The sequence below is a fragment of the Grampus griseus genome (assembly GCF_964374135.1).
Source record: "Grampus griseus genome assembly, chromosome: 1".
Classification (NCBI taxonomy): Eukaryota; Metazoa; Chordata; class Mammalia; order Artiodactyla; family Delphinidae; genus Grampus; species Grampus griseus.
Window position 1 is genome coordinate 86,650,988 of NC_139017.1, and position 62,946 is coordinate 86,713,933.

The following is a 62,946-nucleotide window of genomic DNA, read 5'->3' on the forward strand; positions in this document are numbered from 1 at the left end:
TTTCCCAGTCCCCGGAAAAGAGTGAGCTCCACAGTCCCTCACACAGGATGAGCCATGGAAACACGTGGAAAGTAAAAACTCAGGGTGGTCCGAACACGGCGATGATGGAGCATCAGAGCAGACAGCTGCAGGAGCCACCTGCCCGCGCAGCCCGTGAGGACACAGAGGCTCACAGAAAGGAAGCAGGTATCATTTCCAGCCGGTGCTGACTGAACAATACAATAAATGGAAGCTGCTCTACATTGGGTCATAAATCTGAGCTGGCCAATTTCCCACTGAAATAAGTCAGCTGCCTCCTCCTGGAGAGCCCCGGGGGGCCCTGGCCCAGTGCAGGCCCTGCATGACTCTCTTCTTCTCATGAAAGAATAATCCTTCAATTTCTGAAGCCGCAGAGAGTATGTGGGTGATTGTTTTAAAATTATTCTTCAACCCATGTTGAAATATTGCATTAAATAAAAGCAGTTAAATTAAAAACAAATAATTCTCTTGGTGGCATATTGGGGAACCTCTTCAGCCGAGGGACATTTTCTACTTTCCTCTATTTTTTTTTTCTCATGTAAGAGTTACCGACTGGGGCTTCCCTGGTGGCGCAGTGGTTGAGAGTCCGCCTGCCGATGCAAGGGACACGGGTTCATGCCCCGGTCCGGGAAGATCCCACATGCCACGGAGCGGCTGGGCCCGTGAGCCATGGCTGCTGAGCCTGCGCGTCCAGAGCCTGTGCTCTGCAGTGGGAGAGGCCACAACAGGGAGAGGCCCGCGTACCGCAAAAAATTAATAATAATAATAAGAGTTAGCAAATGAACATAACTTTTCTTGAGAACATCTTGAGATCAGCAGGGTATGGAGTGGCACATTTGAATCATTTAAAGTAGGGGGTCTTGGGAAGCACAGCCAGCCGGGGGTCACTACTCGACCCGAGGGCATGGGCCAGCTGCAAATCACCAGGGACAGAGCTCTGCCCCTTGCCTACCCTCAGGAGGAAGGAAACCCCAGCCCCACTTCAAGCCGCCCTGCCTAGAGATGGAAGAAGTCCTAGGGCTGGTTGAGGAACAGGCAGGAACAGAGGCTGCCTGTGGCAACGTGAGAAGAGTCATATCAAGTCTTAAATCAGAAAATGGTAAGAGCAGAAAAAGACGCGTGGCTCTCCTTAACCCAACTTCCTCCATCTCCCTCTACCTTTCTGGGTTAGTTTCTGATGTACAGCAAGGTGTATACATATTCTTTTTCATAGCCTTTTCCATTATGTTTTTTACTACAGATAGGGAATATAATTCCCTGTGCTATACAGTAGGACCCTGTTGTTTATAGTAGTGTGTATCTCTTAATCCCAAACTCCTAATTTATCCCTCCCCACTCTTTCCCCTTTGATAACTATAAATTTGTTTTCTATGTCTGTGCATCTGTTTCTGTTTTGTAAGTTCATTTGTATCATATTTTAGATTCCACATATAAGTGATATCATGTGATATTTGTCTTTCTCTGATTTTCTTCACTTAGTATGATCATCTCTAGGTCCATTCATGTCACCTCAAATGGCATTTTTTCATTCTTTTTTTAATGGCTAATAGTCCATTGTATACATATCTAACATCTTCTTTATCCATTCATCTGTTGATGGACATTTAGGTTGCTTCCATGTCCTGGCTATTGTAAATAGTGCTGTTATGAACATTGGGGTACATGTACCTTTTTGAATTAGACTTTTCTCCGGATACATACCCAGGAGTGGGATTGCTGTATCATATGGCAAATCTATTTTTAGTTTTTTAAGGAACCTCCATACTCTGCCCTCATTCTTATTGGGAAAAACAAACAGACAAACAAAAAAGGAAATCCTGCCTATGATTATAAACTAATTCAGGAAAGTCAAATGATTTCATTCCATACTCCAATGCTGATTGATTATAATGGCTGCCTAGAGGAGTGTTGAGACCGGGTCTGAAGTCATCTCTGGGCTCCGTGGGAGAGAGCACCAGCACTGAATGGTGATGTCTGTCATGCGTACAGGATGGGAAACTGTTGGCACACGTGCCATGTATTTTCTAATCACGGGACTCTGTTCAGAAATAATCCATTTATACTGGATTTATCCTTGAAAATATCAGTGAGATAACAGCCGAAGGCTCAGGATCAAGGGAGTTTCAACTCCTAGTAGGAGGCCCCAGTTATGTTTTTGTCTCTACTCACAGAAATGAATTCTAGCAGTGCATTTAGCCTCCTGGTTCAGGTCAACGAGTTGGAATTACAGTTCTTCCTTTGAGAGCTATAGATTGTTGGTGCTGGGAATGGGGTTATGACTCATCAACGTTTTCCCCAGCTCTAGTGGTTCATGAAATAAACTGCTTAAAACAAACAAACAGGGCTTCCCTGGTGGCGCAGTGGTTGAGAGTCCACCTGTTGATGCAGGGGATGCGGGTTCGTGCCCCGGTCCGGGAAGATCCCACATGCCGCGGAGCGGCTGGGCCCGTGAGCCATGGCCGCTCAGCCTGCGCGTCCGGAGCCTGTGCTCTGCAACGGGAGAGGCCACAACAGTGAGAGGCCCGCGTACCGCAAACAAACAAACAAACAAAAAAAAAACACCTTTTGGCAAAGAGGTCAGGGCTGAACCTTGGCAAGTCTGCCCAGGAACCTTGCCTCCTGGACTGCCAATCCTTTCTAAGGACGTGGCCCCCCTGAGTGGCCACCCTGGGAGGAGGCCAGGTGACACATAAACATGGGCCAAGATGATTCCCGTAGGCTCAGAGGATTCACCACAAAGTGAAATACTCTTCCCTCAGTTAGTGGTTCATTTCAGCTGAAAATAAGACCTAGCATGTACAGGTCTCAAGGTCAACAGTTCCTACCATGTCCATGCAACAGTCCTTTGAGAATTCTTTCCCCGAGGCCAACAATTAATTCCCTTTAGGAAACAGGACTGGAGTGGCTGGAAGGGGGTCAGCCGTCCTAACAGGGCTGAGCCCCATTCTCTGCCCTTGCTGTTCCGGTTCCAAATCCAGCATGGACAGAGGGGTGTGCACACAGCCTTGGAGCGTCCTTGTGGAAAAGGCGCTCTCTCTCTCTCTCTCTCTCTCTCATAGGATTTGAACAAGATGACAGGCCCATCCTGCATACAGTTCGATAGATTTACAGACAAAAGGAGTATGTGTCACTTGCAAAGCAAGCCCCTCAGTACCAACAAGCTCAGTCTGCTGGAAAAGGCTCTGTGTCCCCCTGGGGTGCAGCCCAGAGAGGAGGCATATGGCTGGACACAGAAGAAAACAAAGTTGGGCAGAACATGCCTTGGATGAGTTAATGAGCCCAGGACTGAAGCTCCTTTATTGATGTGGGGAAATGTTAACATTATATGGCTAAGTGGAAAAAGCTGGAAACAAAAAAGAATCTACAATGTAATCCCCATTTTACACGTGTGTGTGTGTGTGTGTGTGTGTGTGTGTGTGTGTGTGTGTGTGAAGGCATGGACACACACAAAGAACAAGATGGAAAAGAGAAGAACTAAAATGTTCACATTTTATCTTGGCAAGGAGGAACTGCTAATGACCCTGGGTTTGGTTTATTTGTCTTGGTGGTTCTTTTGTCTTCATACGTTTCTACATTTTCTGTTTTCTATTTGCGCACACGTTCTTTCGGTAATAGAAAATGAAGTAAATGTTACTTTAGAATAATTAGAAAAGAGTGGGAAAGGGAATAATAAAAAAGAACATGAGTATTGGCATTATTTAGAACTAATAATAATCCTCATTCTGTCCCATCTTAGCTGGTGTCCTTGGACAAATTATCCTCCCTGGCCTCTGGTGCTCTCCCTAAAGCACCTACACAGTACGTGCTTAGACAGAGAAGGCAGACCTACTGTTTTTATGGTGGTTGGTTATTGTTTTCAGAGCAAGGGTGCTTAGCAGCCAGCAAAAGATGATTGTGGTGCTAGGGAGAGATTTTTGGTTTCCCCTGCTGAGACCGAGGGTCTAGAGTGGACGTGAGGCAGCCTGGTGGATGCCAGGAAATGGTGCAGCTGGGAGGTGCCCACACTCACCATCCAAACCCTCCGCAGTGCCTCCAACCCAAGCATGGGGAGTACAGACCAGCAGAGACCTTGGGGACCTGGTCAGCAAGATTCCAGCCGCATCTATGGCCATGACTAATGTGAGCTAACATTCAAGAGTCTGGGACACAGCCAGCAGACATTTTCTTTGTGAAATACTGTGTAAGTGCTTATGAGTAGGGGGCCAAGCCAGGCTGGGAGGGGGGATAGATGGATTCACCTGCAAGTTGATGAGACCCACAGCCAAGTAAAGTGGTTGGACCTCCATGGCAGAGGCACGAGGGACACAGGGGATACCAGGATGGGGCTGAGCATGGCTCCAAGGGCTCTGGGGACATCGTGCAATGTGGGAAAGATCATCCACAGTGGCCCAGCAGCTTCTGCCACAAGGAGCAGTCCCAGGTCCATTCTGCCTTGTAAATCCGGCTCCAAAACGCTCAATTCCAGCAAGAGCTCCCCAGAGTTCCCAACCGGGCACATAATTTCACCTTCTTAATAAATCACCGGGAGTCCTCCTGTCCTAAGAAAAACAAGAAGAGGAACAGCCAGAATCTGTCAAGAAATTAATTGAAAACAGCAAAATAAGACAATATAATTCCTTTCTCAAGGGCAGCCTTGGAGGTCGGGTACTGTCCCTCTGAGGCCTGCTGACCCAGGGCCCCCCAGCTGCTGGGAGGAGGTGCTCCTGCCTCCAGCAAACTGTAGCTCTTCCCTCTCTAGCAAAGCTACAAACAGCACATCTTTGTGCACCTCCCAACCCAGGAGCCAGAGCCACAGACATCACGCAGCATCAAGAATGGCTCTTCTAAGAAAAGCTAGAAAAAAATGCCTCTGTGTATTATGTGCACCTGAAAAAGGCACTCGTGTGTGTTCATTATATGTTTCATTTATGTGTTTGCATCCTCTCTTGTGTGATGATGACCAAACTAGGATCCGAGCAACTTAGAGCTGGACGGAAACCCTGAGATTAGACAGCACCCCCAGTGCCCAGCATTGCACCCAGGACTGAGGTACCATGTCCTCATTTGATGGGTGAGACTATGGTCATGGTCACAGACACAGTTAAATGCAGGTCTTCTGCTCCCAAGTGGCTCTATCCCATTGGTCCTTCTTCAGGTCCATTCAGCAAACCAGAGCATACAGTGAGAAGGCAAAGCTGAATAAGACAGAGCCCCTACCCTCGAGGGACTGGTGGGAAAAGCAAGGATGTACAGGACTGTGATGTTAAGAAATAATACTAATAATTCAAAACCTGGAAATATGGCCACAAGAGGACAGTAAGTCCTTCCAATGTCATTTGGTCATTGTTTCGCAAGTCCACCCAAGGATTATTTAGTCACCCAGGGGAAGGTATCTTTGTTTAATGGCTATTTACCATTAATTAAGGGCTCAGACTCTGTGAAGTTACATGTTAACTTGCAGATCATGTCCAGTAAAGATATAAATAATGTCTATTCAATAGAAAGCATAACATTAAAGACTGATTTTTTTAACTGCCTTGTAAGACATTAACCAGCTGTTTCGTTTTTAATTGGAGTAAAATACACATAAAATTTTACCATCTTAACCATTTTTAAGTGTACAGCTGTGTCATTAACTATATTCACATTGTGCAACCATCACCGCCATCCATCTCAAGGACTCTTTTCATCCTGCAACACTGACACTCTACACCCATTAACCATAACTCCCCATTCTCCCCTCCCACCAGCACCTGGCAACCAAAGTCTACTTTCGGTCTCTATGAATTTGACTATGCTACATATCTCATATTAGTGGAATCGTGCAGTACTTGTCCATGAGACTGGTTTATTTAACTTAGTATAATGTCCTTAAGTTTCATTCATATTGTAGCATGTGTCAGAGTTTCTTTCCTTTTTAAGGCTGAATCATATTTCATTGTACATATACACCACATTTTGCACATCCATTCGTCTGTCCATGGACTCTTGGGCTGCTTCCACCTTTTGGCTATTGTGAATAATACTCCTATAAACTTGGGTGTTCAAACATCTGCTGAGACTCTGCTTTCCGTTCTTGTGGATATATATCCAGAAGTGGAATTGATGGATCATATAATAACTCTACGTCTAATTTTTTGTGGAACTACCATACTGTTTTCCACAGTGGCTGTCCTGTTTTACATTCCCACCAACAGTGCACAAAGGTTCCAATTTCTCCGGATCCTTCCCAACACTTGCTACTTTTTGGTTTTTTTATTCTAATGGGTATAAGGTATCTCATTGTGGTTTTGATTTGTACTTCCCCAGTGATTAGTGATGCTGAGTATCTTTTCATGTGCTTATTGGCCATTTGTATATCTTCTTTGGAAAAATGTCTATTCAAGTCCTATGCCCATTTTTTAAACCAGGTTGTTTGGGTTTTTTGTTGTTGAGTTGCAGGAGTTCTTTTATATATTCTGGATATTAACCCCTTATCTGATACATGATTTGCAAATGTTTTCTCCCATTCCATGGGCTGTCTTTTCACTCTGTTGATAGTTTGCTTCCATGCACAAAAGTTTTTAATTTTGATATAGTCCAACTTATCTATTTTTTTCTTTTGCTTCCTGTGCTTTTGGTGTCATATCCAAGAAATCATTGCCAAATCCAACGTCATGAAGTTTTTCCCTTATGTTTTCTTCTGAGTTTGATAGCTTCAGCTTTTCCATTTAGGTCTTTTGATCTGCTTAGAGTTAACTTTAGTACATGGTATAAGGTAAGAATTCAACTTCATTCTTTTACACATGGGTGTTCCACTTTCCCAGCACCAGTTGTTAAAAAAGACCATCTTTTCCCCACTGAATGGTCTTGGCATGCTTGCCAAAAATCATTTGGCCATACATGTGAGGGCAACCAGTTTTGTTCTTAACCTAGATATTTTACTTGAACATTTCCTTTTAAGTGCTTGTAAATACCCATTTCCTCAAAATGCTCTTTGAACCAGCTTTGCCAACTTATTGGTTCCCTCATTCATGAATTACTAAATCTTTGACACCTGCCCATTCCATATTTTATGAGAGCCATGTTTTTAAATGTGTGAACATTATGCTTTGACAGTAACATACAAAGTGCTGTGGGTGTCGGGGTGAAGATCGTCTCTAATCGAGGGATTCAAACACCTTTTCACTTTTGAAATCAGCCTTATGATTAATGGGTAGACTTTTGGCAGATAGACATGGTGGTTTGGAGCGAACATTAAAGACCGTGGAAACAGCAGGAAGAGTGTTTTCCTTCCTGTTTGCTTCCTTTCTTGTGTGTCTTAGCCAGCAAAGTCTATTGGCCAACACAGATGTGACACTTTCCATGAGAAAGCCTTAGGGAAAAAAAGCCTCTTGCCTCTTTCATATGTCATTTCTCTTCAGGACAGGTCCCTGCTACAGCTCCAGGTCCTCTCAAGCCTCCACCTCCACCGCACCCCCTTCCCCTACCTGACAAGAGGCTAGAAAGGGCCTAGGCCTTTCCATCCATACTTTAGATTCATCTCTGATTCTGCCTTAACTAGGGAATTGCATTTCCTGGCTGTCTCCATCCCACCACATGGGGCCTCCATGAAATATCTCCCTGACAGACTCTAAAGGTTACCAGCATCAATCACAGGGATAAACAGCAAACAAGCCCGGGACAGAGCAGCCACCTCTGTCTGATCCAAAGTGGTATTAATTAGAAACCCTAACTTCTGGCCACAGAGGATAAGAACTGCCACCCTCAAGTGACCTTTGCCTTGGCGGAGTGTCCCCAGCCACGGCTGGCGGCAAAGCCCCTCTCTTTGGGGATCTTTACTCTGCAGGGTGCTTCTGTCCCGCTTGAATTTAACGCTGAGACTTGTGTTCCCTGAGGATCTCAGGTGTGCACATTCCTCCTTGGGTTTTTTTTTTTTTGCGTTACGCGGGCCTCTCACTGTTGTGGCCTCTCCCGTTGCGGAGCACAGGCTCCGGACATGCAGGCTCAGCGGCCATGGCTCACGGGCCCAGCTGCTCCGCGGCATGTGGGATCTTCCTGGACCGGGGCACGAACCCGCGTCCCCTGCATCGGCAGGCGGACTCCCAACCACTGCACCACCAGGGAAGCCCCCTCCTTGGGTTTTTGAGATCACATTGTTGTGGCCCCCAGGCCATTCCCACCTGAGCTTCCTAGCCCATGGCCGTGGCATTTCCTCAGGCTCTCGGCGGCCACAGCAGCCTGTATGGTGGCTTGACACTGGATGTCCCAGCTTCTGGCTTGCTGAGAGGCTGTCGCTGACCTCCCCCTCCTCCATGGGAACCCATGCACAGCGGTAACCCAGAGGAGCCTCAGCAGAGCCTGTGCCTTGCGTGCTGCTGAGACCCATGGCCTTGGGCCTGCCCACTCCTCTACCGCTCCCAGAGCCTCAGCTGTCCAGACACCCTGACTGAGGCCTCCAGGCATCCCAGCCCCTCAGACTTGGCTCAGCCTCTACCACTGGTAAAGACACCTCCCCGCTGGGGTCAGCAGGGCTCCCTAAGGGGCTGACCAAGGAAGGAGTGAGTGAAGACTCAGTGATCTCGAAGCAGGGCTGCTGAGCTACTTTCCTGGCTGGGTAACCAGTGTGTTCTCTGAGTGGTTGAGGGCAGACTCAGGGTGAGCCAGCCTCCACCCTTTCACCTTTCACTAGCTCAGCAACCTTGGGCAACTCACTCAACCTCTCTGAGCCTCAGTTTCCACATCCGTAAAATGGTGCTCATAATAACACCTCAGAAAGCTGCTCGATAGTAAATATAAAACACTTAGTACAGCACCTGGCAATAATCAATCCTCAACAAATGTTAACTATTTCTTGGGGGTCAGGGGTGGGTTTTGTCCCACTTGTGCAGTTGTGTGTACACAAAGAACACGAAGTCCTAGGGGAAGGACAAGTGGAACAAAGGCCAGAGATCGTGCCACTCATTTCTCCAGGCCTTCTCTTTGCTGACCAATGTTTCTACCAACTCAGAGAAGGCTGTCCTACTTTCATATTTGCTTGTCCAGAGAGTGATAAACTGTTATCTCCTTAAAGTCATCCAGCCTGCGTTCAGACGGGCCCTTCTCCACCTTGACAGATGGGATTACATTCATCTCCCTTCCCCTTTGGCAACTGGAAAGATCAATGAGACATTAGTCTCCCTGACTCTGACTTTCTCCTGGGGGAAATGCTGACAGCCCAGAATTAATGTGTCAATTGATTTACTCCTGGTGTCTAAAGGAGTAGACAAGACAAGTCCTCCCACTGCTGGGAGGGGAGATGGGGAGAGAGCAGCCTCTGCCACTTTCTGGGTCCGGCTCACAGGCCCGTGCTGTCTGGACTGGTTGAGGAGACAGTTGCAGAGAGACGGATTCACCTGGGATCTACATCCTGGAGACTGGCCGGCCCTAGCTCTGGAGTCCCAAAGCCATGGACACTCTCAAGTTCTACGGCCTTGACAAGCTATAGACCCCACCAGACCTCAGTTACTTCATCCACAAAATGAGGATGGAGATCCCTGATGGGATGACTGTGGAATTAACAAGAGATAATGTGTGTGAAGAGATGTGCTTTGTAAATGTTAATTTTTTATCTTTAAGTACAAGAGTAAATGCAATGTTCTTGAGTGAGAAACCAACCAAGTTTACAGATATTAAAACTGAGGCCTAGAGAGATGAAATCCATTTTCTTTTTTTTTTTTTTTTTTTTTTTGCGGGACGTGGGCCTCTCACTGCTGTGGCCTCTCCCACTGCGGGGCACAGGCTCCGGACGCGCAGGCTCAGCGGCCACGGCTCACGGGCCCAGCCGCTCTGCGGCATGTGGGATCTTCCCAGACCGGGGCACGAACCCGTGTCCCCTGCATCGGCAGGCAGACTCTCAACCACTCCGCCACCAGGGAAGCCCTGAAATCCATTTTCAGTCAGGTAAGTTATGAAGACTGTCCACTGCCTTCACTGCTTTTGACACTGTGATTGCGTCCCTGCCCCCACTTTCTACTGGCTCCTTGGGAGCTAGAATAACGGACAGATGAAGGGTTGGAGAGGGTCACTTTCCTGAGATTTTCAAAGGGATTCCCCGCCTAACAGAACATTTGCTGGACACTTTCTGTGTGCTAGATGCTTTCCTAGGGACCATGGAGGGCAAAGACAACACACTCAAGTTCTGATAAGCCCTTGACCCTGAGGGTTTGGTGTTTCTCTTTTCATCCTTCTCTCTCTCACTCACTCGTTCGTGTGTCTTCTCCCTCCCAGAAGCAGCTCTGCCTGCCCCACTGAGTCCTTTCCTTACAATGTGGCCCCAGACTCGGGTCTGGGCCAGACACTCAGGTTGTTGTTGGTAATGATCATTGGTTCGAACAGCTTCTCTTACCCAAAATAAAACTTGGGTTTTGTTTTGTTTTTTCCATGATCTCTAGCTTATTTACTGTATAGAACATAAACTCCTTGAGTGAGGAAGCTCCGCCTGATTTATTACTACTACCCACATAGAATTTGGCAAACTAGGAGTGAGAAATCAATTTTAAAAAATGAAACTACAGATCTACAGTGAGGACACGGCACGAAGCTGGTGGACATACATACTCTGAGATGCATTTCATGGCCCTTATCTCTAGAAGCACAAAGCAAAATGACCAACCTCTCGAATTTCATTTTCTTATACTCAAGCAGAAGAAAGGGCAGATAGCTCTCCCCTCCCCTTGCCAGGGCGTGGAACTTTGCCTGGTAAAGTTGCTCTCTGAGGTATGGAAGGAGCTGTGCGTGCCTCACCTAAGAGCTCTCCCTCACGCAAAGAAGGAAGCCCCCTCCTTGTAGGAGACACTTGAAATGCTCTCTTGCTGCCCGGCCCCAGGTGAATACCTTTGCTTTGCTCAGGCACCTGCAGAACAGATATAGAAAGCAGACATTTCCTCTTCAGCCTCCTTTGCAACTAAAGCCAGGGATGTGATTCAGGCTGCATTGCTTAAACTTACCCACACAAGACTTCAATTCAGAGGCTCTGGGAAAATTCCACTTTGCTGGCAAGGGCAGCAGCAGAGGGGGTCTGGCTTCGGGGCATAGCAAGCATAAGGTTAGGTTCCTGCCACAGTAACGGCCTTGGTACCGCAAGCTGTTGTGGGCTGCCACAAGACCAGTGGCAGGGGTGGCGTGGTGGGCTTGGAGCTTTGTCACTGGAAGCTTAGACTGAGCTCTCCAGCCCTCCCAACAATTGGGTAACCCTGAGCTACCAGTGTCATTTTAAAATTTCCTTTCCTACTCTATAAGCCAAAGTCAGCTTCTGTTGCTTGCAACTAAGAGCCCTGAATGACAGTCTAGTTCAACTTTGCCTCAGCTATCATCTCCTGAGGTCCTGGCAACGATAGCAGCTCTCACCTGTTCCCTGTCTGCGGTGGCCCCAGAGACTGTGTGAGGGGCTTCACATGCATCGTCCCATGGAGTTCCCTCACCACTGCTATGAGGTGGATACTATTCTTATCTTCAGGGAGAATTGAAAAAAATCTGAGACATCAAGGCATTAGAGGACTTGTCCAAGGTCTTACAAGAGGGTAATTCAGTGTGGTAACAATAGGTAAGCTCCCGAAGCTATATTCAGATTCCATGAGAGACGGTGGCAGCCGACAAAAAAATCTTCTCGCTCCGCTCTTCACGGCAGGGTGTGCAGAACTAGATGGGTCATCTTGTCTTCACGACATTCTCTACCCTGAGGTAAGGACCAGTAACACTTCACTAAGTTCGTAGACGCTGAAATAAAGACACGAAGATATTTCACTGCCCAAGAAGGATTTTTCCAGGACAGTGGCAGACATGATTGACAAGGGGACACATTATTACCCCACAAGCATGTTTTCTGAAACTCCCCAGGGGCTAAGGGAGTCCACGCTGGGTAGACAGTGAGGGGTAGCCAAAGAAGCTGAAAGCCTGCATTTAACTAAAAGCATCAGTGTGCAGGTCGGCACTGCAAATACATTTTAATACAGGTAATTCCTTTCCCATTCATTTTCAAGCACTTATTTCATTTACACAATCCCAAGGGCCAATAAATCTTGGCATTAAGGCTGATTTGATGTGTGATGCAGACAGTCTGATTAAGGATAGGGTATTTTATCAGCTCCTCTAAATTTCCTTTTCTCTAGTCTACAATTTTTTATACTGGGCTGATCTTTTTTTTATTCATAAGGGCTTCATTCCCATTTGTCATGGCTGCATCAACCGGGCATCTAATGAAGACTTGGATATGGAAGTCTGCATCTCATCTATCCTCAGTAGCAAAATTAATAAAGCAGCAGGAAAACAGCTTCCTGAACTGAAATGTCCTTGGCCCACGCTGAGTCATCTAAAATATATTTTGCTTGTGTCTTCCAAAATTGGGGCTTAGCTATAAACTTTAGGAGGCAGTGCTCAATTTCAACTTCCATCCACTGATAGCCTGTACCCTACTCCCCTGCCCAACCCATTGCTTGGAGAGGCTTGGACCAGAGTGGCCAGAAGCCTATTTTCCCACTATCCCCTCTGCACACATTTATTGAGCACCTTTTATAGGCCAGGCTCAGGGAGATATAAAACAGGCTCTAGAAGGCCACAGTCAAATGGGTCATGCCACCACTGTTGGCCAATGCAAGAAAAACATCTTAGTTAGCCAAGTGTCAAGGCTGGGAGCAAGCTGGAATGATTATCTGCTCTATCCTTTTGCCTCTGAGAGGGTGAGCCTCCCAACCAGTTTCTCTATAATTAAGGGCTGCCAAACGCCTGTGATCACAGACATTGACTTGTAGACTTTATGGATATATGAGTATATTGGTTTCCCAGGGCTGTCATAACACAGTACCACAGACTGAATGGCCTAAACAACAGAAAGTTATTGCCTCACAGTTGTGGAGTCTAGATGTTCAAAATCAAGGTGTCCTTCTGAGGGCTGTGAGGGAGGGATCTGCTCCAGGCCTCTCTCTTTGGCTTGGAGGTGGCTGTCTTCTCCCTCTGTCTTTTTACATTGTCTTCCCTCTATGAATGTCTGTGTCCAAATTTCTTTTTATAAGGACATCAGTCATAGCGAATTAGGGCCCACCCTTATGACCTCATTTTACCTTGATTACCTCTGTAAACACCCTGTTTCCAAATAAGGTGACATTCTGAAGTACTGGGGGCTAGGACTTCAACATATGAATTTTGAGGAGACACAATTCAACACGAGTGTCTCTAAAACTGGTTTAACTAAAGCTTTAAGACAACCTGTAGCAACACAATATAGTTAGAACACCACATGGAGGGTTAAGAATTCCATGTTCAAGTCCTAAATTAGCCACTTCCCCTCTCTGAGCCTCAGATTTCTTCTCTAGAGAATAAGAGAGCTGGACTGGGCCTCCAGAACCCTCTCACGTCTCCAGGATTGTGTTGCTGACGACATAAGAGAAGTTGAGGCAGCACAGGGGGCAGGTTAATGGTGAGGCTCCACCACTCACAAGCAGGCTGATCCTGAGCAAGGATTGATCTTCTGAGCCTCTTAAGTGAGGACAGTGACAGTAGCTACTTCAAAAAGGTTCTCAGGACTAATGAGGCCTGTGAAATGCCCAGCACGCAGCTGTCCCTCCATGTGTACGAACTGCTAAGGGTATTACTGCTCTTATTACTATCAGGAGTTAGGCTTTGGATCTAGGACTCAGCTCTCAGGCAGTGTCCACGATCGGAAGACAGGGGGCTGCACCCCAGTGTCCTATCCAGTAGCTCATGTGGAGTGAGAGGCTTTAGCTGGCAGGACTCTTGTGAACCTTGGGACATGCCTTTCCCCATCTCCACCTTCCAAATCCCATCCCATTCCATTTGGCTTTTCACGTTCATGTCATTAGGGTTAGGGCTAGGATTTCAGGTGATTTTTTTTCTCACTGTTTTATTAATTTTACACACCCTAGAAAAGTATAATAACACATATTTCATCATCTCGTTTAAATGCAGCCCTGCGACCTCACACCCACATGAACACTAGATTGCTTGAGGTCTGTAGTGGTCATTCGGCTCTTATCATCTTTGAACTGTTAGTTGTTTGCTCATGTGTGTCCTCGCCTAGACTGTAGGCAACTTGAGGAGACATATGAGTCTTCTTACTGAGATTTAGCAAACCTTACTGATTGACTCCCACAATGCACCAGCCCTCTTACATGAAAAATCTCATATCATCCTCCCCACAACCTGATGAGGCAGGTAATGGTGTTACCATGTCACAGATGAGCCCCTGAGGCTTGGGGTCACATGTGTAGGCAGTGGCTAAGCCAGGATCCAATTCTACATCGCCTGACTCCGAGGCCACCAGTCTAGCCTAGTGCTCTCCTCTGCAAGCTGTACCAGCTCAGGAGGCTCGTGGGTCCCTGTAACTCACTTAGGATCCTCCAGCCTGAGCAGAGTTTTCCATGGCCTTGGTGCCCCCTGGTGGCATGTGAGGGCTCGTTCCCAGCCCAGCTTCAGGCTCATTCCACTGCAGGCCTGCGATCCCTAAGCACTTGAAAGAGTGACCAAGGGAGCTGGCCCTGGCGCAGCAGGGCCCTCTGCACCCAGGGAAGGGCTAGTGACACTAGAGTGTCACTTTTTAAATGGACCGCCCCCGCCCCGAGGATTCTGCTCCTGATAGGTCAAAGAAGAGCGCTTAGGGTCTCAGGCCAACAGCCCTGAGATGAACTACAAGGTCTGGTTCACACCACCCAGCTTCTCATCTCCCCTTTCCCAGTCAGGACATGTGGGCATGGGCAATCTCTGCAGCACCCTCCTGGGATTTCCATTTTCCAAGAGCTTGTTTATGGAGTGGGGGAGGGAGAAGAGGATAAAGGTGGTTAAAGTTGAGGACTTAAAAGCTTCTTTACATAACACAGTCTTTTTCTCAAAAAACCCATCAAGATTCTTCAGTAAGTATTACTGGAGTCCTATTGTGCTCCACAGCGCTCAGGATGCAGAAATGGAGAAAACAGCCTTTCTGTCTTGGAAAGTAAACATATAAAAAATTACAATGCAATGAGGCAAGTACTCTGATATGGGTGTCCTGGGACTTCTCCTGTCACACCCAAGATGGTTATCAGTACTCAAAACTGAGAATAAAGAATCATCAAATACCTCACAAGCTGAAGTAGAAAACAATTAGGGGTCAGACACCTTGTCCAACTAACCATCACTCCAGCCAACAGCACTTCCCCAGCTTACATAAGCCACCACTCCTTCTACAGGGACAAAACAGCAAGAAGACACAGAAAGAGGGGGTGGTGTGGAATAGCCTGCCTTCCCACCTCCGGAGCAACAAGGATGCTTGAGCCAGCGGTCATCCTCTTCCTACGTGCTCATTTTCCCCTTGGAGGCCTTCCTTAGCACGTAAAAAGTGATCACCAGCTTTTCCGGGAATCCTATAATCACTGATCTGGCTTTGAGATAATCACAGATATCCTAGAGCTGCATTAACCAACGGTAGCCACCCATCACACACATAGCTATTGAGCACTTGAAATGTGGCTAGTCTGAATTGAAACACGCTGTCAGTGTAAAATATACACCGGATTTTGAAGACTTAGTCCGGGGTGGGGCAGGGGAATGCAAAACATCTCTGTATTTTAAAAATTGATTACATCATGAAATGATAATATTTTGGACATAGTATTTGGATAAATAAAATATATTATTAAAATTAATTTCACCTGTTTTACTTTTTTTAGCGTGGCTACCAGGCCATTTAAAATTACAGCTGTGGCTGGCTCACATTCCGTTGCTATTGGACGTCGCTGCCCTGAGGGTTAGAAAGCCAGAGCTGAGATGCCCCAGTCCAGCAAAGCTTACACCACATTGGGACCACAAGGGGGCGCTACTGTGGTGCCGAGCTGCCTGGGGCAGGACTTCAGCAGCAAGCAGGCCGGCTCCTCACATTTTCTGATGCTATCTTTTAAGGGTAGCTTTAAACAGCTTTTTCTAAAATTTAAATGGCCCATATTATGTGACCCCGAGGTTAATATAAATCATTTCTCTAGGGCAGGAGTCTAACACTCCTGAATTACAATATTCAAGACTGGAATTTTAAGGCAGCTGCAAGTTTCTCACCATCACAGCTAGGGAATGAAGAGGGACTGTGAATTCAAGTCGAGAGAAGCCTTGAAGCTGGGCCCCAGAACAGAAGGTGGGCTGTGAGTAAAAGCTGGAGGTAAGAGGGTTGGAGAAAAGGTAGCTCCAGGAGTGATGTTAGGAGGACTTAAGCACAAGGAGTGGGTATTGGCTTATGGGCGATGGGTGACCTCTGGACATACTCCCATTTTCATCAGAATGCTACCAATCTGAGTGTAAATTGTTACCACCTTTCTTCGGGGCAATTTGTAAGTGTATTTTAAAAGCCTTAAAAATGTCAATATCCTTTGACCCAATAATTCCATTCTAGTAACTCATAAGGAAAATTTTAAACTGCACAAATATTTGGCTATAAGGATATTCATCCAGCATTTGTAATAGCCAAAGAACCCAAAATAACAATAAAACTATAAGCAACCTAACTGCACATTGATATGGGTTGGTTAAATCAATTAACAGTTATAATATGGACTATTTTGTAAGTGTTACAGAGGTTGTGTAAATGAATACTTACTGACATGAAAAGACATTTATGCTAAATTCTGTGAAAAGGGTCAGCTACAGAATTGTATGTCCAGTATGTGTGTCAATTTTGCTTAAAAAAGAAACAACAACAACAACATTAAAAGCATACATCTGCAAAGACAATTGGCTGAAAGAATATTCTCCAAGGGATTAATAGTCAACTCTGGACAGAGGCTATGGGTGGGCTTTCTTTCTTTATTTTTTAAAACTGCTTTTATAATTAACTTTTTTAAAGATTATTTATTTATCACAAGTGACACGTTCTTTCCCAAGCCCTCGCCAAAGGGGAAGAACCAACGTTTTCGTTAAAATCCCGACACTTTCCCCATACCTATTAGCATTGTTCCATCTCGTCCTCTAGTCCCTGTGTCCAGTCTTTTCCCCTGTAAGCCTTTCACCGGGGTCCTGTGTCTCTCTTGTCTCTCTCTGCCCCACCGCCTGGATGAGACCCCGTCGGGCCGCCCGGGTTGTTGTAAAACTTCAACAGGGTCTGGCCCGACTTCTTGGAGTCGGTGGAATTGTAATCCAAAGGTCTGTATGGAGGAGACAGAGGGACAGGCCAGGAGGCCGGCTCCGAGGGACGACCGCAGGCCTCCCTCCCACGGCGGCATTCCGCGCCGTCCCCTCGCCTGTTGCACAGGCAGCAGAACCTCCGCCCGGCTCGCGGTGGCGGGCGCGTAAAGATGTCATCCTGGACACAACGCGAAGGCTGCGCCACGAATTTTGTCCCTTCGGAGGCACCGTTCCTGCCCACGGCCCTCTCGCGTCATGTGAACGACCGAGGGGCACCCGAGACCAGCGGCGAAGAAGAAGGCGACTCACGGCGGCATGGAGGCAACTTTAGAGCAGCACTTGGAGGACACGTGAGTAGTATTCTCGTAGGCCTGTCCTGGGGTCGCGGCTGGGGGATTTGAACGGGACAGAGGGCGCAAGCTGCGAGCGCCGGCCGGGCGTCTTGGGGACGCCCTGTCCCGGGGCCTCCGGTGTGGGTGCGAAATGACCCGGAATTAAATCCCGCCGGGGCTCCGCACACTCCCTCCTGAGCGGGTCTCCGCGGCCCGAGCCCAAACCCGACTCTCGTGCTGAAATTGTCCGGACAGGGTCGTTCTTCGGGAGTTTTAGGAACCGGGTTCGTTTGGGAGAAGGAAGTACCACTTGTGCAGAGCCCTGCCTTATAAACGTAAACACACACAGCGTATTATTTCCTTCCGGGTGTAACCAGTTACTTGCTGAAAGGCATCCGTTAAATTTTTCGAATGAGTAATATCTACGGAAAATCCAAAGTTGGAAAAATAGAAGGCGTACAGGGAAACACCTCCCTCGCATCAGTGCCCCTCAGCTTCCCACTACCCCTCCAGGAGGCAGCCCGTGTTACCTAAGAGTTTGTCAACAGTTGTTTCAAGTGAGTTAGTATGTTAACATATGCATTTTTAACGAAGGCAACAAAATCCCAACTATTGCAATGTTTGTGGCCCTCCAAAGCTCAACAGTACCTGGGCACGGTCTTTATTCTCATGAGAGAGAAACTGGTTTAACTATTTAATTCAGTTAATTGTAATTTAATTTTTCCTGGGACAGGGGTGGGCGATAGTGAAAAAAGATTAACACTGACTTCAAGTACTACAACAATGCCTGGTACAGAGAAAGCATATTTGTGTTATAATTATTTAAATTCATTTTCCCACATCATTTGCTTTCTTCTTCCTGCGTTCCTGGAATTAGAATGAAGAATCCATCCATTGTTGGAGTCCTGTGCACAGATTCACAAGGACTCAATTTGGGCTGTAAGTATCTCACATCAACCCTTTGGTGGATTGCACAGCATTTGATGTTGACTGGGAGCCTAGTGTGCTATTATTCTCTAGTTTTTATTTCCTGTTACCCTGCCACTTTCTGGGGACTTTTGCAAGCGTAGAGATCATCCCCAAATAACAAAATTAGGAAATTGAAACTTCTCTATAAAGGTAGAAATGTTCCTTGCAGTTCTAGCACTACAGAGTCATTTCTACTAGAGTAGTATTTTAATCATTTTAAATTGGGTCTAGAAAGGACTTCAGATAATGACAGCAGTTACCATTTATTGAATTTCTGCCATATGGTGGGACTGTGAAGCTTTGTATACATTATCTCTAATTTTCACAATAACCCTGCTAGATGGGTGGTGTTACTTTTTAGTCCAACTTCACTTAAGAGTGAGTAGGTAGTAAAAATGGGGGCTGTAGGGTTGGACACACCTAGCTTCAACCCCTTGCTCTTCCATTTACTAGTGGTGTCAGCTTGGACCAAAAAGAACCTTTCTGAGCCTCAGTTTCTTTACTGAGCTGTTGCTTAATAAGAATTATTATTATGGAATTGCATTTATTGAGCTCTTACTATGTGCCAGGCACCGTTCTAAGTGCTTTGTGTATACTAAGTCATTTAATCCTCATGACTACCCTGTTAGGCAGATAAAGAAATGGAGGCACAGAGGTTCACTAACTTGCCTAAGGCCATACAGCTAGTAAGTAGTTGAGCTAGGATTTGAGTCTGGCTCAGAAGCCTCTTAATCAGAATACTATAAAATTATATATGTAAAGCACTCAGCACAGAACCCAGACATAATGCTCAATAAATGGTAACAATTACTGATGAGAAAATAAATCCAGAAAGGTAACAATGGAAGCCTTCAGCTAAGTAATGTCAGAACTAGTAAACCCAGGACACCTTGCTCCTTACTCCTCTGTACTGCAGGACTTTTTAAAGCTCTGAAGTTTTGCTGGGAGGGTAATTGAAGGAAGTAGTCTGTAACTCAGGTTTTACACACAAATCAGTTTAGTTGGAAGAAAAAAGGCAGATTTTTTTTTGAGGCACTTGCCAGGCTCACAAAGGAAAGGCTGAAATTCAAGTGCAGAAATGTAAAACTAAATGTACTCCTTCAAGAAAACTTCACCCAAAAGACTGCACTGTGTGTCCAGTTAATGTTTTATGTAACAACAGTAAATCCATCAACTCTGCCATACTGGCATGTCTATTACCTGAGTTAGTTTCAGGCAGATGGGCTTGTGTTGCCTTTATATACAGAAAGATATTGTAAACTTAGTAATTACGTTTTGTACCTGACATCCAAGATTTAGTTATTATCTACAGGCTAAAACAAACATTAGTAAAAAGCCAATTCTGTTGCTATTTGAAAAACCAGTTTATTCTAGTGGAAATAATTGCTCACAGAATATTTATACATGCCGTTAAGGTGATCTTACAGCCAAACTCCTGAGTAAAGATCTTTATATCCTTTGAGGTTGATCTCAGTAAAAGGAAATCAGATTTTCCATGAGGAATTAATTAGTTTCAACAAGTCTCTTGCCCTTACTGGTTTTTGTCAGTCTCACCTATGAATTTCTTCGTTTCAGTTTGCTTTCAGATTGACTTGAATTACAGCTTCCTTATATGCTTGAGAAAGTGTTTAGAGATGGTGATGGGAATGACTTGGAAAATTGAGTGTTATGGCCTTTTACTGACTTAAAAGCTGTTACTGGCTTTCTCACTGATGGAACCACTGAGTATCAGGGCAGAATCATTTTATGTCAGTACCTAACCTAAGAGACCATGAGCTGAACCTTCTTTTTGTGAATAATTCAATTCAGTTCTACTATACGTCTATACTCATTTTTGGACAGTCAGGCAACCTGATATCATCTCTGTCTTCCAGGCCGCGGAACCCTGTCAGATGAGCATGCTGGGGTGATATCTGTTTTAGCCCAGCAAGCAGCTAAGCTAACCTCAGACCCCACTGATATTCCTGTGGTGTGTCTAGAATCAGATAATGGGTGAGTAGATGGCAGCAGATCCCTTCCTTTCCTTTTCATTCAGAAAAATCAATCCCTGGGAAACTTGACTGGGGCTTGCCCTGTGTTCATCAGTGATTTCTCAAAGTACGTGGAGGAAGGTTCTACCCTTTGGACCACAGGAGCAGATGGATTGATCTCTAAAGCTAATGTGCTTTCACACCACAAAGACATTTAAATGAAGAGTAAGAGGAGTCATGAACTATCAATAAAAGGAGCAATAAATAACACAGAGGAAGACTAAACAAAGAACAGAAACAATGTCTGTAGTAATAGAAATACCAAAGACATTCCAAGTGAGGGTCCTCAGAATAATAGTAAATGAAAAAAGCAGAACCATGCACAGGGACTTCCCTGGTGGTCCAGTGGTTAAGAATCCGCCTTCCAATGCAGGGGATGCGGGTTCGATCCCTGGTCAGGAAACTAAGATCCCACATGCCGCGGAGCAACTAAGCCTGCACGCTGCAACTACTGAGCCCACGTGCCACAACCAGAGAGCCCGTGTGCCGCAATGAAGAACCTTCGTGCTGCCATGAAAGATCCCTCTGTGCTGCAACTAAGACCTGACACAGCCAAAAATAAATAAAAATTTTAAATAAATAAATAAACTATGCACATTATGATCACAGTTCTGTAAAGTGAGAAAAAATGTATATATGGTATACATGCATATTAAAAAAGGAAAATATTAATAGTGGTTGTCTTTGAGTGACAGGATTATAGAATTAATTTCGTTTTTATATTTTATACTTTTCTGTATTTCCCAAATGTTTTATTGTATTTAGATATTGCTTTCATACATAGAAAAGTAAGTATTATTTTTTTAGTTGTGTCCTAAACCAAACAGCATCTTTAATCTTACGTCGACTCCCACTTGCAACACTTTACTGAATATCTTCCACTTTGCCTTTCAGGAACATTATGATCCAGAAACACGATGGCATCACAGTGGCAGTGCACAAAATGGCCTCTTGACATCTTGTATCAGTTCTCCAGCAGCTTGTCATGGGGACTCAATCGTACCTTATGTTAATTATCTTATAGAGCTATTAGAGTTCCAGTAATTAGGCCATTCATGTAATGTGCATTAGGCACTTTTCTATTAATTTTAGAGTAAGCTGCTTTTTGACACTCTGACTTATCAAAATTGACTTATCAAAATTGACTTATCAAAATACTAGTTAAGGGAAGTATGTTTTGAAGCAAGTTTAGGTCACTTTGTATACAGAATTTTGTTATGTTTAATAAAACTGGTTGGAGGAAAGCTTGGATCTTTTCTGAATTCTTTAAACTCTTATCAAATGTTTATTTTTTCAATTATCAAATTGTAATCTTTCTTAAAAAGGTAACTGCTCCAAACCATTCTGTTTCGGAAGCTCCTGAAATACATAGATTCTCACAGAAACATCCATGGATATATAAAACAAGTCAAGCATACGCCTACCCCATAATAAAAACATAATAATAGATATCATAAGTACTTACTATATGCCAGGAACACATTCAGTTCTCGTTAACAACCCTATATGGGTTCTCAATAGCAAAGAGGTGGAAGCAACTCAAATGTCTGTTGATGGGTGAATGAATAAACAAAATGTATATACATACCATGGAATATTATTCAGTGTTAAAAAAGGAAAGAGATTTTGACACATGCTATAGCATGGAGGACTCTATGCTAAGTAAAATAAGCCAGTCACAAAAAGACAAATCCTGTATGATTCCACCTATATGAGGTACCTAGAGCAGTCAAATTCATAGACATAGTAGAATGGTGGTTGCTAGGGTGAGGGGAAAAAATGGGGAGCTACTGTTTAATGGGTACAGAGTTTCAGTTTTACAAGATGAAAAGAGTTCTAGAGATGGATGGTGGTGATGGTGGCAACAATAATATCAATGTATTTAATACCTCTAAACTGTACACTTAAAAATGGTTAACATAAAAAAATGGTTAAGATTGTAGATTTTATGTATTTTACCACAATAAAACAGTTTTAATTAAAAAACATGAACTAATAAAAACACCACCTGAACTAATAAAAAATTCAGCAGAATTACAAGATGAAGATCAACTTACAAAAAGTGAAAAAGCTTCTATACCTCAAAATAGAAAATAAGAAAACATTTGCAATAGTGACAAAAACAATAATGCATTTAAGAATTAATAAAGGATGAAAAAAACCTGTATGGAGAAAAAGTTTAAACTCTTAAGGATTAAAAATTGAGCAGAACTAAATAAATACAAAATATTGAATACAATGTAACAAAAGGATATCAAATCTGCAAAGAATTTTTCCTGAATTCAATGTGTTGTAATAAAGATGGCAGTAGGAATTTTTTTTTGTAAACTTGACAAACTCTTCTAATATTACAGGGAAGCATAAAAGTTTCATACATAGTTGTCAAAAACAACCCTATATGGTAGGTACTCTAATTTGACCCATTTTGCATTTGTGTAACTAAGGCTAAGGAATTAGCAGAGTCACCATTTGGACCCAAGCCTCCAAGTCAGAGCCTTACTTTTAACAGCCAGACTACTACAGAAGTAGGTATGTTTGGCCAGAAGAAAATCTACCAGTTTGAAAGTATAGGACATTATCTTCTCTTCAGACTTTATCATTCTCAACAGAATGGTGCATAAGAAGATACAAAAGACTTCATTTTGTTGAATTTGAATGCAGCTCGTATTGCTGTCTAGCAATTTAATATTTGACAGTATACAAAGAATATATATCATTTATTCAAAAATATCAAGCAACTACAAATATATAAAGTGCTAGTTTAAGCACAGTGATCTCTTATAATTTAAGGAATGGTGGGAACCCTCCCCAAATCTTAACTCATTTCTTCACAAAGAGTGAGGACAGGGAAAATAAAATCTCGGTAGTGCTCGTATTATACTCGAAGTCCCTAAGTGCCAAAAAGTTTCATGGACTGTATTTATCAGTGGGGTGAGGGTAATAGTGGTGACAGGAAAATCATGCTGCATCCTTGCTGAATAACTTTAGGGCCAAGAGTTAGAAAGTCAGAGGTTGAGGGAATTATTTTAGTTAAAAATCGTATAAGCTTTATTAAGTCGATTGGGTACAGATGTCAAAATTTAACTAATATCCCAATGGTGGCTTAAGAACTCTTTGCTCTTGATATAAAGCCCCACATGATTAATAAGAACCATTTTTAATGAACTAAGTACCAACAGCAGGTCTGTTAATGTGCAGTTACTGTATATACACAGTCCTCACAACAAACTTGTAAATAATATTAGCCACATTTTACAGGTTTGGAAACAGATTCAGAGAGGGTAACTTGCCCAGAGTGTGCAGGCTTAAATAATGGCAAAGTTGAGATTCTAACAAAGTCTGCATTTCCCACTATACCTCAAAGCTTTCTGTATGAAAGACATGTTTCAAAGGGTTCAACTCTGACAGCATCTTTGCAGCTTTCCTAGCCTCTGGGAATGACTCATTGTTCTGCCACATTTCAAATCTGACCCAGCCCTCAGCATCAGAGCTCTCTAGCAATACAAAGCTAGCCTCACGTCATCCTGTGATCAGAATCATAGATAGCCCTGCTTTAAAAGAGCAACAAGTACCTACCAAAAACAAAGTCTTACAGATGTTTACTAAAAAATGTTTTCTAGATTACGTTAGTAACTACATATAACTCTCTGAAAAACACTCACCTTCCCTCTTTTGGGTTTTGTCTTCTGCTGAAGGTTTGTTTGATCCTTACCACCAGGCCCACGTAATTGCATAATCTTTTCCATTGTTAACTTAGAGGCCATCTTCCCAAACCACTAAGCTGTGCTTCTGCTAGCGCTTGAATCAAAAATATTATAGAGTTGGTTTTAAGAGCCTGAGAAGCCCCTTACCTTTTAAGAAACATGCATAATAAATATGTGCAGATTTTCCAGATAAAACCAGAAAAACACACATCAGCCTAAAATACACTCTGGTTTAAAACCTGGAACGTTGGTGCTGGGAAGATGAAAGGCAATTTCCTGTTGACTTTTTTTCTTTTTTGATGTGGAGGGTGGAGCAGAGGAAGGAAATGGGATAAGAAAACTGAATTGTCCCAGTAATGTTCTAGGAGACTCAGCCTTAACCATTTCCAAAATGCAATAGAAAAAAAAGTTTCATTAAAATTAAATATAAGTATACACCTTTCATGGGAGGTGTTTGGAGTTAAGGTAACATGTATAGAAAAGGAATTAAAAGAGGGCTTGGAACTCCAAGGTACTAACCAGAATCTTCAGTCATTACACAGAAGGTACACAAATGTGCTGCAGATTGCCATTTATAGTCCAGGAAATGTATCGCCCAACTCTGGGGCCTCACTCCCTGCCTTGAGCATAATGTTAAAAGATAAACTGAGGCATATTAAAAATGATAAGAGCTTATCTGAGCAAAAATCGATGTGAAGCTGGTGCTGACAAACCAGAGCAGGTTAGGAGCGCTCTTCCATTCAGGAGATCAAGAAGAAGCTTTTGCAGAGAAAATGCAGAAGCAAAGCAAGGAAATTATTGATTGGCTACAGCTTAAAGCCTAGTTGGCTGTATGTGGCTGGTTGTCCTTAGGTTTTCATTTCATAACCTTGAGGCATTGACAGGCTTAGGTTTTGGTTTGCTTATGTAGGCCACACAGCACTAGAGCCACCTTAGTCTAATGGCCTCCTGTTGCCTCAGCCAAGTGGCTTGTTAATTTCTTGCATTTGCTACACTACCAGAGGTGTTGATCCAGCTACAGCATGAGGTATTTGCTATGGCACAGACTCTTCCTTGTTTAGCCAACAAGTAATCTAAAGCAATTCTACTATCTCAAATTATCTTACCAAGAAAACCTAGGGACTTCTGTTCTGTAGGTATGGCCTTAGCAAGATCCAGCGATAGTTGCCAGAGAAGCATTGTCTTACCGTGTATTAACAGAGAGAAAAAAGCAAGTAGTGAAAAGGCAAAACGAATAAAGGTTTCAAATAGGAAATAAAGATCTTGATCCGTGATCTCGGGAGAGCTGTCCATCTCAAGATGCTATCTGCTTCTGGAGAGGAACCTCCATAAGCCAATTTTAATTTTAGGTCTCCAGTTGTACAGTTCCAAGAGTCTGGAGGAGCCCTTTTTAACTGGGAGATACGGACCCAAGGTTTAAGGCCCTGAAGTTTGACTGCTGACTTGGTACGGTCCCTTCTAAGGAGGTTCAAGGGTAGTCTTTGTTCTTAGTGATTTCAAATCAGAAGGGTAGGAGAAAACTGGAAATCTTAGTTTGGAGAGTAGCCAGATATTTGAGAAAACTAGAACAATTCAGGATCCAGTCCGGTTTACAGGTATATAACAAAAGCTCAAAGACAGTGAATAGGACTAGAATCTGATATCCACAAGATCGTATTATAATTTTCTACTACAACATAATTTTTTTTATAATCACCCCCATTTCTATCAAAGATAATCACAGTAAGGCTAATTTGTTTGCAGAATAAGTCTAGTCTCATAAAACTTGGGCTGGTTATTTACAGAGGTGCAGTAGGAAGAGTAATTGACCGTATAGGCTCTTTTTAAATCTGTTTTGCTAGGACTTTTCATAAGGAATCTTAGATTGAACTTTTAAAGGCTCTCCAGATTAAGCAGTCAAGTCAAGGATTTGTCATTTCAGACTTCATCTGGAATACCTATAGATTTGGGTGAATTCCTCTCTTCTCAAGGTCCCTAAGATATCCTGAGGTTCTCGGGCCTGCCAGGAAGTGACCTTCCTTACTCACCTGGTAAGGTTTCTTGGAACCCTATAAACAAGATGCCAGGCCAGTTTTTCTTAGGAGCTTTATTGCCTCCATAAAGTCAGCCTTAGTTCCTTAAAACTGTCCGGTCATATCTGATTTTATGCATATTCTCAAATATGACATTCTAGTCAAAGCCTTGGTAATATAACCAAGGCTTCCAATTGTGTCCTGTTATAAGAACATATTCTTATTGGGCTTATATAAATCACTATATTGCCATGAAAATAAGACTACACAACAAATTTCCAAATTCTGGAGGGATCAGGTAGGGAAAAAAACGTTTCACTTTTGTTTACAAAGGTATAATTTACCAAACTGCCTTAAGACAGAAAGGTTTCCTTAAATTTGGAAAACAAAACATTAAGGAATCAGCAGTGTTTCAAAGAAAAAGTTGTAAAAAACATTATAATCATCCTCATCAGTTCATTTAATCATATGTTATTAATTCTTGTTCAGGATGAACCCAGTTTTTTCATTAGCTCTGAAAATTCTTACCCAGTTCACTTTTATGCTCTTAAACTTATCAGAAATCTGTATTCTAGATCTTTCCATGAATCTCTAAAGACAAAGAAGCATTTCTGTGAAAGCATCAGAGTAAAACAATAACTCTCTGCAAATGACAAAAAGACTTTTAATAAAGTCTTTCCATACCTTTCCTTACCCCCTAGACACATTCTACTTTCCTTCCTACTTTTCACACAGTTGTTTCCTTTCACCCCTATATTTTAGTAGTTTTAAATTACATATAACGATTAGAATTCGTAACCCTTAGAATCCTTACTTCCTAGTGAAAACTAAGAAGCAAGCAACTGTGGACTGTTAACACTAGCATTCTGTGGATTGGCACATTTATAAATACATTTCATAATTTCCAGAAGTATATTCTCCCTCACAGTAAATTTTTCCATATGGCATAAAACACGTTTACCAATAAACCCAAATATCTTTAGTTCCTCTGTAATAAGAAGCCAAAGTAGATAAAATGCCAAAAGTAGATAAATTTGTGTTCAGTAATTAATGTTTCAGTATTTTATCTTACTTGGAAATGATCTAGTCAATGAATATCCATAATTTAACTCAGTAGAACTTTCACCTAGTTTCCAAATCGCCCCCCACATACTTTTGTTTTTGTCCTTCTAATAAGAATCACCTCCCTGAAGTCCACATTTCAAAGAAATGGCTCTAAATACTCGAGATGCAGAACGCTTACATCTCAAAGCTCAAAGGCACAGAAAAAGGATGTAAGTTCCACCAAGAAGAACTCTTATTCCCTAAATCCAGATGTTTTATAATATCTGTAAGCCTTCTGAGCTGAATAGAGGAGGTTTTGAGATTGGTAAAAAGGATAGACTTTTCATTGTTTCTAGAGCTGCATTTCTGTTCCTGTCAAAACTCGATTTGTAAGACAAGTAGTTGTTCTTTATTCCTCAAAGAACTGGGTTGCCACCTGAGGCCCAGTGAACCCACCCATCCAACTATATTATCTTCAATTTGCTTCTTTATGTCAGGGAGATTTCCAACTAAGATGAAAATTAAAAGATTCCTATGTTCCAGATTTGGAGCTGTGCATCTTTTGAATGTTTTAGTAAATTCTTCCACAGTGGCCTCAGAATGTTTTTCTTTCCCTCTGGGTACATAATTTCATTTCAGCTTCGTGGAGAAGCCCTTAAAAACAGTTCCTATCAGGCTCTGAATATCAGCTTCCAAAGTAACCAACTTTTTTTTTTTTTTTTTTTTGCATTTTGGCCGCGCTACGCAGCAAGCGGGATGGCATGTGGGATGGTTCCCCGACCAGGGATCGAGCCCCGGCCTCCACAGTGAAAGCACCAAATCCTAACCACTAGGCAATCAAGGAACTCCCCAGAGTGGCCAACTTCTAACCAGAAAGATCACTAAGAAAATCCTTTTAAATATTTTATTAACACGTTTTAGGTGGGACAAACAGTAACTATTCCTGGCAATACTAAACAAACTTTTCTTTTACTTTTAAACCAAAGGTATCCCTATCAAATGACTCAAAAACAAAACCATAGTTTAACCATGGATGCAAGAGGCATCCCCAAAGAAAGTACAAAAGATATTACTCCCCCAGCCCCAAGATCCAGAGCTATTCCCAAAGATAATCAAAGAAAGACAGACTTAGGGCTTCCCTGGTGGCGCAGTGGTTGAGAGTCCGCCTGCCGATGCAGGGGACACGGGTTCGTGCTCCGGTCCGGGAAGATTCCACATGCCGTGGAGCGGCTAGGCCCATGAGCCATGGCCACTGGGCCTGCGCATCCGGAGCCTGTGCTCCGCGACAGGAGAGGCCACAGCAGTGAGAGGCCCGTGTACCGCAAAAAAAAAAAAAAAAAAAAAAAGAAAGAAAGAAAGACAATTCCCCTGGTGGCTGGTGACCCACATTTCTGTCCAGCCATATTTTGGGGGTCCCCAATGTGACAGTTGAGCTGCCTGCACACATAAGAACTGCCAACCTGTGTGCCCTGATGGGCAGAAAGCCAAGCCAAGTTCTCAGGACATAACAAGATAAATGAGAAAGCTATAGCTGTCCCTGGGAGTAAAAAGTCCAAGAACCAGTGGGGACTTAAATGAAAGTTCACAAGCCACCATTCAAAGATCTAATTCTTTTATTTTTTATAATAAATTTTATTTATTTATTTTTGGCTTCATTGGGTCTTCATTGCTACACGCGGGCTTTCTCTAGTTGCGGTGAGTAGGGACTACTCTTCATTGCGGTGCGCGGGCTTCTCATTGTGGTGGCTTCTCTTGTTGCGGAGCATGGGTTCTAGGCACATGGGCTCAGTAGCTGTGGCTCGAGGGCTCTAGAGCACAGGCTCAGTAGTTGTGGCACACGAGCTTGGTTGCTCCGCGGTATGTGGGATCTTCCTGGACCAGGGATCGAACCCATGTCCCCTGCATTGGCAGGCGGATTCTTAACCACTATGCCACCAGGGAAGCCCCCAAAGATCTAATTCTTACAAACACTTTTCTCCTGCCAATCTGAATCTAGAATGGAAGGAACACTGTGAAATTGTACCTTGCTCTCTCAACCAGGCACCACAGGTGGAGGTCCAGGAGAACTGCCTTTGGTAAGAATTCTCACCCTTTATGGGCTTCTGCCAGCTTTCCCGGGATCCCATCAGCAGGCTCTAAAGCAAGTGGAGTGTCCCAGCAGGTGTCATCCTGGTCACCAGAAACTGTAGAGGAGGAAGAATAATTTTCCCTCTACCCTTATTGTAAGGGTTGGCTGGGGTCCCTTCTTCTCTAGGGCACCTCATAAGTGGATAAACTGTGGCTACTGTAGTACAAGGTTGTCTTTGGTAAGGATAGCCTACTTGTTCACCCTTAAAACAAAATTTCATTCACCTGAGACCTCACACAGGACCAGCCCAGTTTAAGTCCAACCCAGTCTGACCCCGGACCCAGGCTGACTCCAGCCAGTTTCTGGACCCAGTCTGGAAGAAGAAAGGCTCAACTAAAGTCTGACAGTTCATACTGCAAAAGCTTGTGGAGCTGGGGTGGGAGAGGGACTTACCCACACCTCCAGAGGCAGCTAGAAACCAGCAAGCCAAGGGGCTCAGCAGATACCTATCTCTGGCTGCTCGGGGTCTCCTTCCTTTGTTCCCTCTTCTGACACCAGAACTGTTAAAAGACAAACTGAGGAATATTAAAAATTTTAAGAGTTTGTTTGAACAAAAATGGATTCAAACCGGGCAGTGTCAAACTGGAAGATGTTAGGAGCGCTCCACCAACGGGAGCTCAGGGAGAGGCTTTTATAGAGAGGGCAGAAGCGAAGCAAGGAAGTCATTAATGGGCCACAGCTTAATTCCTGACTGGCTGTTTGTGACTGGTCATCCTTAGGTTTCCATTTCATAACCCTGTTTTGATTTTGGTTTGCTAACATAGGCCAACTTGGCATTAGAGCCACCTTAGTGCGACGGCCTCCAGGTTTAATCAGCAACAGTTACCCAAAGGATTTTCTACTTGGTTTACTCTGATGCTTGCTTTTGGGTGGAGGGAGGGCCTAGGATGATGTCAAATTACAGTCTTTCCTCCTCCCCTCAGGAAGTAAAGTCCACTGGCAGGAGTGCCTAAATTGGCTCTAACCCTGGGCTCTCACAATGCTTGCTTGTTTTCACAGGGCAGAAGAATGAAACGCCTTAGAAAAAGAGCAACATTCTGGAAAATTGTATAGTTTCTTTTTCTTCCCAGATTGTCTCAAGTCTGTGGAGGATTCCCTTGCTACACACCACATCAAAGGTAGGATGAAAATGGGACTGTGTGTTGGGGTTGGTCCTCTATAGTGTTTTGAACAACCGGCATCTCTCCCTACGCGGCCTGCTCACCAGACAGACGGCCATACCACACGCCATGCCGGCAGATTCTCCTTCCCAGGAAGAAAGAGCCTGCCTGCCTACCTGCCGGTGGCAAATAAAGAATGCCGCCCTCTCTCTCAGAGTATCTACATTTTCTCTTTGCTTTTCCTCTCTCTATATATTTATTTTACTGAACCACTTGTGAGAAGGTAGCAGACTCTATGACACTTCACTCCTGAGCTTCTTAGCACACGCCTCCTAAGAACAAGCACATTCTTCGGCAGAACCACGAGACCACCATCACCCCTAAGAGATCTAACCTGGTCTGCTACACAGTCCTCATTCCAATTTCCCCAACGCAGCTCCTAAAGTCCTTTCCAACTTTTTTCTGGCCTGGGATCCATTCGAGGAACATGTTGTTGTCATGTCTATTTAGTCCATTAGAATATTTTCATTTTAGCAAGTGCTGTGAAAGGGAATTTCCAAACCTGAAGTTCCCCATCCCTTTTTTATCTCTCTAAAGTCAAGAGCTTACCCAGAGGATGGTGCACAGTTTGCCCTAGGATTTGGTTTGCAGACCTGGGGGGAGAATAGTGCAAGGAATGGCCACTCCACAATCAGTGAGGTCAGGCTTTGCGATCAACTCCTTTGCTATTCCTGCCTGAAGTGAACTGAGTGGTCATCTTTCAGAGGCCATTCAAACTGGTGGAAGAGAGATTTATGTTGTGGCTTTGATGTCCCTCACATCACAGCCTTTTGTTATCTTTTTCTCATTTCTCCCATGGTTCTGCCTGGATCATGATTATGGAATAAACGAGGATAAGGGGACAGTCTAGTGGGGCAGACTTTATATGTAACTAAGGACATACTCCAAGAGAACTGTCAGCTCCCTGTGGACTTCCAGGGGAAGCCAGGCAGCAGACCTCCACAAACATCCCCCAAATGGTACAAAGCCCTGCTTGTATTTTTGAGGTTGAGATCAGAGAGTCTATAAACTCCAGAGAGTCTGTAAACTTTAGAAATGAGGAGAAATCATCTAGTTTCAGAGGTGGGCTGAAAAAAAATTACAGTACAAGTGGTTTTATGCCACAGAGGAAATAAAAGTTAAGATCATTTTGTCGACTGAGTCAACTCTGTCTTGGATTCGTCACAGGAATCTTCTGCATTTAAAACAAACGAAGCATCATGCTGAAGAGGGAGGGGAAGGTCCGACCCTACACGAAAACCCTGGATGGAGGTTGGGGATGGATGGTTGTGTTTCATTTCTTCCTGGTAAGAATTTACTTTCCCCTTCGCTACTGCCTGAAAGAAGGCTCCCTGAGAAAGGCTCAGAGCAGACTAAGATCACTTATGAAATCCTTGACATTTGAATGGAAAGGGGGTTAGAGCAAGGCCAGGAACTGCCAATGAACCCAAGAGAAAGTTGAAAATGTCCTCCTTGAGTGAAAGCAGAAGCATTCCATCCTGTCTCCCACCCCTCCTTAAACCTACAGAGTGCTCCAGTTACCATCAGCAGCTCTGCCCTCGCTGCATGGCAATTAGGATTTGGGGACAATCGTACATTTAACCATCCCAGAAGTAGCACTGGAAACCACTAAAAAGTGCTTTTGCAGGGGTGGGTGGGGAGGGGGTTCCCCAGCTCAGCCCAGCATAGACGTAACCCTGCTGGAAGCATCCTCTGTCTCTCCTAGGGGGCAGGGACTTTTCTTCTGTTCTGCCTGCTGTCCACTTCCCAACCCATCCCCGCCAACCATAACTTATGCTAGAGTTAGGCCCAATGTATATTTCTGACATGTCTGGAAAGGGAGAGAATGATGTGGATTCTGAAACTGGAGCCTGATTTTTCTCCTTCATCCATAAGCAGCTGGACTCCGCACTCTGTTTTTTAATTAACTTCTTTCCTTCCTCCTCCCAGAAGCTCTTGGGGTCGTTATGTGAGGCAGTGGTGATGTGACTCAGCATGCTTATTCTGATGGGACTGGTGAATCCCATCACAGCTATATCCCAAACCACCCTGAGAATGGCACCAGCTCCCCAATTCCTCTTAAGTGTTCCCAAGTAAGTTAACTTTGAGATGTATTCACAAAGACACCCTTCCCTCCTGATCCTCCTCCCCAGCCCAGCCCTACAGTAAGAAGCTCCCAGGGAAGGGAGTGCAGGTCCTGGTGACTACTAACTACCCTGAAGCCCACAATGTGGAAATACCACACCTCCTCCCTTATGACAGAGAAGGGGAAAGGAGGGCAAGAAGTCCTCAGCCAGGATATACATAATACAAAACTCCGAACCACAGGACTATTTGTTAAACATTAGCTTCATTACCAAAGAATGTGGAATCTTTTTTTTCCTCCCAGAAGTGTTACTAAAAAGGAAACTAAGGACACCCTAGGTCTGAGAGCCTTCCTGTGACTGGGTCACCTCCCCACATCACAGGCTTTGCAGACCTGGCATTGTTGGTGAGGATCTCTAATTCTCCCACCTTTCTCCCCAATAACTCCTTTTCCTGTATTATCCTCTGAGGATAGGAAGTTATTTGATCAATTTAGTTGCTGGTAAGAAAAGCTGTCTAACAACCAGATTAATAAACAATGTCCCACTTTTTTGGGTGTGATGCTACTTATAAAAGCACACACACAAAAAAAACATTTTGGGTCCTCAAAATGTTAACAGTTAACTCAGGCCAATCACCCACAGTGGTAATGTGGGTACTTAAGATGACGATGCTTTTGTGTCTGCATAAGTTACAAGTCTACTTTTCTATAATAGATGAGCTCCTGAAAAGATGAGTGAAAAACCCAATAACAACATGTTCTTCAGGAGCTCTCTACTTTTTTTAAAAAAATGACTCATATTCTAACTTACCATACTTTATAACTACATATTTGCATGATTGTTTTCTGTATTCAGCCTGTGTCCCAGGACTGAATGTTCCATGAGCACAGGGGCCAAGTCTGTTTGCTCACCACTGTAAGCCCTAGTAAATAGCCTGGAACACAGTAGGCACTCAATATATACCTGTTGACAGATGGGAGGATGGATGGATGGATGACGGGGTAAGCCCATGTACAGTGTCTGATGTGGACTCTGGAACAGGACTGAAACCCATCAACCTTGGTCCAAAACACGAGATGAAATAGTATAATATAGATTTATCTAGTCTGCTTAGTTAACTAAGGGAATATCTGGACCTTGGGGAAAAGATTTTTAATAGCTCTGAGTCAAAACAGAAACAAAGTTGGAAGGTTACAAGTTAAGGGAGGGAGGCAGGGTGGCTAAAAAGGCTATGTCCTTGGCCTTCTTGATATACACAGTGGTAGGCACAGACCCAGTTATTAGAGACAAGTCATATCCACTTACAGCTGCTATGCCCAGACACCAGGGAAAGACCAGAGAGGAAAGGTACTAAATTGGGGGGACCAGTAGCTAGCCAAACTCAGATGGCTAAGAACATAGAGGCCAGCATCGTGTAGATGCCCGCACAGAACCCATGTCCACAGAAAAAGAGGAAGGGTAATTTTACAGAATGATGCCTCATTGTCACATTCCCTGCTCATGAGAGGAGGCAATCACCGCCCTGTATTTTAAACTGAAAGAAACAAGTCTGGGTCATTTAAGGTTCATGTATATTCTCTAGCCTCATTTCCTGATAGGGGTGCGTTTAAGGCACGTTATGATTACAAAGTGCTTGATAAAATGCTTTTTCCATTTTTGAATATATAGCCCTGGTGTCCATAGCATTGTTCACTCTAAATAAGGAAAGTCTTGTAGCTTCTATCAAATCAGAATGGGAAAAAGTACATTAAGGGACTTCCTCCTCACCACCCCATCTTTTGCAACCTTGGAGCACCACCACTGATTCCTAGTCCCTTATTCCAAACAAGAAATAATACTTGTCTGAAGTAAGAGTCTAGCAGAGAGGTTGGAGGGGAAGGCCTTGGTTATTTTATTCAGTAGGTAGAGGCTGAGGGAAGGAGGTTCCTAAGTGGAGGTAGGTCTCTGATTTGGGTGAGTGGGTGGATGGTACTAATCAAGAGAAATGAAAAGGAAGAGTAGGCATGGGATAAGAGAAAGATGAGTTTAGTTTTGGATAAGTTAACCTGAGTTAGAAAGATATGGTAGACATTAATATGAGTCTCGAGCTCTTGGGAGAGCAGAATGGTTACACAAGATAACAAAAACATAGTTAATAGTTTGAGTATTAAGTGCTAAGTATTACTTTACCAGAATTTTCTCAGTCTTCACAGTACTATGAGCTAGGTGACATTTACTTTTCCTCTACTTTATAAAAGAGGAAGCTTAACTTCCGTAGTTTGCCCAAGGTCACACCCCTAATAGGAAGCAGAGCCAGGATTCTGGCCGTGGCAGGCTGACTGCAGATGGAACACAGTATTCACAACTACACCATGAGTTCAAGGGTGGTAATTAAAACCTTGAGACTGAATGGTTGTCTATGGGGCAGGTATAAAATGAGATGACTGCAGAACCACAGGGGGAAATATTCACCAGGTGAACAGAGTAAGAATCAGTGAAAAGGAACCCAGGATCTGTGGTCCTTCCACAATGCATAGCCAGCTTGACAGCAGAGAAAGTGGCCTTGAAACACCAAGGCCACTGAAAAAAAGGAAAGGAAAGGGGCCACTAAGAAGCCCCTGGAGACAAGAGTGAGTACATGTGGCTCCTGGGCTTTGACTGACTGCAGAGCCTGGCTAGGCCTCCCTTCTAGTTCCCCTCAGACCCTTGCTCCTCACTGCCCCCCTTCTAATCAGAATTCCAAGAAACAAATGCTGGTACTCCACTGAAAGAAAACCTCAAAAGAGGCGCTCCGCCTAGTGGAAGGAATGAGGGTGGTGCGGGCAAAAGGGTTAGATGGGACAGAAAAAAAGGGTGGGGGCACATGACCCAACCGTAAGGTGACCATACATCCTCATTACCCTTGCTGTCCAGGCATCAATTAATAGCACTACTTTTCACTCTCAAAGAGCTTCAGCTGGGTGATAAATTATTATGGTTGCCGTATTTATATACCAGGTGAGGGAGGGTACTCAGCTCAAAAGCAGAGTTAAAGCAAAGCTAACCTAAGGACTGACAGAACAATTCTTTTGGATCAACACACATCTCTCACAAAGGTAACTGGAATTAGCTGTTTTTAACAGATGCTACTGTAACAGGATGGTATAGTGGTTGGTCTGGAGTCAGTCTATCTGGGTTCAAGTCTTAGCTCCAGCATCCCCAACTTGAGCAACTTTTAAGCTAAATCTCAATTTTCTGAATTTCTAATACAATATTGACACACCTATTCCATGCCTTTGTAATGAGAATTAAATGAGATGCCTTCATGTAAAGTGATTAGACACTCTAAGTGGACAACCCGCCCCTAAAATTTAAAATGTTACAAAGAGGAACTGGCAAACAAACTGGTAAAATACAGGTTACACAGAGAATCAGAGCCTCCAGCAGTTCCAACCTCCCCTGTAATGGCTTACTCACCACCTGACTTGGACTCTTTGGTCTGCTTTGATTTAGGTAAATGTATTCGTGATGGGGATGACCAAGACTTTTGCAATTTTCTTTGTGGTTTTTCAAGAAGAGTTTGAAGGCACCTCAGAGCAAACTGGTTGGATTGGATCCATCATGTCATCGCTTCGTTTTTCTGCAGGTATAAAGCCATCAATAAGCTTGCTGTCCAAGGAAAAGGACCACCAAAGGGCAATTCCAAGAAGACTCACCTGTCAGTCAATCAAGACTGAAGCTTTGCTAAAACTCAGGTTCATTTATCAACATGTAAAGCTGAGAAAAGGACTTGCAGTGTTTAGCCTCCGCTTGACTTGGAAAAACTAGACAAATTAGTGCTTAAACAAAGAAAGGTGAAGAATCCAACTATTTAATTCCATGATTCAATTTTCATGCCTTGTTTCTTTCAACAGTGTCTTAATATAGGTCCAGTGAGCCAGTCTCTCAACTGGAATGTCGACCATAAAGCTCTGACCATAAAGCTCTAAAAGACAGAACCAATTCCTCTTCCTTTAGTTCTAGTTGGAGCTAGAACATGGTGTAGATAAATAATTGAACTTTGTTCTAGTCATAGGTCACTAGAGGCAACCTTTTTTTGCAGAGGTTTCATAATGCATTTTCAGCAAGCTTCCTTTCCAAACCTGCTTATTTACAATTTTTTCTTTAAAACAAACAAAAATCAACAAAACTTCTTCCTAAAAGCAAAATAGTGTGGGGCTGGGAATATTAAGGAACTCAATACAGACACCTTTTTGAAGGATACACAAATGTAGAGTCCTCTTATTTCCCTTCAGTTGCCCATTTAAACTGCACACCAGAAGACAAGGGATGCCAGAGCACATTTAACTAGCATTTGTTTCTTTTCCCAAGGTCCCCTAGTTGCTGTTACTTGTGACATAATTGGAGAGAAAACTGCCTCCATTCTTGGGGCTTTCCTTGTTACTGGTGGATATCTGATCAGCAGCTGGGCTACAAGCATTCCCTTTCTTTGTGTGACTATGGGATTTTTACCTGGTGAGTCCATTGTAAAAGTTAAGACTTAAAAAAAAAAATGGAACCAGGAACCTTCCCTTTTACTCTCCATGAGTTCAAAAGACCTACTTATATTATCTCAGGTCCAGGAGAATATCTTGTCCAGTACCAAGCCACTTAATGTGAAAGTGATTCCAAGCTATTATGTTTTTCTTTTAGGTTTGGGTTCTGCTTTCTTGTACCAAGTCGCTGCTGTGGTCACTACCAAATACTTCAAAAAACGATTAGCTCTTTCTACAGCTATTGCCCGTTCAGGGATGGGACTGACATTTCTGTTAGCGCCTTTTACAAAAGTCCTGATAGATCTATATGACTGGACAGGTGAGTCATTCTAAGTTTCTGAACCATCAACTCTGTAAGATTTAATGTTGAGCCCTCTCTATGATGACTACAGAGGAAGTGAGCATGATTCTAAAGTAAAGTATTCTTCCTTGGAGAATATATGGCAAAAGAGACTCTGAACTACTTGCAGGCTTTGCCCGCCATGCAGGCAACTCAGAGTTCACCATAGAGTTCAAGTCTGAGGGGATGGAGGGCAATCTATGCGGCTGGGGAAACACACCTTTGCAGGGAAAGCGGTATTCCTGCGGAAACAAGGATCCTCTACTCAAAGCATTCTCTTCAAATTTTCTCTTTAAGAAAAAAATCTGCATTTAAAAAAGTCTCCTCCATCAGATTCACTAAAATAGACGGAAAAAAACTGAGTGAAAAGAGGATTATGTTCCTTAATACTTAATCTTTTATATACTGTCAACTATAAATTTTCACGAATAAAAACCATTCACTCCACAATTTTCTTCATACCTGAGATAAAACATTTGGATTAAAATAACCTCAAAGTATTGGGGAAAAAAATCTATGTATATGTACATATATGTGAATATATAAGCCTATTCCTATCTACAGAGCAGTTTTGTTGAACTTTTCCTTTCCTGATTAAAAAAACCACCAGTAGTCTCATGGTGAACAAGACCAGCTGACAAATCCGTAAGACAGGATAGCAGAACCTACAGTTAATTCTATCTCTAGAAGCAACACACCCAAGTCACAGCTTTGGTCAGGACATGCTGAAGTCAAGCAACTACTCAGCTTCAAAGGCAACACTGGCATGTCTTCTTTCTAGGACATTTAAAACATCACGGGATGACAGGCTATCTCCTCTTCTAAGGCAGTTTCCAAATGATTCCCGTTACCTAATTCTGTATTTTCTGTACCTAAATCTACACCCTCCCTTCAGGATATTTAAAACACACTGTAATTTTCTAACATTTGAAATGACTTCCCCCCACCCCAAACCATTTTTTTCCTTTAGCACAAATAACTCTCCTTCCATGCCCCCTAGTGGCACAGCTTTCCCCTTTTCTATCTGCAAGGACTCCGTTTTCACAAGGATACAGCAGTGTGTACGGCTAACAGTTAAGTCAATGGATTTAAATGCTTTCAGCTAAATACAAGGACAAAGCAGTGTTTTCAGGAATTACTGCACTATGACTGAATATTTAGTGGTGGGGCCTCTTCTGAGCCTAAGCATACAGAGTATTGTGAAATGAGAGAGGTAATTTTTAGCTTAACTTCTCAATTTCTCTCTCCTGTTTAGGTGCCCTTATATTATTTGGAGCAATCACATTGCATTTGGTGCCTTCTAGTATGCTCTTGAGACCCACCCATATCAAAAGCGAGAGCAATTCCAATATTAAAGATAAAAGTAGCAGTTTTTCTGCAAGTGGTCCAGAGGCAGCATGTGGGACAGAAACATCATGCCGCAATGAGATACAAGAGTCTGCCATCAGGGACAATACTATGCAGGATGGACAACCTGGTATAAGTTTAACAGTCTCACAAAATCAAAATGAAGAGTTCAACAATGAACCTAACAGGAACAGACTCTTCCAAAAAACTAATGACGAAAGTTATGGGAATAAGACTATTTTGTGGAGCTGCAAACAAAAACTCTTTGATTTTTCTCTTCTTAAGAATCCTTTTTTCTACATATTTACGTGGTCTTTTCTCCTCAGTCAGTTGGCATATTTCATCCCTACCTTTCACCTGGTAGCCAGAGCCAAAACACTGGGGATTAATATCATGGACGCCTCCTACCTCGTTTCTGTAGCTGGTAAGAAAGTCTACTTCAACCTCACCCTCAAAAGGAGAAATGAACTAAATTTCACAAAAATTTATTAAATTTAATTTTTAAAAAGCTTAAGAGTAATATTTTTTTTAAAAAAAAGAGTTGTGGGAAGGCCAGAAAAGCAAGTTTTTTGAGGCTGGTGGGAGCAGCAGGACTTTCCCTCCAACCTGTCACTGCATCTTGCACACAGGCTCTTCCCTACCAGACAGCGGACCCCAAAGCAAGTCTTATTTTCATATGTCAGTATCTAAGTATTTGTTGGATACCGAACTTTAGAAAGCTGGTTCTCAGTGACAACAGCCATTTTAGCAAGCAAAAACAATCCTAGGTAGGCTGTACAGTGCAGTGGTTGAAAGGATTGGTTCTGGAGCTAGACTTTCCAGGTTCAAGTTTTTGCAGTGTATGACAGTGTGACCTTGGGCAAGATACTTGCCTTCTCTGTGTCTCAATTTCCTTGTAATATATGAATAATAGCATCTACTCTCAGAAGGTTATTAGGATTAAGCAAGTAATGCATGTAGAGTTCAGAATAGTACATGAACTACTGTAAGCATTCAATAATGTTCTAGTAGTATTCGTAGCTAAGAATTTTCCCCCCTTTAACTCAAAGTAAGAGGATAAGATAAATAAGCATACTAAGGCTAGTCATTAATAGGTAGGCTGCCATTTAGAATGAAAAAAAAAATCATTTTAGTTGAGTACTTATAAAAATGTATGGAAACAGAATGCTTGATCTAGAAGATATGGATTCTTTCAACTGACAAAATAGGGAGTCTAAAAAAATGAAAATGAATGAAATGGAACTGGTTTGCTCTATCTGGAAATTCTCAGTAGCTCAACATTAACTTTTCTCTTGCTAATTTCTGGAAAAGCCTATTTACCAAGCCCTTGCAAAACTGACTGCACCCCATTTCCAACTGCTTCAGTCAAATAAAACTTGTGTACACAAGAAAAAGATACATAGCTAAACTGACTTTTTTTCCACTAAAGTGTCTGGTAGTATCAATTTAGATCAGATTAGGGCTTTACAGCAGGACCAAAGAACATAATAAAGTTTCAATATGTATCCTAGAAATAACTGTAAAAATATAGAGATGGCAGTATGAATTTTTAATTCCTTTTTGTGGAGCAATTTATGTTTGAACCACAGGAGAATTTTAAGTATAAAACAACTGCAGCTCATGCTCCTCTTGGTGAAAATCTCTTTCAGTATTTAACTGCTATATTAACATATAATAGGATAAAGGATAAGAATGTTCTGTTATCATAAAACTAAGTGAAAAATGTTATTCTTAAATTTTATTCAAGTTACACCATAGTTCCAGTGTTCAAGAGATGATGTCCCATTTCCAGACTTTCTACATATTTTCAAGTTAAACATAATAGCCTTTGGAGAAGGACTTAATTACCAAAACCTCATACAATTATAAGTCTCAACATCTGTTTTTTTTCTTCACCATAAGACTTTATTATTTATACTCCAGTCGTCCACCATATGACTTCCCCAGGACACTAACCTGTGGGTTTACTAATCTTCAAGAAATCTCACTTCCTCACCACTTCAAGGGAGGCCTACTGAGCCCAGCGTTCTCTATAACCTGGTATTCCCAGTTTGGTGGTATGAGTTTCCCAAACACAGTGAGAAAAAATACCTGGTGAGTCCTCTACCCAACTCTGAAGGAGTCTTTCTGGTATTTTATTGATGTGTCTGGAATAGGTAAGTAAATGACAGAATCTATTGATAGACAAATGGAACCGTTTTTTTTTCTCTTATGTCCCAGCCTCAGGATGAAGTCATATTACTTAGGAAAAGATGCCTTATGCATTTACAGTTTTCAAAGGGGCTAGGAAAATGGAATTAGGATTTCATAAGACCTTTTCAATATTGTTCCAGGTATCATTGAGACAGTCAGTCAGATTATCTCCGGATGGGTTGCTGATCAAAACTGGATCAAGAAGTATCATTACCACAAGTCTTACCTCATCCTCTGCGGCATCACTAACCTGCTTGCTCCTTTTGCCACCACATTTCCACTACTTATGACCTATACCATCTTCTTTGCCATTTTCTCCGGTGGTTACCTGGCATTGATACTTCCTGTACTGGTGAGTAGACGTACTCATTAATGTTCTTACACCATTTAGTAAAAGTGTTAACAATCACCTCCTCAAAAGAGAAAACATATTTTGTATTAATTTTATAATTAAAAACATACTCAGAAACCTTGTAGCTATATCTTATCCAGCTATTCATCTCACCTTGGGGGGGTGGGGCCGGGGGGGGTGAGAGGACTATCCCCCCGTGGGACGTGGGACAGGAAAGAAGAGCAAAATAGGGATCAGAAGGATTCCATTTTGCTTATCAGTCTCCCAGGTTAGACTTCTGTTCACTTCTTTCCTTCAGGTCCAGACATTTCTTTGGTTCTAAGACACATCTTGGAAGAGTTCCTTAAAAGAAAAAAGGGCTTCCTGACCAGCACTGGCTTCTCTTTTGTAGAGAGAAGTTCTGTATACTTTAATAAGGACATTGTGTTTTTAACTCCTCTCCATCTTTACCCCAAATTGACATAAAGTCCTAGACCTGAACGGAACTGAGTTATACAAATACTTCTGGGTTTTTCTTGGAACCCCATGGGTTCTTAGAACTAGGTACCCAGTGTGCTGCAACAGAATCCCCCGGAATCTTCTGACCTGATATCAATATTAGCATAAGTGCTGCAGGATCTTATATGAGGCTTAAGCAAAAATCAAACTTTCTAAAGCTGAAATCAACTCCTGTGATATCTGATTTCTTATAAACCAATGGTTGGTATTCAGCCATAGGTGGATTCAATAATACCACTGTCAGCTCCAACTGTAAATACCATTTCCTAACAGAGAAGAGCAGTGAGGTTCAGGGGAAAAAAGTATCCCTGAACCAATTAAAAGATTTTTAAAAAGAAACAAAAACCAACGTTCCTTACTAATAAAATGAAAACACTGTCTGCCTACTGAAATTACTATTCCTTATCTGCCTCAGCTCTTTCATAATGTCAGGGTAAAATGCCATCCAAATCACCTCAGAAGTCAACTGTTCAGTTTCAGATGACATACACAGTATTTGCCCCTCTGTAGGCAAAGGTCTCCACAGAATTTCACCCTCAATATGGCTAACATTGGATTCTAATCCCTGCAGGTTGATCTGTCTGGGAATTCTATGGTACACAGGTTCTTGGGGCTTGCCAGTTTCTTTGCTGGGATGGCTGTCCTTTCTGGACCACCTTTAGCAGGTAACAGCTTACCCACATTCTGAGTAAACTTGAAAAGCAATGAAACAAAATGCTGATCCATGATTAATGGTAACACGTAATGACGTTATCAGGTTAAAAGAAACTGATGATTATCTCTGCTGTTCCTATACCAACGCTCACAACTCCATCACTAATCCAGGAGAATCTCAGGGTTAATTCAACAGATGTGCACTAGGCAGATTCTTACATTCTCTTGGGAGTCTTAGAGCAGGGATTGTGTGTATATCTACTTCTCTGGGGAGACAATCCAGAGTTTTATCAGATGCCCAAAGACCTATGATGGTTAAAAACAAAAACAAACAAAAGCTGTCTTGGATTAAGGCCAGAATCTGTGGAGAGGATATGTGGGGCCACTGGAGAACATTAAATACAAGTAGAGTAAAACTTGGGGGAGTTCTGTTTTTAAGTCAACTTTAAGACTGAAGCATTGTTTTACATTCACTTTTTACCTATTGGGACATTTTGTGCTTGCTGAACATTTAATCTAAGACTATTAAAAGACTGCCTACTCACACAAATTTCTTTAGGAAACAGACTTAAGCTTTAGTATCTTACACTATAGGTTCTCAATATAGTTGAATTACAAATTAGTACAGCATTTCCAATCATCCACAAAAAGGAATTCAGCCTAAAACTTACTTCTGCTTCCCTCAGTCCTGAAGACAGAAAAAGGGTCTGATCTTGTCCCACTATCATTTTTTTAAACTAAGTTTTATAATGACATTAGATTTACACCTCTATGAACTTAAGACTTAAAGGCACATATCAAAAGTATAGAAACTTAATAAAAGAAATTATTACTGAAGGTAAAACAATGTACCACTATCTGAGTTTCAATTTAGGTATACCTATCTAAAGGAAAAAATTACACAAATACACAACTAAGTCCTTATTTGCATTTATGAACACACCTCTTCCCATGAGCTCTAACTCAGCCAATACTTCGTAACTGGAAAACAGGCTAGAATTTTATAGCCCAGAATTGTTATACAGGGAGTGGTAAAAGACCAAGCACCAGAGGTGGCTAGCAGAGCTACTCTATGGCTAGTATCCAGGTCAGTGAAATACAGAGTTCAAATATAGTTTGCTGATGATTTTTTTTCAATTTTGACCCTTCTTCACTGGCTGTCCTAATGATGCCTTGGAACTTTTCAAGCCTATTAGGCCAAAAGTGTAGGGAAGTAACAAATACCAGGGCACAGAATATCTTATTCAAATGACGAAGGCAAATAACAAAACTACAACATGTTTAGAGATACATGTTTTTGTATACATTTAAAAATATTTAAAGAGTTCAATGTATGAGAAGACAAAGCAAGTTTTGTGAGGAGTATTACTTAAAAGGAAAAAGCTATAGATGTATGTGTGGGTCTTGAAACCAATTTGTTGGTCATGATCTTTAAAATTTTTTTTTTTTAATAAAAAAGGACCACGAGCAGATTAGAAATCAGAGTGCATCACTTTATTGTGAAACTTATTTCACACGCACACACACCTATGTAACAGAAAACATATGTGATGTAAAACACATTTCTTACTATTAGTGAGTCAAAAAAAAAAAAGTTACAAGCCTTTTATTACCCAATATCCATGATACCCTAGCACTGTATGTGAGGATAAAGACAGAGCTCATGGTAGAATTTTTACCTGCTAACTCTGAAAATGTTATTTAGGCAATCATAAATTTTTTAAGTTCTACAAAAAAGTCAAAGGAAGTGATAAGGCTATTGCTGAAAGCTTAAGTACAGGTTTTTAGTCTGGGAGTTGCTCAGAGTATCTTAAACAAGATTATGATAATAATATATAATTCAGTTAAGTTTCCTGCTCTGTACCACGGTTTCTCATTGACTACAATGTAGTGCTAGGCTTCTTGCTGAAGGGAGACTTCGGGAGAGCCCTTGCTGTAGGTCCTTGCTCTGTGAAGTGACAAGAGGGTTTTACAAAGGCCATTAGATTTGTTCCTAACTTCTGACTCCAGCAGCAACTACTAAAGAACATCAGAAATACTGAGCTACAGATCCACTCAACCCTCAACTGGTACAGGCAAGTTACGTTACTGTCTTTAGCTTTAACTAAATCAAAAGGCTTACTGGTTATAAAATATTAAATTCTAAACCAAACTTAGATCTTCCGAACTGTATGAGATCCTCATTTTTTACTTACCTAGACTTGTTATTACCAAATTACAAAAGGTGAAATTCCTATAAAAGATTACAGGCATTTAAAATAAGGAATCTAGCAAACAGTAAAATGTTTCACAATAATCCTCAGTCAAAAGACTAGTTAAAAATGGTACATGAATAATAATTTTCTCCTTCCTGTATGGAAATAAAGAAGAAAAACAAGTTAGTTCTATACAGCATATTTTAAAAATTCAAGGAAAGGGGAATATAAAGCACAGGAAACCCAAGGAATCATATAACCGAGATTTTTTAAAGTTACTTTTTTCTTTAAAAAAACGTAAATAGAGCATATGGGCAAGAAAATTATTTATACATCTTTTGTAATGGTGATTATGATAAGAAATACAGTGGCAACAAAATTCTCCATCAGATCTTGGTTAAAATTGACAGGCATTGAAATAAATAATAGTTTAAAAATTATCCCCCACCACTCCCCACAAGTGACCACCCTGCCCGCTCCACCCCACAGCTCTCCCTATTCCTGCCAATACTCAGCAACAAATTCAATTTTAGTTAATAATATGGCCTGCTTCAGACTGGACCAGTTTCAGGGTTTTTCTAGTTTCCTGACCTAGGTGGTCAGTAGACCCAAGGGTAGACCAAATGTCACTGTTCATCCAAACCCAAATGCTGTTTTTTGCTGGTAGATGGCATCCAGAACTATACACTGACACCAAGATGGAAGCCTTGGAAGGTTGTGGAAAAATAAAAAGTATTAATATTTTTAAAACTTAATATACATTTCTAACAGACCCCTGTTAACAAAAGTACACCTGCAGAAAGCAATCTAAATACAAAAATAGTGCCTTTGGCAAAAAAAACAAGTATACAGTCGTATTCTCCCATGTACAAGACAGCTATAAGTTACTTATGTTAAATTCCTAGTCCTGTACCTGAGGTATTTGACATATGAGCTCAAAATGCTAAGGGCTGTTCAGTTTCATTTAAAAATAAAACCACTTGGGCTTCCCTGGTGGCACAGTGGTTGAGAGTCCGCCTGCCGATGCAGCGGACACGGGTTCGTGCCCCGGTCCGGGAAGATCCCACATGCCACGGAGTGGCTGGGCCCGTGAGCCACGGCCGCTGAGCCTGCGCGTCTGGAGCCTGTGCTCCGCAACGGGAGGGGCCACAACAGTGAGAGGCCCACGTACCGCAAACAAACAAACAAATAAATAAACAAATAAAAATAAAACCACCAACAGCCCATATCAGCTGCCTATAAAACAAAACCACCGAATGTAGTTCCTCTCTCTTCCACATACACCCCCCTTTCCCAACTGATGAGTGCATATATTATGCTAATATTTATTTTAATATAAAAAATTTAAATCACAAATCTCTGAAAACTCCCTTAAAATGCCATAAATAATTTTGTTTTTGTTTTCACCACCAAAAATTTATTTTCCATCCATACAGGTGATTTCCCTTATCCATTTAGCCCTCCCTCCTGCCCCTTCCCCTCTGATAACAACTACCCTATTCTCTGTATCTACATGTCTGTTTGGTTTGGTTTGTTCATTTATTTTGTTTTTGTTTGGTTCACAAATAATTATTTGATTGTAACTCAGTATTCATTCAATAATTATTAAGCAACTTATTAGCACAGAACTCTACTAGCTGCCACATGGACAAAGAGAAGACAAAATTATTTGTTCAATGTTCTTTCATACCTTATTGGATCATGGTATAGCATTCACTCTGTCAGCCACATACACTGCTTAACATTAGGACTTAGTCTAAAATGTCTAAAACTGAGAATTGTTAGAACCTGCATTCTTCTTCCACTTCATTAATTGAAAATTCGGTTGAGCCACTGTAACCCATGTCTCCATTTTCTTATCTTTAAATGAAGGCACCCTAAGCTTTGGTATAATAAAAATGACCTTAAAATATAGTAAAGCTTCACTCAATCAAGCAGATATTTCACAAAAATAATTTTTTTCAATAAATTCAAGGAGAGTTGTTTCTAATGCCAAATAATTATAAGTTGATTGTACTCCAGAATAAGCTAAAGGTAACTAGTTCCTAAAGAAGAAGTACATCTCTCTCTTGTTATTATTATTATTATTATTTTTTTTTTTTTTTCCGGTACGCGGGCCTCTCACTGTTGTGGCCTCTCCCGTTGCGGAGCACAGGCTCTGGACGCGCAGGCTCAGCGGCCATGGCTCACGGGCCCAGCCGCTCTGCGGCATGTAGGATCTTCCCAGACCGGGGCATGAACCCACGTCCCCTGCATCGGCAGGCAGACTCTCAACCACTGCGCCACCAGGGAAGCCCTCTTGCTATTATTATTCAACCTCACAATTCATCAGAAACACCATGGGGCAAAACTGGTAATTTTGCATTAACTTTTTCCGAGTTTTTTTCTTTTTTATAAATTTATTTATGTAGTTTTATTTATTTTTGGCTGAGTGGGGTCTTCATTGCTGCACATGGGCTTTCTCTAGTTGCAGCAAGCAGGGGCTACTCTTAGTTGCAGTGCGTGGGTTTCTCATTCTCTTATTGCGGAGCATGGGCTCTGGGCACGCGGGCTTCAGTAGTTGTGGCATGCGGGCACAGTAGTTGCGGCGCATGGGCTTAGTTGCTCCGCGGCATGAGGGATCTTCCAGGACCAGGGCTCGAACCCGTGTCCCCTGCATTGGCAGGCGGATTCTTAACCACTGCGCCACCAGGGAAGTCCTGCATTAACTCTTCATCTGCGTTTTTACAAGAAAAGACAATGGCTAAAATGGAAATTCATCCATCTAAGCTTGTCTCTCTGTCCCATGAACACAGACAAGTTCATCTCCTCATGAAATGACAGGTCATTTCCTATCTCTATTACATCCTCATTTCAGATACAATGTTAAACAGATATTCCACCCAGTCCTCACTCCACCTTTTATCAACCATGCCCTCTAGAGTTTTATCAGTCATCTTGGCCTATCAGTTGAGAATTTCTCTACGGCCTGAAATTTTATTTGGAAAACAAACACACAAGCAACTCAACCTTTTGGTCTGCTATAAATCCATTTTGGAGATTGGGGATACGGGGGACAAGAAGGCAGAACAAAGTTCTCTGTCCTTTAAATCCTGAGAAATATATTATACCCTGAAGAGGCAAAAGGAAACAATGTAAATCATTTCTTTATCCAGTGGTTATTTTCCCCATAAGCAACAAAACCTACAGAATTTTACTTTGATACAGCATTCCTAGGATTAATGAATCCCTACAAAAGCATCAAAAATAAATTCCAAATAGCTCTCTATTGTGGTTTAAAAAGGAGAAGGGGGAGGTAGTCCTTTCCTTGCAAGGCCAAGGAATCAAGTTTCAAAATCCTAACACAGACCACAATCCTCTTAATAAAACTTACAACACAGAGCCAATACTTATAGCACTACCAGTAAATCTTATGGCAAATTTCTATCATGAGGCCTTTAGAGAGCTCCTGTCTTAAAAGGCACTGAGGTTTATATTTGCTAAACCATGTTTCCCAAGATTTTTCCCTTCATGGTACATACAGGAAATATTTGTACAGCACACCCTAAGTAAAATGACAAGGCTGCTAACAGCCAGTGGGCAGCTCTAGTGACCCCAAGAATGTGAGAAGTTCATTGTCTCTGCACACCTTGGAAGTCTGCCACTATTCTACAGCCGAACAGCTAGAAGCTCTGGTTCAACACCGGCCAGTCACTTACAGAATCCTCAACAACTAATTTGAACTACCATCAAGGAACTTTGGAATTAACGGCCTTCTAGGGGTATTTCAAATCTTAACAAGATGACCAATAATAAACTTACAGTAGTAATCCTATTGAAAAGGATTCATAAATCAGCTAAAAATCAACTTCTGAGATATCAGATATGAATACTTTTTAGACAAGATGTTAAACTCATTTTTAAACGTGTATGGCTTAACCCATAAAATGATATAGAGTATCGTTTTTAAAATGTTGACATTTAAAAAAATGAATTTAGATTCTATATTAAACATCAAACTTAAAAGATTATTCCAATCCCTTTTTTGTTGACTGTAAGAAAACTGGTTTGCAAAACTGTTTAAGGAAGCTGAGGCCTATCTTCTTAGTTGTTTTAAATTATCACAGGAAACATTATTAGATATTCCTACCCAGAACAAGGGTTACAGCTATAAAGAAGTAATTTGGACAACAACTTTATTGTATGTAAGAATCAACTGGGTGCCACCTAGGAGGAAGTACGCTTAGGAAGCCAATGAATTTGCACAATTAACATGCATCTTAAGTGAATCTGATGCAGGTAGTCTGGAGACACCAAGGAAATGCTTAGAGGGGACTTCAGCTTAGGAAGTCTGCACCAGTAGGCAGCGTACTCCTCAGAATGCTGGCTACATACAGTATTCCTTAGCATGGAATGGAGGCTCAGATCCATTGCACGCTTTCCTGGACTGTGGCTAGTATTCTCTGCCACTCACAATGCTTTTGCTATGACCACAAAGAAACCCAGTCTTTTGAATGTCAACTTATGCGTGTACTTCCATTTGAAAATGATTAGAATGCAGTGGTTTCTGAACTACCAACAATAACCCTGAAACTGTTTAGGGTTGAAAGTGCATTTGTATACATCTATTTCGTGCTATTATAAAAAAAGTACAAAGACCTAATAAAATCAGATCAAATATACAGTCTTCTTTTTTTTTTTTTGGCTGCACCACGTGGCGTGTAGGATCTTAGCTCCCTGACCAGGGATCGAACCCGCGTTCCGTGCAGTGGAAGTGAGGAGTCCTAACGACAGGACTGCCAGCCAATTCCCTATACAGTCTTATTTTACTTTCAATGGTGGGGAAAGGCTAATTATTCCAACCAAACAGAGATGTTTGGTTAAAGCAGCAAAGCTATGAATTTAACTTACCTAGTAGCCACTTAAATTTAAGCTTGATTATGAAGCTAATATTTTCATAGGACAATTAATTAATAATAGTACACTATAGTCCTGCATCTTACATTTCACCTCATATTTGCTATTATAAATAACATCTTAAAACTAAATACTCAACTGCACATTATTATCGTATGGAATGGCAATTAGATCTTAGAGACAGAATTTTAAAATATACTAATCTCTCAATAATCAAGCATGAATGGGAGAAACAGATTTAAAACAAATTATTTCATTAAACTTTGCATTGGTTATTCCCTGGCAGTCCAGTGGTTAGGACTCAGCGCTCTCACTGCCAGGGGCCCAGGTACAATCCCTGGTTGGGGAACTAAGATTCTGCAAGCTGTGCGACACGACATACATACATACATACATACATACATACATACATGCATACATAAATAAATAAATAAAAACTTTGCATGGAAATACATGGAAACAGTTCTAAAGCATGCTAAGTAATTCCCTGCCCTGGTAAGAAAATACACTAAATATATCTTAATCTTTCACATTTCAGAAACAACATTCTGACTTTAAATGTATGTGAAATGAAAGGCTTATAAGCAGTTTTCTCTTAAACTGTTTTAGTCCCTCCAGGATTTATAAAACAACTCAGTTTCACTATTTTTAGCTTTACCCTCCTGACCTTTCAGCAGCACTATCTACCTCCCTCTCCAAGAATTTGTAGTCTTTTCCTAGAGTGTTACTTCAAATACCCCTGTCTTACAATTCACAGGTTATATATAAACTGGTAAATTGCTATACTAAGGGACGAAGGCAAGAATGACAAAGGATAAGAGGGGGTGCTGCTGCTTTCCACAGTTCCTCCTTCATAGAAATTTCTAGAAAAACTGACAGATTGGTCAACCGTTTCTTAGATATCTAAAGGTCAATCAACATAATACAAAGACTTGTCCCAGTCGGTTTCACTATTTTGCTTAACTCCAAGAAACATTTAATTGAGGTCACTGATCAAACAGTAAAAGCAAGTTAAAGTTAGCTGAATTTAAATAAAACATTCCATTCATTCATTACATTAAGAAAAGGAAACAAAAAGCTAATGAAGCAAACAAACAAAAATTGAAAGTCTCTATCACAGCCAAGTGAGAGAATAAAAAGGAGAGGAGATAGAGACACACAATCAGACAAAAAAAAAAAAAAAAAGGGTATACTCTACACATCCAGTGAGAAATCATGTTCCAAGACATAAGTGAAAATCAAAAGGTACAATGTAAGCTCCATGCAGACAGATATTTTCATCCATTTTTGTCCATGGGTTTATCCCTAGTAACCAGAACTGTGCTGGCATAGAGTACCAAAATTTTTTGAATAAATGATCAGAATAACATCCTTGACTTAAGGTTTTTCAAGATTTTAAATATAAAAACTTATAAAAGTCATATTGTAAGTTTGCATCTACAAACATAATATGCATACAATAATCTAGAAAAGACTGTGACTCCCCGAGAGGTCCTGAGCCCTTTTTAGGGAGCCTGAGGTCAAAACTATTTTCATAATAATATTGAGACATTATTTGCCTTTTTCACAGGGTTGACTTTTGCAATAACGTATAAACATTGGTGCCTTGCACAAATATTCTTTACCACCACAAACTCACACTTTTTTTTAAAAAAAGCGTTTCACCTAAGAAGTTCTAGTATGTGCCATTAGCCAAATGATTTTGAGGACCCTCCCAATTCTTGCTTTTAAAAGAGCACTTTGAGATTTCAGGGGGAATTATCGTCATTGTTTAACCCACTTGGCCAAGTAAGTCAGTTCCTTTTCATTTGTTCTCATAACCTCCTGAACCATCCATCCCCTCACAGCCTTTATCTCAGGTGTAATTTATGCGGTTAATACCAAATCCCCACTAAACTATATGGTCTATGAGGGCAGGGACCATGTCTGTTTTGGCTCATTATCATATCCTCAACACCCAGCACGTTGCTGGGAACACAGTAAGAATTCAAATGTCTGTTCAGTGAAGGAAAAAAAGATAATAATCAGTTCTCACTTTTTTCTTTGGAAAATAGTAATTCACAATACTTTTCTTCATAAGAATAGTGGTCTTCTAATAAAATTCATTGTAAAATGAAATGGTACGTGTTCCTAATTTTCTCCAACTTCCATTACAAGACTGGAGATGGGCTCTGGGTTCACGATTACTTTTAACCCAACGTTTAAACCCCTAACTCAGATGGAATTGATTTAACTTCATCAATAGAAAATAAGACAGGTAAGCAGCTTGACTAACTTTCTAATGGGTCACAATACAGACTAGTAAGTACAGGAGGCTCCTTCCTTCAAGGAACGGTTCATGGCTGGGAACTACTAATGGAAAGGTTTGCATCACTAACAGAAATCCTTCCTTCCGTATAGGCTGGTTATATGATTATACCCAGACATACACCGGCTCCTTCTGCCTCTCGGGCATATGCTATCTCCTCTCTTCAGTTTCCCTTTTCTTTGTACCGTTGGCTGAGAGATGGAAAAACAGTCTGACCAGAAAGAGAGAGGACTGCAATCAAGTGAGAGCTTAACAAAACAAAGTCTAAACTAAAAGTCACTGGAAACAAAAGCATGGAAGAAAAGTACCCGCATTTGTAAACTAAGAAGGTGAACCACATAATTTTTTAAGGTTCCTTTTTGCTTTAGCACTCTGAAGAATGTCTAACTGGTGGTAAGAAAAGAGTAATAGCAACTTAAATTAAACTCCGTTAGTATTTAATCAAATAGGCTAAAATTTTAATCAGTTGAAGCAGTTACTTTAGATATTAAATGAAAATCAGAATGTACTGTAATAATAAATTAACCAAACTCTCAGCTGTGCCATGGTAATTCAGTCGCAAAAATATGTAAAGACAGAAAACCATTTTCCTTCATATAGAGCAGTATTAAACAGAGTCATTGAACTCTGGAATGTGAATGAACATTGAAACATTGTTTAGTGACTGGAAGAGTAAACACCCCCCAAATAGTTTATCTTTGCTTCTTAACTAGAGGTAATCTTTGTTTTCTTTCATTATTTTGTTTCTTAAATTTTCTATAATAAACATGTATTGCTATGTAATAAAAAAATAAATAAGAACTGCTAAAAAAAGAAAAAACCTCACAAACAACAAACCTTTATTGCAAGATCATTTGAATAGTATTCCTACTCATCCAAACAATGTTACTTTTTCACTATATCTAATGATCTGGAATGTTCAAGCTAAATATCTAGACATATCTTCAGAACAAGTTTTATATGAAAGTTGAATAGGTGGCTCTTAACGGGAGATAAACCAAAAGATGTTTCTTAAATATGGAATAATTATGTTAACTAATTAATGTCACTTAGACTAAGCAACTACATGTGGATAGAGAGCTCTTCATTATCTAGGTGATTTTAAAAGGAAAAAAAGACCACCCTAGAGTTCTCTGCAATACCAACCTCCTCTAGAATCTCCTTCAGAATGGTCCTCAAGACTATTATTACTATTATTATTCCATCTTTCCATTCCTCTCTGCTTTGAAATATCTACTAATTCCCTATAGAGAAAAATCCTAAACTGAAAGCCTGGTTTTAGCTCCAAAATGCCACACCCTCTCACTCTCTACGTGTGCCTTTGTACAAGCTGTGCCACCAGTTACAATTCCAATGGCTTGCCATTCTCCACCAGGCACGGTCTCACTTATCCTTCACAATCTGACTCACCAAAAGCCTCTGGAAAACCTCCCCCAGCATTGTCATTCTCTCCTCTGTAATCTCATCTAACTTTTTTTTTAATTAATTAATTAATTTTTGGCTGCATTGGGTCTTCATTTCTGTGCGTGGGCTTTCTCTAGCTGTGGCAAGCGGGGGCCACTCTTCATAGCGGTGTGCGGGCCTCTCACTATCAAGGCCTCTCTTGGTGTGGAGCACAAGCTCCAGACGCGCAGGCTCAGTAGTTGTGGCTCACGGGACTAGTTGCTCCACGGCCTGTGGGATCCTCCCAGACCAGGGCTCGAACCCGTGTCTCCTGCATTAGCAGGCAGATTCTCAACCACTGCGCCACCAGGGAAGCCCTAACTTTTTCTTTTTTATCTTTATTGGAGTATAATTGCTTTACAATGGTGTGTTAGTTTCTGCTCTATAACAAAGTGAATCAGTTATACATATACATATGTTCCCACATCTCTTCCCTCTTGCGTCTCTCTCCCTCCCACCCTCCCTATCCCACCCCTCCAGGCTGTCACAAAGCACCAAGCTGATCTCCCTGTGCTATGCGGCTGCTTCCCACTAGCTATCTCTTTTACGTTTGGTAGTGTATATATGTCCATGCCTCTCTCTCGCTTTGTCGCAGCTTACCCTTTCCCCATCTAACTTTTAACAGAGCACTATATATGAGCTGACATGTCAATCTTTTCCATCAGTCTGCAAGATCAACAAGATGGATCTATTTCCCAAGGGCCAGCACCAATTCTGGAACCAAATTAATCTGGGTTCAAATCTGGGTTATCTTAAAAACTGCAGTCGGTCCTATTTAAAATGTATAGGTTTTACACTTAAATGTAAATGTCTAACATTCTTTTTACATTTCAGATGTAAGACAATATGAATAGAGCAGAAACAGTACCGCCTCACACAAACAGCAAAAATAATAATAAATCCAAGCTCTGCTACCTGTTACTATGTAACCTCGTGAAAGTTAGCCTCTCTGAGTCCCAATTTCCTCCTCTGTAAAATGAGGATTCCACCAAGCTACCTCACAGCTATACTATGAGGATTAAATGAAAACATACTTGTACCAAGCAAAATACCCTTCATACACAGTAGCTGATAATTTCCTTTCTTCTTCTTTCTACATCAAAGCACAAGATTAAGAAAATCAATGATTTACTAGGAACCACTCTATCCGTCCCCCCTTCCCTCTTGAGCAATAACTGTTCTCAAAAGACGTTAACTACCTAGGGCAACTAGATTCTTTCCTCCTATGAAAGCAAACTATACATTTTAAGCAGAACCAACTACAGGGAGTTCCCTGGTGGCCTAGTGCTTAGCATTCAGGGCTTTCACTGCCATGGGCGGGGTTCAATCCCTGGTTGGGGAACTGAGATCCTGCAAGCCGCGCGGCCAAAAAAAAATAAAATAAAATAACCCACAAAACAGTAAAAGTAGAACCAACTAAAGAACTCCAAGTTGAATTCTGATTTACATAGGCTTTATGACTCTTACACAACAGGGCAGTTCTTCATCCTACTCCATGCTAACAGCCCCTCTAAACCTGGGCGGTATGGATCAAGAAAGACTGACTCCCTAGACTACAGGAAGCTAAAGACTTCATAACTAATGTATTCACTATATTAACAATTAACTTTAAATGTTCCTATTCATTTACTCCTGCCCTTGAACAATATTATAAGATGTTAACACATTTCTAAGTAACCATAATCTACAAATACTATCTCGGACAGATACAGGGTTTCAAGAAAAGCAAGAGTACACTGATTTTCTATCTCCTTCCCCCTCAAGATATCCCATGGGACAAAGAGGAAACAAAGAGGCTTAGCATGTGTCTGGAGAAGTAGGCTGGTGAAGAACTTTATTTCAACATCTAATACATACTAGTCACTGAGGCAGACACATTTTATATTTAATCTTAATTTAATATTCACAAACTTTGGAAGAAAATACTATGATGACTATTTTACAAATGAATAAACTTAAGGTCAAAGTAATTAAACACCCAGTAAGTAGAGGAGTCATAACTCAAACTCAAACTGACAAAAAACCCTACACTTTCCCCTTCAGACAACCCTGGCTGCTTAGCAGTGTCACAAGATTACGAAGCTAATTTAATTGTAAGCAGTTATCTTATAATAAATTTGTTCTAACTCAAATTGGCATAAACTTTTAATATCTAGATTGAAATGAAAATGAGGATGCAAAATACCTAAGAACCAAAACAAACAAATTAAAGCCACAAAACACATCTGCTACAATGCAATAATAATGTAGTTGTTAAAGATAATGAACTTTTTTAGGTCTTCCAATATTCACCAACCCTGACCAAAGAAGGTAATGCCTAAGTATGTGCCACTTATAATTCCTCAATACTAAAATATTAGTTGAAATGTTTATAAAGTATATAAAGTATTATCTATAAATATACATATTTAGTAGAGCATAACTTGAACATAAAAGTTCAATAATACTTTCTTCACAGTTACTTGCTGAGATATTTAAAACAATTAAGATACCATTTCTTGCTGTTCTTACTCTAAGAAAATGTCATACCACCACTGTAAAAGGAATTTTCTATATACGTTGTTCAGGAAATACTATTTCTGATACTAAAACTCTACCCACACAGAGCAACTAAGCCCGTGTGCCCCAACTACTGAGCCTGCTCTCTAGAGCCCGTGAGCCACAACTACTGAGCCCGTGCACCACAACTACTGAAGCCTGCACGCCTAGAGCCAGTGCTCCGCAACAACAGAAGCCACCGCAATGAGAAGCCCACGCACAATGAAGAGTAGCCCCGGCTTGCGGCAACTAGAGAAAGCCTGCGCGCAGCAATGAAGACCCAATACAGCCAAAAATAAATAAAATAAATAAATTTATAAATAAATAAATAAATAAAACTCCACCTTATAGTACTTTTAAGTTTTTGAAGTTCTTTCCCACCTATTACCTCATCAGCATCATGCCAATCCTATGAGGAAGATGGATAGGTATTAATATTCCTGTCTTACACCTAAGGACAAAAGCAAATTAAGACCAAGTTATTTGCCTAAAGTTACAAAGCTAGTCCTAATGGAGCCAATTCTGAAAACTAATTAACAACGCTGATTAGATCACAGCCCCTGGCTTTTCTTCTTTAATGATTTTCTAAAAGTATAATAAAAGCAACAATTACTTAAATGGACTGAAATAATTTGTGATATTTTTCAAATAATCTAGGCATATTAACATATGTGATGCTATGTTTGTTTGCAAAAAATTAGCTCCTTAGCACATAAACTTGCCTAATTGTAAAACTGGCTTTTTCCATGAGAAAAAAAAAAGCACACTGTGTATTAATATTTGATTTTAGATCTAATTTTTAAAAATCCAAACCTAGTTCCTCTGAGGACCTCATTATAAAACCAAAGCCCAATACTTATTAAAAGCCTTGAGGGTTTCTCTTAAAACAGAATCAACTTGTATACGGCTTTAAGACATATATACATAAATATTTGCCTCATTTGGCTACTCATTCACCACAAATATCTACCTAAATGTCTCACATTTATCACCCATGGTCTTAACATGGGGACACAAATGAAAAACGACAAAAGTCCTTGTAATCACCTTTAAATCGGTCAGTTTAAAATTCATGTTTTAGGGCTTCCCTGGTGGCCCAGTGGTTGAGAGTCCGCCTGCCGATGCAGGGGACACGGTCCGGGAGGATCCCACGTGCCGCGGAGCGGCTGGGCCCGTGAGCCACAGCCGCTGAGCCTGAGCGTCCAGAGCCTGTGCTCCGCAACGGGAGAGGCCACAACAGTGAGAGGTCCGCGTACCGCAAAAAATAAATAAATAAATAAATAAAATAAAATTCATGTTTTATTTCTATGAGAGGGAAGCTGGCATTACCTAGGATCACTGAGACAAATAAGACTATCATTTCTTTAAAAAGAAGAACTTACTCTCTGGTACATTCCAACAGAAGCTAACATAACGTAAAAATCTACTTCTATCCAAAACGATGATCAGTAACAACCTAGTGACATTGTTTCAGGCATGCAGAGAATAAGACAGGGTGACCAACTGTCTGGCTTGCCTGGAAATCAGTGAGTTCCTGCGACCTATGACTCTCCGTTTTAAAAGCAGGACAAGCTGGCCACCCTTACTAAGGAGTAAAGACACATCTGGATGTCTGGATACTTGACAGCAGGCAGCTAGAGACTAAAGTTTTTTCTGTCCACATTTACCAACAGTCACAAATTCAATTTATTTTTACATCATTCAAGCTCCAGTGAACACATAGAAACAAAGAGGATACACAGTAGTACTTAAGGAAGGGAGGCATACAGTTTTAATGAAAATCCACTTTCAGGCATTAACTGACCAAGGACTTGTGAAGTGAAATTTTAAAAACTGAATTAACTTTCCCTATTGAAAAATTTCCAACTTTTGCTTTTACACTATTTTTACAAAACTAACAATTTGGGCCAAAATAAAGCCAAGATGTCCCACTCTTTGGTTGGTGTCAACCAACTTCAACATTCTCTTAGTAAGGAAAAGAGAAATCTATCCCTTAAGAGCAGTATTTCATGAGCAAGAAAATGATAGATAAGTTTTAAAGAACAAGAGCTAATATTACCTTCCTTCAATATCCCAACTAGTCAAAGTTTAGTATAAATTAATTTACAAACACCAACCTGTAGATCAGAGGAGTTTATCACACTTGATTAAACCATTTCAAGGCTAAATGCCCCAGCTGTGCAGCATAGTCCTCTGAAGCCATAGTAATAAGATAACTCACCAACTGCCAGGTGTCTTAGGTTCTACGATTAATGGGTGTCTGCCTGGATGAGAACACATGTATGTGCCCAACAGACGACCTCGTCCTGCTTGGCTAAGAGAGGAGAGAAGCTAAAAAACTAGTCAGTTGTACAGTACTTGTTTTATAATGGAAAGAATCAGACTTTGCCCCAGAGAAGAGACTTACAATTCATGCAGACTTTTTAAATGTCCTCTGTACATATTTTATATCACTTACCAGAAAACGACAATAAAGATCTAAGAGGATAAAAACCAATTTTATCACCCCGAAATGAGATATAAGTGAAAGTGAAAATTATCATATTGAGTTCACTGCTTCAAGAAATGTGAAGTCAGAGTCACGAGAAAAATAAATCCATATTTAAACCCTCCTATTACATTTAATGACTTGATGTCAGTTTCCACTCAAGTAAAAATCAGTAGTTCATATTTGCGTTCTAGTACACTAATGTATATATCCTTATGTGAAAACTGATACCATGCCACAGTTAATACGGGTTTATAAATATGGAGTTTAAAAGAAACTTACCCTTTCCCTTTGTGCAGCTCTGACTTCCAACCCAGTTTCTATAGAAACAGAAGGACAAGTGCCAGTGCCAGAAGTCTGCCAATTAGAACTCATCTTTTAGTTGCTGAATAATAAAGCCATATCCCAAAGTCGGCTATAGGTTTTTGATTGTCAGTAGTTCCTAAAAAGAAACCCAGGAGGAAAAAAAGACATTTTAACCAATTACTATACTTAGAAATGTTCCCTCCTTTAAACTTGGCTATTAAAAAAAAATAGAGGAGGTAGATCCAATACCATGTGTTAAATTTTTTTTTTAAATTAGGGCTTCAGATATCTCTAAACTTAAGGAGCAGCAAATAGAAGAAAAGGCGTCTCTGAAGGTTCAAAATAACTTTAAACCATTAATATTAAAGAAAAAAACACTCATGTATCACAGAAATAAAGTATTTTCAACCACCAAACCTTAAAGTTCAGATGAATTCATCCTTTTCGTGGAATGAATTTCCAGTAAGATTAATAACACTGCAGAGGGTAAACTTCACAAATGAAATTTGTCAGGAGAAATAAATGATACAGGTTAAGTCTTCACTAAAAAATAAAAAAGCACCTCTCATGTCTCAGGAGAAATCTATAAATCATAAAACCACCCTAGCAAAGTTTTCTAGAGACGCTGACATTGCTGTGCTTAATGAAAAATCCCTCTAAAACACATGCCAATTTAAAAATTAAAAAATGGTGGGATGAGAATAATCTGGCTGCAATTTTTTATTTGACATCAACATGGTTGCTTGGTTAATGTATTTTAGAATTTTTTTATCATAAAAACTTATGCATTAAAAATAGCATTTCTGTATCTAAATTGATATCATGCAATTTACAGTATTTTCTGAACATTCACATTGGTCCATTCCCTTCAATATATACAAATCTTAATATTTATTATTTGTCACTGTGAACTTTAACATAATTAGATTCTTGTTGCTATGTGAGGAAAATCAGTTTATTAATGAAGTTATTATCATACAATTAAAAACAAAAGCAATTAGGAACCACTCCTCAGTCCTGTCCATATCCATCCCCTCCATAGAAAGCTCTGAACCTACCTCTACCAAATTTTCTAAATTATGGGGTACCTATCAGTACAGTGTCTCAAATATCCTCATCTGTATCTATAAAAAAATAACATATTCTATCTCACAATGAAAAGAGTGGGCTAGAACAGAATAGGAGGGAGAGAAAAAAATAAAAGTGTAACAAAATAAGCAAGAACCAACCAACTAGGATAGACAACAATAACCCCTCCCCTATCTTGGTGGCAGAGACCGTCTGGTAATTCTCTGGTCACCAGAAGCTCACTACCTATGAACTCTTGTTCTTACTTTTCTTATTGAAATATTTTTTTTAAATCTTTAAAGTAAATGTCATTGACTAATGCACAAATCTGAGAATCTTATGCATGAGGGATAAGATTCTAATCACCCATTTTTATTACAAAGGACATTTATATATCTGCATCTTAATAAGTACTTCTCAAACCTTCCAGTACAGAGGAATCACCTAGGGATCTGAGTCCATTCAGTGGGTCTGTGCGAGGCCTTGCAATTCTACATTTCTTAACAAGCTTCTAAGTGATGCTATTACAACTGGTCTGAGGGCCACACTTTCAACAGCAGAAATTCTAGAAGACTAAACAATATACATACTCTACTGAACCCAAATTATACTCTGAAAGTTTTTCGCTTTGATGTTCCAACAGTTTTTAAGAGGCTGATTGTGCGTGTGTTGGTCCGTATGTTTAAGATTTGTCTCTAGGGCAGTGGTTCTCAACCCTGGCTACATACTGGAATCACGTGGGCACTTAAAACAACAGTGGGGCCTTGGCAGAGCCCCACTGTACCTAGATCAATTTAAATAATCTACGAGAGATTCCCAGCTATTGGTACTGAAAAGTTCCTCGGGTGATTTTAATGCATAGCCAGGTTTGAGACCTCTGCTACAAAATGCAGAAAAATTCTAAAGAGTGTATTTATTGAAGTGTTTCTCTATAAAAGAATATACACAAACGATATGCTTATCTTGGGAGCAAGGTAAAACTACTGACAGTCAATTTCTATATGCTAAAATACAATTTTATCAAACAACACTTTTCTCAATATGCCTTAAAAATATGTAATAAAAATATATATGTATATGGTGCCTCAAAGTGTTAATTTTACCTGTAATAATATTTCTACCCTGAACATAGATGCAATAACAAGCTTATGCATGACAGCTTTTTATTAAGCCCCTTGCTTGGGTAAAAGGAAAATCTGCTGGTTACGTGAGAAAGGTCAGATACTAATTCACTACTTTAAAACTGTATACACACATGTAACTGGCTTGCATAGGATGACAGCCATTCCACAAAAACCCTCTAAATTGATTTTTAGTATTGAAGTTTGGTTTGACACCACTAGAAAAATTACAAGTTATGAAATACAGAAAACATGGTCAGTGTGTTATAGCAGAAACTATATGTGACTATAGTGTAAACTGTCATGACAGTTTGCTGAAAGCAGAAAGAATAAAAAATGACATGTTGAGAAAATGAGGATGTACAAGGAGGAAGAACTCAGGGTAGTCAACAATTATGAGCCTGAAGAAGAAATAAAATCTCTATTACAGTATTTAAATAAAAGAACACTGCTTATCTCTGAGCAAGAACATATTCACCGTCTTGCAGAGAATTTGAAATGTTCATTTATCTTTGATGTGTAAATGGTTGAAAGATTTCCTGTTTTGAATTACTCATACTGTTTGTCTTCAATTTCTGTAGCTAATTAATTAATTCTTCAAATATCTGGGTACCTATTATATACGAGGCAGTATTCTAGATCTTGGGAATAATTGAAAGAAATCTGAAAGACATTTATTTGTTACTTCCCTGAGACACGTAGTCAAATCTTGATCAAATCACTTCATCCCCCTGCTTAAAACCTCCAATGGCTTTCCATTGCATTCAGCTTTAGAATACAATCTAAACCCTTTGTTCTTGGCAACAAGGCCCTAACTTAGTTTACTACCTACCTCCCTTCTTTCATCAGAATATGAGCTCCATGAGACATAAGGAGCTGTTTTCCTCACCAATATACTCCCAAGACCTAGAATACTACCTGATACATAACAGGTACCTAAATATTTGAAGAATTAAATAATTAGCTACACCAATCAAAGACAAACCAAATATTGATAATTCAAAATGGGAAATCTTTCAACCATTTACAAGTCAAAGATACACTCAACTTTACCTATAATTCCATTGTATCTCAATCCTATTAGTAACCTAGTTAGGAGGTAGTAGAGAAAAGTGATGGTTCATTGATGGAAAACAACTTACGTTGTGTACACACACACATACTCACTCAATCCTACAATTGCTTTCAATTTCAAGATAGACTACAATCACATTATTTTTTAGATTAACTGAAAACTCAAGGATACTTCAATCAGTTTCTGGCTATGTACCCCTCAGCCAAGTCATAAAACTTTTCTGGTACCCCTTTAGCATTTCATAAACTCAACAGCAACGCTTCTTCACAGACAGTTATAAGGTAAAATTAAATACTAAGCTAGATTGAATTCCTGGGAGATATAATTACATGACTATAAAACAATTACTTAAGTGACAATTTTAAGTAATAAATTCCACGGCATTTGCAGTTTCATTCTGCTTTGTCTCTTCAATAGCTCTGAATTTATCTTCTGGAAGCTCCTCTCAGCTTCAGAATCTGAACACTATTCTGGCTCTCCTACCTGAGCCTCTTTTCTAGCACCATCTTCCCTTCCCATGCCTTAAATATGACATTACCCCAAGTTCATAACTTCAACACTCTACTCTCTGTGGGTTAGTGTTGCTCAACCCATGGCCACTGACCACAGACTACATCAGAATTACCCGGAGGGCTTGCAAAAGAACAAAGACTCCTGGGCCATGTTGGCCCTAACAAAGCCCAGAATTTCTGGGGTTGGAGCCAAGGGCCTGTATGTTTCCCAAGAACCTCAAATGCTGATACACTATAGTATGAAATACACTATCCAGACATTTTCTCCAGTTTGCAGCTTTAATCCCATCCCAGCCGCTGGAAAAAAAGTGAGGTATGACAGTACAGTGACCAAGAGCCCTAGCTAGAACAAAAGCCTGGTTAGAACCCTGGCTCTATCACTTACTAGCTGTCAGATTATGGTCTGTGGTGAAAAGTGGATGAGACAATGTTTGTCGAGGACTTGGCAGAATGCTATTTAATAAGTGACTGCTATTAGTATTGTTGCTTTACATCAGCACCCCTCAACTGATTATCCATCCTCACTCCCCACCTGCCTAAAACTGGCTTGCCTTTCAGGACT

General features: G+C 41.1%; 2 protein-coding genes and 1 long non-coding RNA gene across 5 annotated transcripts; 2 read left to right on the top strand and 1 right to left on the bottom strand.

Annotated features, from left to right (window-relative positions):
* Window positions 1-3,424: 3,424 nt before the first annotated feature.
* Window positions 3,425-17,055, bottom strand: LOC309820006. The gene is made up of 3 exons (XR_014296478.1): window positions 16,931-17,055; window positions 11,532-11,733; window positions 3,425-4,556 (listed from the first exon to the last, which is right to left on the bottom strand). It is a non-coding gene; the product is annotated as an uncharacterized lncRNA (long non-coding RNA).
* Window positions 17,056-17,293: 238 nt separating this feature from the next.
* LAMTOR5 (late endosomal/lysosomal adaptor, MAPK and MTOR activator 5) lies at window positions 17,294-21,687 on the top strand. The gene is made up of 4 exons (XM_082650432.1): window positions 17,294-17,462; window positions 18,322-18,383; window positions 20,288-20,405; window positions 21,338-21,687. Exons 1-4 carry the CDS (start codon window positions 17,428-17,430, stop codon window positions 21,396-21,398), a joined length of 276 nt encoding a protein of 91 aa, XP_082506558.1. The 5' UTR covers window positions 17,294-17,427; the 3' UTR covers window positions 21,399-21,687.
* Window positions 21,688-30,320: 8,633 nt separating this feature from the next.
* On the top strand, window positions 30,321-56,184 carry SLC16A4 (solute carrier family 16 member 4). Of its 3 annotated transcripts, XR_014296475.1 has the most exons (10): window positions 30,321-30,449; window positions 31,659-31,777; window positions 36,029-36,161; window positions 36,887-37,030; window positions 37,208-37,369; window positions 38,646-39,161; window positions 41,071-41,282; window positions 42,352-42,445; window positions 51,926-52,162; window positions 55,882-56,184. XR_014296475.1 is itself a non-coding variant. In XM_082650411.1 (9 exons), exons 2-9 carry the CDS (start codon window positions 31,691-31,693, stop codon window positions 55,923-55,925), a joined length of 1,392 nt encoding a protein of 463 aa, XP_082506537.1. In that variant the 5' UTR covers window positions 30,321-30,449; window positions 31,659-31,690; the 3' UTR covers window positions 55,926-56,184. The 3 variants fall into 3 exon arrangements, 2 of the variants coding, with proteins under 2 accessions (XP_082506537.1, XP_082506536.1); XM_082650411.1 differs by lacking the exon at window positions 51,926-52,162; XM_082650410.1 differs by lacking the exon at window positions 55,882-56,184 and having other exon boundaries at window positions 51,926-52,543.
* The last annotated feature ends 6,762 nt before the right edge of the window (window positions 56,185-62,946 follow it).

Bases quoted from the DNA above. Each gene is read 5' to 3' on its own strand.
- LAMTOR5 (XM_082650432.1), top strand. From the start codon at position 17,428: ATGGAGGCAACTTTAGAGCAGCACTTGGAGGACAC. The intron at 17,463-18,321 runs GTGAGTAGTATT...TCCTGGAATTAG, and splicing joins GAGCAGCACTTGGAGGACAC to AATGAAGAATCCATCCATTG. The intron at 18,384-20,287 runs GTAAGTATCTCA...TCTGTCTTCCAG, and splicing joins ACAAGGACTCAATTTGGGCT to GCCGCGGAACCCTGTCAGAT.
- SLC16A4 (XM_082650410.1), top strand. From the start codon at position 31,691: ATGCTGAAGAGGGAGGGGAAGGTCCGACCCTACACGAAAACCCTGGAT. The intron at 37,031-37,207 runs GTGAGTCCATTG...TTTTTCTTTTAG, and splicing joins GACTATGGGATTTTTACCTG to GTTTGGGTTCTGCTTTCTTG. The intron at 39,162-41,070 runs GTAAGAAAGTCT...ATATTGTTCCAG, and splicing joins CTACCTCGTTTCTGTAGCTG to GTATCATTGAGACAGTCAGT.